At 40.2% G+C, this 72,089-nt stretch overlaps 1 long non-coding RNA gene across 1 annotated transcript; it reads left to right on the top strand.

Annotated features, from left to right (window-relative positions):
- The first annotated feature begins 56,392 nt into the window (after window positions 1-56,392).
- Window positions 56,393-59,773, top strand: LOC306655987. Its single transcript, XR_013762382.1, has 3 exons — window positions 56,393-56,640; window positions 57,515-57,577; window positions 59,572-59,773. It is a non-coding gene; the product is annotated as an uncharacterized lncRNA (long non-coding RNA).
- The last annotated feature ends 12,316 nt before the right edge of the window (window positions 59,774-72,089 follow it).

Genomic DNA, 72,089 nt, shown 5'->3' with positions numbered 1-72,089 from the left:
CAATGTAAAGGAAACTTGCTCACCCTGGAAGCAGGAGTGGAGAGAAGACTTCTGTATTAATCTAGGTGAATTTTGAAGAAGGCTTGAGAGGAGAATGGACTAAAGAGATGTGAAAGATTGAATTCTTTTGATTTGGTGACACTTTGATTGAGGGTGGAGAAGAATTAAAAAAAAGTATGGCCTTGAGTGAATCCTAGGTTTATAGACCAGCATTTGGGAATGGATTATCAAATCATTAGCTAGAGTAGAGCAGGAGGAGAAACGTAGACACACTCAGGGAGGTTTAAATGCTACTGTCTGAAATTCAGGACAAGAGTTTGGAAACTAGACATAAGATTCAGGGCATTATCTGGCATCTTAGACTGACCTTCAGCAGTACAACAGAAAGGGGTCTCTACAGCGTTAGATGCTCCCCACTCAACCTCACTGGATTTCAAGTGAACATTCCCCTTGGGCTGCACTTCTGACTTCTCTGGTGCACTGAGTAGTAGCTATATTTTGCCCTGAGGATATAATGAGGGTCAAAGTATTTATGGCAACTATTCTCATTTGCTAAAAAGAGTTATATGGCTTTATAAGAGATGTGCATCATTGACCAAACAGAGTCAAGGTTCCAGGTAAGAGAATTTTGGTCATTAGTCTTAGTTGATAACCATGAAGAACATCAAAAGCAGTTTAAATATAGCATAACAAAGGTGGGGTAGATGCAAGGCAGAAGCAGTGTTCTGTATTTATGATTATAACAGATTCACCCAAGTGACAACAGAATTCGGGTAGACTCATGTGGTAGCTGTGGAGTTATATCTTTCATCTCTCCCTTCCAGAAAACTGCTCTAAGGCACAGAGTTGCTTCAGATCCTCTAGTGGGCGCTAGTTGGGGATGCAGTATGGCATCCACTCTGAGGCTGCTCTAGTTGCTCATATCCAGTGACCAAGCATAGTGATGGTATTAGATTTAGGCTAACTCTGCAAGAAATGGGAATTCTCTCATGGACAACCTTTGCACAGGTTCTTCCTACGAGCATGACAAAGATTTCTCAGAATTTCATCATGACCTGAGGCTCTTCCTACCCCATGATCGTTTCACTTTTCTTGCATTGGTTTCAGTTCCGCACTATGGTCTGAAAACTCTATTAATGAGTCCTTCATTTTTATTCTTCAAAGATCATTTCTCCCAATAAATCTCTTACACATCTAGTTCTATCTTGGCATCTGTTTATTGTAGGATCTGAATTGACACAATTCAGTCTTCTTCTAAGCTGACACAATTTCTACATGCAACGGTCCATGGTACTAACCATGTCTCAGATGGTAGCCCCCACTTTTCCCTTTAGACCAAAGGTGTCCCAGACTGGTTTCTCTGGATAAGAGGCCTTTTGCTCAGTGTGCCTGGAGGAACACTTTAGCATAAATTCATGAAATTCATAGAAAGAGTTAGATTATCTATGAAAATAGGTATGTGTGTCTGTTAAGCAAACAGTTACACAAACTCTTCAATATGACAATTTTCTGAAATTCCTGAGAGAATATTTAATGAGGTCTCAAAGAGATATATTTGCTCTAGGGAGCAGGACCAGCAATACTGTACAAGTAGCAATGGGCATCAAGGAAATCTATTTACCCATCCACTTCCTACTCTTAGCCTTGTACAGATGTGGAATGAGAGAATGAGCAACCTCTGCCTGGGTGGAGTGAAACCAAGGTGGAAAGCAAGTTTTACTTAGGGAGAAAGATATGTGTATTAAAGATAAATAGAGGGACTTGTGAAGTGAGGGACAGGTTCTGGTGGAGGGAACGTCTTCTGAACATAGTGAGGATGACAGACGATTCATTCTTGGACATCCATGCAGGAGGACATTCTTCAAGGGTTGACAAGGAGTTCCTCAAAAGGATGATGAGTGAACAGTTTGGGAGGGAATCGATTATGATAGGACTTCTGCTTTCAGTGGAAGTCCAAGGCAGCAGGGATGAGTGGCACCGGAAGGTCTAAAGATTTGTAACTGAACTCTGATGAAAACTTGGGTTTGTGCTGACAGAACACTGGGCTCAAGGCCCGAGGAAAGATGTTATTCTGTACGTGGTCTGGTCAGCAATATGCAGCCTTCACTCATCATTACAAATAGAACCTGAATGAAATGGTATCTTTTGACTTGGCAATGCTCAGAGTTGTGTAAGAAGGATAATGTAATTAGAACCTAATCAAGATGTTGTCACCAATGCTTTTATGACCCATTAGATCTAATGAGCTCAAATATTTATCAATAACTGCTACAATCATCCATATTCATTTTCTCATCTTTCTGGTCACACACCTACCCTACATTCTTCCCGTCTCCCTTGTGGTCATGTGTGATTAGGTGACTGAATTCTACTCAATGGGATGGATTGGTGGATATGATGTATATCATTTATGGGTGTAGTTCACAAAACTTCTGAAACTCCTCTTTTCCTGGTTTCTGTCTGCCTGGGGTTGGTCTCTGAGGTTCTATTTGTGTCAAAGATGGGAAAAACTTAGAATAGAATTTTCTTTCTCTACTGTCACCAAATAGCCAAATAGCCCTGTTTTAGTTAGCTTTTTTTTTTTTTTTTTTTTTTTTTTTTTTTTTTTTTTTTTTGCTGCTGTGACTAAATATCTGACCAGCACAATTATAGAGGAGAAAAGGTTTATTTGAGGGCTCACGGTTTCAGAGGTCTTAGTCCATAGAAGGCTGACTCCATTCCTCAGGACTCGATGTGAGGCAGGACTTCAAGGCAAAAGAACGTGGCAGAGGGAAGCAGCTCACATCATCAGGAAGCAGATAGAGACTCCACTCTCCATATACAAAATATATACTCCATAGCCAGGCCCCAATTCCCACTTCCTCCAGCCACACCTACCACTTCAATTAATTCCATCAGGGATTGATTCACTGATTGGATTAAGACTCTCACAACCCAATCATTTCTCCTCTGAACCTCCTGCATTGTCTCACATGTGAGTTTTTGGGGGACACCTCACATCCAAACCATAACAAGCCCACTTAACAATGGGGCAGAATAATGAATGTTTTCTGTGTCACACTATGAATATTGGGGATTATTTACTATAGCAATGACCTTACCCACTGACACATTATCTGAGAAAGATGTATTTATTATTTTGAGCCTGTGGCAAACTCCAGAGAGTTTTAGAGCAAAGCCATGTTTTTCACAGTAAATAATTTTTAAAAATTTTATTTTAAGTAGTAGAGCCTGGGTTATTCCTGGACCTCACAAAGACTAAACACAAAGTTATTACATTGTTCAAGCCGTCTCCATCATGCATCCAGAATCAGTTGGCTGTGTGAGCCGTGATTCAGGTGTTCCCACAGGCACTCTCTCTAGTGGGAGTTGAATTCACCCGACAGGACTCAAGCACGTCCTGATGGCCCAAGATGGTTAAGGTCTCCATAATGCCTACTTCTGTCACACTGCCACTTTTCTCTCAATTTGCAGCAGCTTCCTATGTCCAAATGACAGTGGAAAGAAAACAGATAAGATGATGCTAAATGATAGCTGGATCCAGCACCACAACCCTGTGCAGTTGGCCCAGGAGAGATGGAGAAGGCAAAGCCTCCAAGTGGGGAGAATTTTGCATAATAGTGACTAAATGTTGAGTCCATAGATAGACCAGATTCCCTAAAACCACAAGCTTGATGTTATGGTCTTTCAGTATTAATTATGTGCTAAGTTAAACCTCAGCTGTTATTGTGTACATTTTCAAACTTTTCTGTGGCTCTCTGTTTTTTTTCTTTATTTACAGAAGTATTTATGCTATTTTATTTAAAAGTCTTCCTCCCTGGGTTGTAAATTCTGTGTAAGTGAAGATTCTTTTGCTCTGGTTGATCCCTCTGCCTGGAGTGCACTTTCCCAGATAGTCTGCTAAGACCGGGATATCTAATATATGCTAATTCTTTCAGCCTTTTAAAAATATCACCTAAGATTTCTCTAATCGCCCCCATTGAAAGCAACTTCTTCCACCCTCCACCTTGATCCTCTTGACTTCTCCTAAACCTACTCTATTTTTGCCCATTTTACTTGTAACATTTTGTCATTCTGTGCACTTTACTTTTTTATTATTATTATCAATGTCTGGATTTCGTGTTGCATGTGAGCATTTCATGTTGCATGTCTGACTTTGTACCCTGTTGTATCCCACCCAATATGCTTATCCCATTTCCTGGCATACAGTATGCCTTTTTTTTTTTTTTTTTTTTTTTTTTTTTTTTAATACCAGGAACTGAACCCAGGGCATTTAACCAATGAGACAGCATCTTGATAAGTTGCTTAGAACCTTGCTAAATTGCTGAGGCTGGCTTTGAACTTCTCCAGCCTCAGTCTCCTGAGCAGCAGGAATTTTGCAGATGTATTCTACCTTGTCCTACTATATAATTTTAGTAGGTAGAGTTGGAAAAGAAATATACAAGCTACTGAAATAAAGGCCACAGATAGGGAGGTCTACTCTAGATCAGATGGTCAGAGGGGACCTCACTAAAGATTAGCTGTAAATTATGCTATAAACACAAGCTAAAGTGTACAAAGGGAAATTGGGGCAAGTGGAAAGAGCAGCATGGATACCACTCTAAGGCAGAGAATATATCTGATTTGAGGAACTATGAAACATGTTACAAACAAGAAAATAATGTATTTTAGTTTAAAATTTGTAAAAGATTGATCTTACTGCTGTGCAGAGAATCCTAGCAGCAGGGGAAGAAGACCTGCTACAGATCTGTTGAAAGAGTCTTCTTAAGAAATGGCTATGTCTTGGAATTAGCTGGGACCACAGAATTGAAAGGAAGATGCACAGTAAGAGAGAGAGATCATTGATTCCTTCTACCTTCCCCTCTACCAATCCTCCAAATGGATAGTTTTGCCTTTTACCTCTAGGCAGAGGATGGGGAGGACAAGGGGAGGGGTTGACAATTACAGGTGGGAATCAGGAGTAGTTTTGTGCACAATTCAAATTTGAGATATATTTGGAACATTCAAGTAAACATATGCAGTAAACATTTGAAATTAGGAGCCTGAAGTCCTGAAGAGTTTGGGATAGGGAAATGAACTTGAGCATTACCACCACAAGTGCTTTGCTGAAAGTCCTAGGAATGCTGTGAGCACCCAAGAATCAAGCACAGAGAAGAGAGAAACTTAGAGCTTGGGTGGAAGAGAAATCACTGGCAAAGGAGAGCAAGACCAGTTGGCAACTAGGAAGTGAGAGCAGAGCCAAAGAGAGGAAAGTGTTCTAGGAAGAAGGGAGTGTTCTCCAGAGCTTCTCAGAATTTTAAGAGGAGGACAGACAAGTGTTCATTGATGTTGGCAACAAGGAACTCACTGGGGACAGTAACAATAGGAGTTTCAGAGGAAAAGAGAGAGGAGGGTGACATCAGACAGGAAGGAGGTGAAGAGTGAATGGGAGGGAGGAACATGGATCTGCGAGGGGCCAGAGGGATCGGAGATGGGATCTGTGGGTGTGCGTTTCCGGGGAACTTTTTAAATTTTGTTTTACTAAAAAGGAAAATAGAACATTTTAAAACACATTCTGGTAATTGAATAGAAAGATGGAGATGTCTAATGCAGGAGACAGCAGAGATAGCCAAAGGATCAAAGTCCTTGAAAAGAGTGAAGGGAAATACGGCACTCTGGGGGACAATTTGTCTATTTGGGAAAGGAGGGAAAATAGAAGACGGGAGCAGATGTGGGTTGTTCTGTCTCCTCTTGGCCAGGCCCTTTCTTGTGTCTGGTGCTGAACATACTCTTGGAGTGGTGAACGAGGCAGGCACATGGCTCTTGCCCTCCAGCAGGCTAATTCAGGCATCTTCTGGTGGTGGTGGTGGCAGCATCTGGGAAACCACTTTTATAGCACTTGATAGCATCTCATTGGCCAAACAAGAATATAAGGCCAAAAAAGATGCCGGGAAGTGTGAGACAGAGGGGACTGGTGAAGGATTGGGGCCAAATGCAATCAGGCTGCAACAGAATTGGGTAGGGGAGACAAGGAGACCTGGCCAATGGAATGTGCCCGAGTCATTAATTGAACATTATGAGATGAAGAGGTAAGAACTTAGACCAGTAAGTAAAAAATGTGAAATTAGCTTTTTAAGTAAGGAAGGACACAACCTTTCATTAAAAACTTGGTTTGAGTTTGGAGCATCCATTTGCTTTTGACCATCATGAACTTGATTCTCACCTGATTATGTGTAAACTGTTCGTCATCACAGATCTTCAAGAAGAGGAACATTTGAAAGGGATAAATTATGGGGTTAATTCAAGGTTCTGGGTGCATTCTGGCAATATGTGAAAAGTAAGAGGAGCGAAGAAGCTACAGAAGCCACTGGGTGAACACAAGGATGGACCACAGAGGGACAGAAATGTGGAAGGGAGCCCAGGGCAAACCAGGGCGTAAGTAGGGCACAGAGCAGAGAGAAGCACAATGTAGGAATTAGGCACAATGCCTGTATCTGTGAATGGAGAGAAGTTCTGCTAGAGAGGAAAATACTAAAGTTGTGGACTTCATCAAAAATGCAGTTTCCAGAGGTTGAAAGAAAAAACTGGTGTAATGGTTAGTTTGAATTGTCAGCTTGATTGAATTAAGAGATGCCGATGATTAAGAGGCTTCCGGATGTGTCAAAGAGGGCATGTCTAGGAAAGATTGGAATGGGGGATAATAAACTGAAGCAGAGACACTCCCTAAGGGTGGGCAGCACTGCCCAGTAGGATGGAATAAAAGCTGGAAGAACAAAGAAGAAGATACAGATGCAAGCTTGACTCTTCTTGACCAAGTTCTTGATTGCTGCTTCAATCTTCTGAGGATATCAGACTCTTGCTCCTTCACTCTTCCAAAGCGGACTGTGCCAGTGATTCTCCAGGTAGTTTCCAGAAGCCTTTGTCTTGTACTAAGGTAGCACTGTTGATCCTTCTTGTCCTGGGGATTCTGCTTCTTGGACTGAACAGCTACTGGTTCTTCCAGCTCTGTAGCCTGCAGATGGCCATTGTGGACTATCCAGCTTCTGGTCATGTAAGCCAATCTAATAAATCCCCTTTTCATAATCATGCTTTTTGTTGATTCTGTTCCTCTAGAGAACCCTGACTAATACAACTGGTATCTATGTGTAGGCTGTGAGAAATAACAAATGTTGATTTTTCTCTTATTTAAAAAGTCAGACGTTCACTCATTCAACTGTACTTACTGAGCAACCACTTGGTGCTCAGCACTCATCTTGGAGATTTTTCAGTAATGAACAAAGCATTTTGTTGATGGAGACAGGAAATATTTGATACACAAGTCAAACAGAGCATGTTACCAAATGACAAGTGCTAGACATTATCTGAGGTAGAGGACAGTGGCGATAGGGTTGTTAGTTACTGTTGAAGTGGTCAGGGCCATCCCCACTGACAAGGTGACATTGAAGCAGAAGATTCTAGATGTGAATGGCTATCAGATTCTGTGGAGTTGGGGCAGGAAAATTGAAAGAGTTCATTCTTGGTATTTGTTGCTTTGGCAAAATCATGTGCTCAGATGAGGAGTATGGAAGAGGGGTTGAGTTGTGGGTTTGAATTGCTGTCAATAAAATCAATTAAAACATCTGTTTCCACCTCAAGCTCAAGATCCAGCCATGTGCTTTTAATTTGCATATTATTTTTGGTCATATTTTACTGAGCCACTGTTGCAGTCATTGGGTGGAAAATATTACTCAAATCCTATCAAAGTTTTCCCATTCAGTTTATGAATTTTGTGAACTGATACCTAACTTAAAATTTTTATTATTCATGGAAAAAATCGCATAACTTGAAAACCAGATGCTTAAATCACTAAAGGACCCAGAAGACTATGAAGTTTCATAATTGAAGAATTCAAGCAGAAAGGGTATTTCAGTTACAGAGTGAAGTTCTGAGTTACGTTCTTATGTAAACTCAAAGGGGTCAGCAGAGCATTAGAAAATTTTTGTTCCATTTTCCTTTAATTTTCATAAAATGAATCTATTCATAAACCATTAAGGTGGTTCAGAAAAATCAAATTAAAAATACATATTGCAATTTAAGGATTATATGAGAAGTTAGATCATCAAAAAAGGGAACCCACCTTTAAATAGTGACATTTGTTTAATGTCATTAAAGATTCACTACTTGATACTCTTGATGAAATGAAAAGTGGACAACTTTTCCTGAACTGTGGGGCTTATGGAGTGCTGTAAAACTAATCAGATACCATTTTCTCTTAGAAGCAGAGTCAGATTTTTGTAATTTCGTAAACATACTAGAAAATTGTACAGAAATGACTAGAGGGAAAAAGAAACATCTGGAATTTTTATAGCATATCTCTAGGGAGCAGGGCCTGTGGGGCCTATTGATGGAGTCAATGACTGCCTGTCTGGGAGATCCTGTCCACAAGTATTTCCTCACAGGCCTGTCTTAGACCTTTTTCTATTATGAAACTCCACCATTAGCAATTTATTTCTTTAAGATTTTGCTTGCCTTGGGTCCAGAACTCTTTGTATCTCACTTGCCCTCTCCTTCTCCCCTTCCTCATCACAGGCCAGTGTATTTGGCTCCAACACCTCCAAATCAGCCCTCTGTCCTCCTACCCCTTCCCCACTGCCTCCTTGAACTTCCTATGCATTGATGACTCCGCTGCATCTCTTCATTGCTTCAGACTCAACCACGTCTGCAATGTGTAATCATAACAGCTGCCATTTATGAATGACTTACACACAACCTGTATCGGTCAGTAGACTAACAACTTCAAAATATGATTCATTTAATCCTCTTAACCCTGTGAAGTTTGCAGAGGAGGAAACCCAAGCACATTAATTGTGGGTAACTGGTCAAGACCTTCTCTGGTACAGGTGGAGCAACTAAAAGTCCAGATCTGTTTGATTCCAATGCTCTTGTTTTAATCACCACCTTATACCAATTTCCCAACTGGATGTATCAAAATGTCCAGTGGAATCTTATTTTGTTCTTCCCACATTCACCCTGTCTCCCATCTTCTAGGTCCTACTTAATGGCCACACCATCTCCCAGGCACTTCAGTCAGAAGCTGGGAGCAGGGCCAGTGCCACAGACATATAGTTTAATGCTGATCTGTCCCAGCTTGAAATTCTTAATAATTCTCAAATAGTTTTACTTTTCACTGGGTCTCTCAAATTAGGTAGCTGCTCCTGCCTGGGAGTCATATATGACTCTCCTTGCCTTCCTGATTTCTTCTCATTTACCTTCCACCTGTTCCTTGGAGATAAATATTGGTGAGTCTCCTCCTTCCGTAATTCCTGCTTGAGCATCTAACCTCTTCTCTAGACCAACGTCCACTCTCATTAGATCTGCTTTTGCTCTCCTGGATTAGCATGGAGTCTTCTCACTTTCTACTCTGATTTTCTGTAATTTGTCCAGCATGTTATTTCAAAAGAGTCTCTTAAAAACATACTTGCTAATGCTGCTTGTCTACTTATGCTTCCAGTGATTTCTTACTTCCTGCTGGAATAAAGCACCTACTCTTCTCCTGCCATGAGTGTTCTCACTCTGTCCTTGGCTTCCTTTCTCAGCAGCACCTCTCACGACCCATGCGCTCACCCCTGCTGCCCAACCATGCTGAGATGGGTGCTGCCATTTACCACTTCATGCTTTTGCACTTGGCACTTCTCAGTTCTGGAGTGCTCTTTCCTCTGGTCTTCGTAGGAAAAGGTTTTCCAGAACTTTCTCTGCTTTCACCAATGGCGACTGATCATCCCATTCCCTACAGCACCAGGACATTTTACACACCTTTGTTAGAGATTTAAAATACAGGCGCTTTTATTAGGCTAAGATATAGAAATTACTAAGTTGCAGAAATGGTTGAACATCCACAGTTTTTCTGTGGTTTGACTTTATTGAGAATTTGGGGGACATTTTCATTTGTGAGTTAAGGTGTGAGGATGTTCTGTATTAAATATTGTATCTCTACCATTGAGGTTAATTCCTGGCACAAAATAGGTAAATGAATTTCTTGGGAGGAACAAAATATCAGAGAAAATTGTGAGACCTTTATTTGCTTAGAATGGAAACCATCACTTTTAATTATTAATTTTTTTTTCTCTATACAATCTTGATGGTTTTGAGGAAAGTCTAATCTCTCAAAGGAAGTCAATGTATTTCAGTATAAGGGTTCAAGCAACCTGGAATGTTTCTTACACAGTCACTGTCAAAATTCTGTTGATAAAGACAGTAGTAAGAGCTCAGACATTGTTAAAGGGAAATTGTGAGAAAGAAACTTTTCGAGATTAAAAATGACTAGTCTTTACCTGGCCCTAAGCTAATATATCTATGGGCTTAGAAGAAAAGTATTTCTGTCTGACCCAGGACTGGTGGGCAATCAGGATCCTGGAGATGGCCAATGAGGACAAGGAGAACCTCCGAAAGTCTTTGAGAGCAAAGCCTTCGACCTTTCATAAAAGCATATAGAATCTGTGAATTTTCTGTGGATCACTGTACGTCTTTCAGAGCAATTTCTGCTGTTCCTGACTGACTCTGGTTCTAGATATAGCTTTACTACCTACTTCATCACCCTTGAGGAAATTGGGGCCCAGAAGTGTGGTCAATCTGGGTGTTCTTATGGGAAGCTCTTCTCAGCACCAAACTTCTGGGACTTCCTGATTTTGAACTGGCTTCTGACCTCTGGTTTGATCTTGCCTAGCAGAGTGTCTCAAGAGAGATGAAGACTACTTGTCTAGGAATAGGGAAAGTGCTAAGTGAGAGTGCTTAATGCTCCTGTCAAGTTGCTTTTCTTCTTAATCAGTTATTATCTTCTAAAGACACAGATACAGATACATTCAACACTGGGCTAAAGCTTATGGAGTATAGAAAATAAAAATTGCTATGGTTTGGCTGTGGTGTCCCCCAAAAACTCATGTGTGAGAAAATGCAAGAGGGTTCAGAGAAAAATGATTGTGTTACAAAACCCTTAACCAATCAACAAATTAATCACCTGATGGGATTAATTGAGTGGTAACTGAAGGCAGGTAGGGTGTGGCTGGAGGAGGTGAGGCATTGGGGACATGGCTTTATCTGGTGTGTAGAGTCTCTTTCTCTGGTTCCTGATCATCATGCGAGTCACTTCCCTCTGCTACACTCTTCCTCCATGATGTTCAACTTCACCTTGAGCCCAGAGGAATGGAATCTGCTGTCCTTGGATTGAGACTTCTGAGCCCCTAAATAAAATTTTCCTCCTCTACAGTTGTTCTGGTTGGGTTTTTTTTAGTTGCAGCAGTGAAAAAGCTGACTAAAACAAAAATCTACAGCATCAATAAATTTATAACATATGTGGGATGCCTCCCAAATAGATAATGATGAGGGATCAGCTTTTGTGTAACTAAGGATCTGTGTAGGAATTTAAGTGAAGTCATGATTTCTTAGGATGGAGTTATCAGAGAAGTATGTGGAGGAGCTGAGCCTCCAGCGCAGCCTGAAGCTGAGGAGTGGACCGGAGTAGCTACTCTACTATCATGGCCACTGTAACCACAGGCTGCAATAAGAGAGTGAGGCCTCAAGAGCAATACAAGGCCAACAGAAAGAGAGGAAGAAGATGAGTTTGGGGAACCATTTCATATAAGGGAAGAAGCTTTGCTGAGAGATTGAATACAGGAGTCAGGAAAGTGAAAATCAAGGCGTTCATCTAAGGATGGTCATTCTGCCAAGATTAGTTGGGAAAGCAAGTCAATTGAATTTTCTTTGGGGAAGGGAGGATGGGAGAAGGTGAGGAGAATACTGAGCATCTAGCTTGCAGAGCTAGCCATAGATGGAGAGTAGTGTTTCTAGTACATGAGCTGAAAAACATAAATTCCCCTAACAGGTGAAAAGTGCTACCTAAAAATAAAGAAAGAAAGATAAACGACTCAATTAAAATAAGGAGAATGCACTCCTCATGGTCAAATACGCTTGAAAGATATCAAGTAAAACCAAGAGCTGGGCGTGGAGGTGCACATCTACAAGTAATCCCAGTTATTTGGAAGGCTGAGGTAGGAGGATCACAAGTTCAAGGCCATCCTGGACAATTTAGGGAGAAGCCGAGTCAAAAAAATATATATAAAGAACTGGGAACATGGCTAAGTGAGGCCCTGGGTTCAATCTCTTGCATCACAAAACAAACATAGGTATATGGTAGGACTCCTCAGATTCCTTGTGATGAGGATGTTCAGTATGAGAACATTCACCGTTAAGCAATTCCTAACATTGCATCACCAGACTGCAGTCTAATGGAGCATTCCAAGGGACTAGCATTTTGTAGGACATGATTTAAAAATAACAGAAAATCTCAAGGCATATGCTGAGCTAGGCACAAGGACTGGAAAGAGTTGAAAGAGCAGGAGCTCATTCATTTTAAGAGTGGAAAATCACTGTGGTCATATAATATGGGAAAATGCTTTCTTCTATCCTTCATTAAAAAAAAAAATGAGAGGTATAAAGACCATATAGGGATAAAAAGTAAGGCCACAGCTACCTCAAGACATGGCCAATGAAGACCCTGATGATGTAGCTCAAAGCAAGAAGGCTAATGATAGCTAAATAAACAACTAATGTTTACATGAGGTGCATATCCAGTTTTACTAGCTATCGCTGTTACTTTTTAAAGCAAATGAGAAAGATTTATTTATGGCCAGGTGAAGTTGTCTGATGTGCAGTTTGGGTTAATTGCTGCCATGTTAGATTTCAGAGTCAGATTCTATTTTGGTTAAGACAAATTTGGCAAGGGCTTAGCTGATATGTCGGAATGAGCTCCATGTGTATGAGAAAAACGAATACCATTAAAATCAGAGAAAAGTCATGTTTTAAAATTTGTGATATATAAACATACTTTAAAGAATTCTTTTCTCTTTTAGGACCCACGTAGCTTTTAGGTTCAGGACTGAATTCAGGGAATCACCCATTTTGTAAATTCATAACCCCATGCATCATGAACCTGGCATAGATGAGGATTTTATAAGTACTGGAGGGTTATTTTAACTACCCTATAACCTGTTTTCTACTTGATTCTTTCTCACCAAAAGTGAACTTTTAATCATCATTTTATTTACCATTATATGTTGTATTTTCTTCCCCTTAATTCCACCTTCAGATTTGCTTGGAAGGATAGGCAACTTCTCATGAACGCTCAGAGTGTTTCTTTCAGAGCAGGAATTGTCTTTTGAAATATTTATTTGTTTGATTGGTCCAGCCAATTTATTCATAGGTGCATTTTTTCCATGTGAATCACAATAATATTTTACCTATTACTGTGCAAACACACATACACAGACACACACACACACTCACACACTCACACTCACTCTCCTAGCTCATGGACATAACATGTGATCCCACTCAATTGAAATAGAAATGACAAGTCACATACAACATTTTACCATTAGGTCTTATCCTTTTATTGTTAAAAATTGTGAGATAATTATCAATGGCTTTCAAAATCTACTTAAGAATCGAACAAGTATTGAAATATATGTTTCTATGTTAGTGAGATAAAGTATTCTAAAATCCGGAATTGTTTTTTCATTTATGTTCTCCAACATATTCCTTCTCTTTTTCTAATTCATGGTCAGCAGCACCTGGGATTCCATTACTAATTTCACTTAATTCAGCAAATTTATTTTGTACTGGGTATGTGTAACAAAGTACCCAAAAGATTCTCAGGAAGTAGAGATGACTGTAATCTTCCCCCATTGTTAACGTGCTCATAGACTAGTGCTTTGTCCATACATGTCTTAATGCCATGACTGTCGTGGCTGTTTTGACCAGGAAGCTAAGGATAATAGGCAGAGAGGAGGATCCCTTTAACCAGTCAGTGGGCTTTGGGGACAAGGGGGTGGATTGTGAAGAACTCATGTCGAAGGGAACTTCTTGAAGGGTGGGTAAGATTCTAAAAGGCAGAACAAAGGAAGGACATTGTATAGTTAGCAAGATAAACGAAGTCATATGAATATAGAAATAAGAAAAAAATACAGTTGCGTGTAGCTGCAGTGTAGATTGGGAAAGGCTGTGGGCAGACTTGACCATCAGGCTTCAAAGTTTGGATTTCATTCTATATGGTAACCACTGAAAAATGTTTAAAAAGAATATCAAGATTTTATCCTTGTCTTTCTTTGACTTCGTGAGTGATCTGAAACAGGGCAGTGACATTCAGAGTACCAGAACAGGGACTCATCAGAAGCAGCCCTGGGAAAACTCACCGCCTAATTGCAGGTAGTGGGCTGTTGTCTTCTTCCTCTTCTTGTTCTATGGTCCTAAAAGTGCAAATTCTACAAAAATGTCATTTTCAGCACATAAGATAATGGATCTTCTAGACCATTTTGTGATCCATCTGCACGTTTGGAATACGGGACTCAGGCAAGCTGAGAATATTTTTCAAGAGCTTCTTCAATAGGAAGCATCATAAGAGAGCAAAGAGCCCAGATAATTGGCCATTTTTGACAGAAGGTGCTTCCATGTAAGAGCTATTTCCCTTACGCAAACTATTTATCAGCATTGAGCATCATCTTCCTCTTTCATGAAATGTGAAAATTACTATCTTCCAAATTGGGGACTGAAATAATTTTGTAAGAATCAGAGTTAGAGTCTCTACAGTAGACAAATCCAGATTATGTTCAAACTTTATTATCTTCTTTGTGTAATTCTCCCCAGAAGTTTTAGAATAAGCCCCTCCCAGTCAGAATGTACACACGGTGCAATTAGCCAACTCCACCTGCGTGTTGAACGTGCATTCACATTGAGGTTTTATCTGTTTCATCCTCATGGAGTGGCTTAGCGGATAGGGGGATCTTAGTGAATTCTTCCTGCTGCCTTCCCCACTGAAGTCAATGGAGCTGTGATCTCATGCCAAATTCTTAAATGGACCATCGTTCCTATGCCTGAGCAGACAGGGAAAAGAGTGCATACAAAAAACGTACAGTACCATCTGTAGTCTTATTCCAATGACACAGTAAGTCTGTATTCTGTGATTGAGTCCTCCTCCTTTTAAAAAACATTTAAAATAGTTCAAACAGAAAAAAAAATCAGGGTATTAGTCAAACCATTTCTGTGTGCCAGTTACTATTCTCAACACTTTTTTTGGTTGATCCATTTCATGTTAACAAATTATATGTATATATATATATATATATGTATGAATATATGTGTGTATGTATGTAATGAAGTTTATATATATATTATATATATGAGTGTATGTGTGTGTGGTATATTATTTTATAGATGGCCAATTAAGGCTCAGAGAGTTAAAATAATCTGTCCAAAGCCATAGAGCTAGTAAGAGGTTGAGTTAAGAGTCAAATTGTTGAGGACAATGTATGGTAAGTTTTCATAGTGTCTGAAAACATGAGTAGAACTTAGTAAATGCAAGGTCTTGTTATTGTTGTCTTGTTATTATTTGTTACTGTTGGTAATGGCTTCCTCTTTCTGCATTTCAAGTCCCCCTGCCCTTGGCCCACATGCAATTCTTTAAAACATCATGTTGACCATGTTATTCCAAAGATCTTTTTCCCCTCCTGATTTCCAAGAATTAAATTCAAACTCGAGCATGGTGTTAGGTGTTCTCCATAACTTGAATTGTGGCTTACTTGTAAGTGTTTTCTGTCACTGTTTCCCTACACATACCCTCTCTAATGGTGAACTGGCTTACAAATGAGGTCATCTCTCTGGTAGTGCTTCTAGGGCCCCTGGGGCAATGAATGAGTACCCTGGGCACTGTCAGACAACAGGGAGGGGTGGGGATTATGTTGAGCAGGAGGGTGTCTAAATACACTACAAAATCAAGTGTGTTCTTGGAAACATTTTTACTGCTGCTGCTGGATCTTTCGATGTTTAATTAAAAGCTATGCCTTTGAATTTGGATTTGAAATTTATCAAATTTTAAACACTGTTAACTAATTTAAAAATTAGGATAATAAACACAATCTATCTATGGGCTGGATCTGGTTCCTGAATTGCTGTTTCGAGACCTCTTGTCTCAGTCCTCGATATGCTTTATGTTCCTCTCCGTGCACCTTTGCTTCTACCCTTCCTTTGGGATGCACGCTCTGTTTCCACCTCATTCTTTCACAAGTCTTCTGCACCCTTCAGTGCCCAGTGGAGGGGCCCAGAGTCTCCCTGACTCCAGTCTTCTGGCCTTCTCTGAGCACCACCAATACTGCTTATTGCCTGTGCCTCTTATTTGACTCTTACAAAATCCTTAGTCTTATCATTATTCTGTGGCAGGTCTTATCTTTGTTCATTAAGTATAATTTTTTGAAACCCATGATCTTGTTATAAATTGTATATTTTAACCATAAATGCAATGGCTGGCACAAGATGATATAACTCTTAAACAAAAATCATGCAGTTGAATGAATGGAATGATGTGTCTCAGAACATTTTGGTTAAAATTATTTTTGCATATCTGTGAAAAAAGCTAAAGTTTTATTCCTTTAATTTCGGAAATACCATAATATTGCTTTTAGAAACAAAGACTCTTTTCAGGAGGAAAACAATTTTATTCTCAAAAGTCTAGAAGAACAGAAGATCATTCAGTATCACTTACTATAAAAATTGCATGTAGTTGATTTTGTATATTAAATTTTGAAGCTTTTTTCCCTTCAGGATTTTTACATAACATACACTCTGTGGGGTGAGGAATATTTTCCGTATAATTGTTTTGCAGTTGTTGAAGAGGAAAATTGTTTTAAAACACTCTGGAAATGTAGTGGGCTGTGATTTCCTCAGACCGATTAGGCAAGTGTTATAAGAACTTAGGCTTACCTTATAAAGATGCTAAGTTCTCAAATTGCCTAGAGTAAATGAAATCCAAAAGAATTCTCGGAGCAATTATTTGAAGGTCTCATGTTTAATCCTAGGCTGTAACTGTGGACAGACAAAAAACAAACAAAGCAAGAAGCCACAGGAGTGTCAAAATATCAGCTTAGCAAAACTTGTATGCAAGCTCTCTCTCTCTCTCTCTCTCTCTCTATATATATATATATATATAATATATTTGCATATATATGCATAACATCTCTATGTTTTTATATTTGTATATATTGAAAATCATTTTATTCTATGGAATGCCATAACACGTTAATCTTAATCACATTATGAAAAGAGGAAAGGTTTTCAACATCTGTTGGAAGTACTAGTGCAGATATGCATGCTGGTCAGCCCTGTAATATTTTCTTTCTAATGCATGAAATATCATGCATGTGGCAATTTGTCTATGTAGTCCAACGAGCTCCCTGTTTGACTAAGATCTAGGGACCCTGATTCTCCAGGGACCGAGCACACTTGTTAAAACAAGAGGGCAGTTCCTCTTCGATAAAAGCATGCATTACCTTTAGGACTGGTGAGTTCTATTTAAATCCTTGGAAGTGAGCCCCTGGGAAGAACTGTGACTTTGAGAGGATAGCTGATGAAACATTTATGGTCCAATGACACTTATGTGCTCAAAGAAATTTGGACCTGATAATCTTGTGGCATTTTTTTTTTCTATCTTGGAAAATGACAGTCATTTTTATGCTACAATGCAGTAGAGTTTGAAACAAAAGAAAATTAATCTCTCCCTTGATTCAATAGCACTTATTGAGCCCCTCCTGTATTCTGTTCATTATTGACACTAGGAATAAAATGAAAATTAAATGAGACTCAGTCTTCTTCTACGTTCCAGAATGAAATAAATTCCTAAATAATTGTAATGCGAGATTATTATTGTTATAACAGACATAGATAAAGCTAGAGAAAGCAATACACGCTTCTCTTGGGAAGCCAGAGGAAGTGATAGGAGCTAGGACATCCAAGATGCACAGGGATGTGCTTTGAAAAGCAGGCATGGGAGGACACAGCAGGCAAAGGAAACCTGAGACCAAAAGCTCAGAGACTCCGCTTCAGCACAGGTTTGGTTTGGGGGCGGGGGCTAACAAGTTGGTGTTCATGTGAGGTGGGTGGTGGAAGGTGAGATGGATCAGCACATTATATGCCCTATAAGGATTGTGACATTTTATCCTGGAGGACAATATTATTTTTTTTAAAATTTATTTTTATTGTACACAAATGGGATACATACTGTTTCTCTGTTTGTACATGAAGTAAAGGCATACCATTTGTGTAGTCATACATTTACATAGGATAATAGCGTTTGATTCTTTCTGTTATTTTTTCCTTCCCCTCACCCCTCTTTTCCCTCTATACAGTCCCTCCTTCTTACCTCCATTCTTACCTCCCTCCCACCCCCCCACTATGTGTCATCATCCGCTTATCAGGGAGATTATTTGTCCTTTGGTGTTTTGAGATTGGCTTATCTCACTTAGCATGATATTCTCCACTTTCATCCATTTGCCTGTAAATGCCATAATTTTATTATTCTTCATGGCTGAGTAATATTCCATTGTATATATACAATGGAATATATACCACAGTTTCTTTATCCATTCATCAGTTGAAGGGCATCTAGGTTGGTTCCACAATCTGGCTATGGTGAATTGAGTGGCTACGAACATTGATGTGGCTGCATCTCTGTAGTATGCTGATGTTAAGTCCTTTGGGTATAGTCCAAGGAGTGGGATAGCTGGGTCAAATGGTGGTTCCATTCCAAGTTTTCTAAAGAATCTCCACACTGCTTTCCAGAGTGGCTGCACTAATTTGCAACCCCACCAGCAATGTATGAGTGTACCTTTTTCCCCACATCCTCGCCAACACTTGTTGTTGCTTGTGTTCTTGATAATCGCCATTCTAATTGGGGTGAGATGGAATCTTAGGGTGGTTTTGATTTGCATTTCTCTTATTACTAGAGATGTTGAACATTTTTTCATATATCTGTTGATTGTTTGTAGATCTTCTTCTGTGAAGTATCTGTTCATTTCCTTAGCCCATTTGTTGATTGGGTTATTTGTATTCTTGGTGTAGAGTTTTTTGAGTTCTTTATAGATTCTGGGGATTAGTGCTCTATCTGAAGTATGTATGGCAAAGATTTTCTCCCACTCTGTAGGCTCTTTCTTCGCATTGCTGATAGTTTCGTTTGCTGAGAGAAAGCTTTTTAGTTTGAATCTATCCCAGTTATTGATTCTTGCTTTTATTTCTTGTGCTATGGGAGTCCTGTTAAGGAAGTCTGATCCTAAGCCAACATGATGAAGATTTGGACCTACTTTTTCTTCTATAAGATGCAGGGTCTCTGGTCTGATTACAAGGCTGGAGGACAATATTCTTATCACCTTGAAATAGTTCCTATAAGACAAATGATTTAATATCGAAGAGGAGGGTTAAGTGTGCTATTTTGATGTAAGTCTTTCTAAGTATCACATACTGGTCTGAGATTTAATACCTAGAACTCCTTTTGGGGGTAAGAAGCGTCACTGTCTACCATCTGAAGACACTGGGCTTGGAGAGGTAAGACACCTGTTCCAAAGACAAATGCCGCTTTCACTCTCCTCTGCAGTATCCTCACTTTAACAATTCTGGTGTCTTTTTCCTGCTGATGTGTCTCCTGTTCCATTGCTTCCTTAACCAATGTGATGGACTATAGTGTTCAATTGTAAGTCACTGATGTGACTGTAGATCTAGACCTGTCAAAACTCAAAGACTAAATGAACAAAATGATTCAATATTGCATGTTAAGACAGAAAACTATTTTTTTTTTTTTTTTAGTGTCCTTCAAATGTGGCCCCTGAAATGGAACAAACCTTATCTTTTCCCTAGATATTAAAAACTGAAACTGGGAAAGAAAGAGCCATTTTTGCTATTTGCCCAAAGATGAAGAAGATGTGACCTTAGGGTTGTCAGTGGCCATGTTCCCCATCAAGCCAAGAAGGGCAAGAATGGGGTTCCTACCTGCACAGAGATGCAGAGCTGAGACTTAGAGAAAGAAGAGTCTGACCTTGTCAAAACTTAGGTGGGTGGGCCTTCTGTCTTTCCAACTTCCAACTATGTCAAGCCATCAAACTGTTTTTTGATTGAGCTACTTAGAGATTTGGGTAATTTGTAGCACCAATTCTGAATATTTGATTGCATATATTCCTTATTTTTACATCAGTTCTTACAGTGCAGATTTTCATTGCATAGACTGATGTACTAATAACTGTCACACAGAAATGAAATGGCACTAATGACTTCATTCCAAACTATCTTCTTTCTTTGAACTAACATGAATGGATTTTTATATTATTTGGCATTTGATCATCCTAATCAATGATTTTTCTTGATTGGTAACAAGTGAAAATATGAAGCATAACAGATTATGATTCAGAAGGAGAATAAGGGAAATAGTCACTACAAAATGGTTTTAAGAACCCTCTTTAATAAATGGGCCAAGGAACTGAACAGACACTTTACAGAAGGAGATTAATAAATATATGGAAAAGTGTTCAACATCTCTAGTAATTAGAGAAATGCAAATTAAAATAATTCTAAGATTTCATCTTACTCCAATTAGAATGGCTATTATCAAGAACACAAGCAATAATAGATGTTGGCACGGATGTGGGGAAAAAGGCACACTTTTACTTTGCTGGTGGAGTTGCAAATTGGTGCAGTCACTCTGGAAAGCAGTGTGAAGGATCCTCAGAAAACTTGGAATGGACCCACCTTGTGACCCGGTTATCCCACTCCTTAGCCCATACCCAAAGGACTTAAAATCAGCATACTACAGTAATGCAGCCACATCAATGTTTATAGCAGCTCAGTTCACATTAGCTAGATTGTGAAACCAACCTAGATGCCCTTCCACAGTTGAATAGATAAAGAAATTGTGCTATATACATACAATGGAATATTATTCAGCCATAAAGAAGAATATCATGGCATTTGCAGAGAAATGGATGAAATTGGAAAAAATCATGCTAAGTGAAATAAGCCAATCCCAAAAGGCAAAGGTCAAATGTTTTCCCTGATAAGTGGAAAGTGATATATAATGGGGGTAAGGGTAGGGGGCAGTGAGAGAAGAATGGAGGAATTTTAGATTATGTAGAGGGAAATGAGTGGGAAGGGGGTATGAAAAATGGTGGAATGAGACAGACATCATCATCACCCTATGTACATGTGTGATTGCACGAATGGTATGAATCTACATCGTGCACAACCATAGAAATGAAAAGTTTTACCCCATTTGTATACAATGAATCAAAATGCAGTCTGTAAAAAAATTTGAAAAAGAACCCTCTTTGAAAAATTTAAATTGGTAGATCATTTCACTGGGCCTTGGGGTGCTGAGACCCTTTAGCACACACCTTCTTAGAGGGTGATGTAGAAATAGTAGAGTGTAAGGCCTGAGCATTGACCGAACTCTAACACCTGCTGTGTGGTCATTCTGGTGAGGTCAGTACTGCTGGACACAGGCTGCTCACCATTCCAACTTCTACACTTCCCTGACACGTTTACTCCCCTGCCCATCTCTATCTTTTTGATCATCCTGAGAATATTCACCCCTGCCCCACACACAGGCTTCATTGACTTAAGCAGAAATTCTAGGTTTTCATTGAAAGCAGAATTGGACCCATGGGTTTAGCCAACACATGTTTTTCCTATTAAGGTGATGGCGGCTTGTTTTAAAATTTAAACAAGGGCTCTGTTTTGTATGACTATCATTTAACCATTTTCTGGCATTTTAATAACTGTTATTTATGGAATTCTTTTCATAGTACAGCTTCTTTTATGTCTTGCAAGAAAGCTTAAGATTCTCTGGGTCTGAAGGAAACCCATCTGACCCCAGTAGCTCTTTTACCCACGGGGAGTTCAGAGTGGTTTGGGCTTCATGCTTCACGTTTGAAGGTGCGGCTGTAACTGATTTTAGGTTCTGTGTTTGGTCTGCTTATGGGCAGGAAGGTATGTGTGGATTTTCCAAGGCCAGGGTAACCTGAGTTTCTCAACTTTGACCCTGGAACTAGGCAGCCCCCGCAGCAAGTGCTGGTTCAGGGAGTAATACAGCGACTAGTGGCTTCTTTGTGTTGATGTTCAGCTGTTATATCAACATGTAGTGCAGGGCTCATGCTTGCTCCCCATAAATTCTGTTTCAATCTTGACTGTTAATCATTAAGGGGAATTTGAACATATGCATAATTACAATTAAAAGCTTGATGCACAGCCAAGGTTTTGAGAAAAGATTCTTAAAGTAGAAGGGCAGCAATTGGGGGTAGGGGGAAAAGCATCTAATAGGAATCGGGTAACGTGAGAGGAAAAAATGCTGGAAACAGGCATGGAAGGACATTTTCTCTGCAAGAGAAGAACACATGGATAAAATACACAGATCCACAAGGGTGGAGAGAGAGTATAGGCTGACGAAGAGGATGGAGTTATCAGGCTGATGGGAAGGTGGTCTGGAAACTTCTTCATTTCCTTTTAAATGAAATCTTAGTAAGATTGAGACATGACTCATTTAGGCTGATGGGTGAAGAGACCAAGCCAGAGGTCAGAGAAGAGACCAGAGGCTTTGGTGGAAAATCAGCAGTTCACTTACATAAATTCCAACTGTCGCTGAGGTGGAAAGAACATTGCAAAGATAAAAATGATTTGTATTACTTCTTCCTTTATATAAGAGGCATTTAGTTTGTACAAATAAGAAAATATGAATTACAGAAAAAAATCTAAACTTTCTTTACTTTTCTTTCTTTCTTCTTCTTCCTTTTTTCTTGGTACCAGGGATTGAACTCAGGGGCACTTTACCACTAAACCACATCCCCCTTTTAAATTTTTTTTTTAAATTTTGAAACAGGTTCTCACTAAATTGCTTCGGGCCTCTCTAAGTTGCTGAGGCTGGCTTGTACTTGTGACCCTCCTGCCTCAGCCTCCGGAGTCGCCGGGACTACAGGCATGTTGGCACTGTGCCCAGCAAAAGTCTACATCTTTCTTCTGAGACTGAATTCATGGGACATTGTGACCAATTTGTCGTTACTATTATTGAGAAACTAAGGACCTACAGTAGACAGCAGAGAGGAGAGGTTGGTAAATACAAAGGTAAGGCATTTCATGAGTCAGACAGGTTTGGCTTCCGGTGCTTGCATGCTGGTAGGGTACTGTGCTTCACTGAACTTGGACTAGGAACTATGGCCCAGGGGCCCAACCCAGCCTAACGTTTTGTTAACAGCGTTTTCCTGGAGAAAGTCATGCTCGTCTGTTTAGGTATTTCCTATGGTGCTTTCCCACTACAAAGGCAGAGTTGAGACATTGCCTCAGAAAATAACGTGGCCTGCAAGCCTAAGACATTTACTGTTAGTCCGTTTACAGAAAGTGTTCAGCAGCATCTGCATTAGATGGCTGGCAGCTGCAATCCTTAAGGTCTTTCCAATGACCTGCAGGACACAATAGGCCACAATGAGTTGGTCTCCCCATGTTCTTTAGAAACTGTTGAGGTTAAGATGAACTTTAAGGTTTGTTTTAAACGCAAAGAAAGAAGAAAAGTCCACATGCTTGAAGGCTGCCTGTGGAAGGGACAGGGGCTGGGCATGTTGCCCTCGGGGTCTTTATGACTGAGTGTACAACAGCCTCAGATCTGCTTTCCAACCAGTTGGCAGGCCTTTCCTTTCATCCCTGACACATGAAAGTTTGGCCACCTGGTCCTGACAGCAGTCAGGGCCCCCCAAAGCGAGGGACTCAAACCGATTAGCTCAATTTGTCATACTTGAGGATATGGTTGCGGGAAGTCACACAAAAATGGGACATTATGGAACATAGGGACTTACTGAATATGGTATTATGTGATAAAATACCCATCATGTGATGCCCGCGGAGGGCACAGAATGTTGAGGCGGAGGAAACGTCACCATCTGGTGTCAGGAGCCAGGATTTCCCAGGCTGGTGGGATTTGAGGTAGGCTCTGAGGAATGGGGAAAATGCTGATAAATGGAGGAGAGTGAAACACGTCCCCTCGTGAAGTCAGCGAGATTTTCTCTTCTTAGAGCAGAGCTGAGCAACAGCTGGCCAACTTCCTATGGAAACCAGCCTTTGTGCCCAGGGATTGAAGTCGCGGTGCAGGCTTTCCGCCCCAGGATTAAACGACTTCAGAGCTGAAGATATGCAGAACTGTGAGCACAGTTCTCACAATTGTTCGTTCAGGAATTTTTATTTGTCTTATCGAATTTCTCTCCAGTGCTGTTACAATGTAAAGCCACAGGAAGTATTTTGAAATGTATACATTGACAGAGAAAGAGATGCTTATTCATAAATCCATTTAAATGGAATTCACATGGAATGGATTAAAGTAGAAACAGCAAAAAGCTTACTTTTAAGGTAGGGACATTGAGGTGTGCAAACAATTTCCTGGAGTGACAGCGAGTGCCAGGTTAGTTACTAAACTGTCTATTAGCTTTGAGTGCACAGGACTGATGTGCCGTCAATACGCACAAATAAGATTTTTTTTTAAAATGTATTTTTCAATTTATCCTTCTGGCTAGGGTATAGTTACTGCCTTGAGTTCCAAAAGGCGGGGGTGACCATAATTCTTGATTTGTCCAGGAAAGATTGGTTTTACACCTTTTGTCCCAGTATAATTAATATAGATCCCCTATCATTCTCAAACAGTTCCAGTTCAGCCGATGTCCACACAGGGAATTTCTCCTCCTCTTCTTATAAAGTCCCCAATCCTATCAGATTGAACTACTTCCATATGATCTCATTTCACCTTAATTATCTCCTAAAGGTCTTATCTCCAAATATAGTCACCCCAGAGGCTAGCATTTCAACATGTGAGCTCAGAAGAAACACAATTTAAGTCCATAGCAAGGAAGCGGAGACTTCAGCTCTACCACTGAAAGGAGTTACCATTGTAATTTCTTCCAATCAATTCAATGGAGTTTAGAGGTGGCCTCTTCCCCAATGTCTCCAGACTGACTGGAGGCTAGCATTTAGCCTCTGAAGCCCTGTAGATAATTCATTCCTGTGCCTGGAGTTCTGATCCTAGAGGTGTGAGGGAGTAAGTGGGAACTGAATTAAGCTTCTGAGTTTATAGTGGTGTGTTAGAAAGCAAGAGGAAACTCCCGCGTGCAGAGGCTAGCTCAGTCCTTTCTGACTCACTCCTGATTCATGCATTCTATCCTTCTGCTACTCTCCTTCAGTTTGCAATTATACATGAAGTTGTGTGGTGGGTCGAGTAGTGTCCTCCAAAAAATGACCATCAGGATCTTAGGATGTGATCTTATGTGGGAATAGAAGATGTCGATGTAATGAATTAAGGATTTTAAATTGACATCATCTTGAATTTAGAGTACACCCTGAGCCCAGTCACTGCTCTCTTCTTAAGAAGAGAAGACACACAGGGAACGTGTGAAATGTCCACATGGCCATGACCTCTGCAGCTGAAAGGGGCAAGGAAGGAGACTCCCTTAGAAAGTTCAGAGGGAACGCCGCATGTCAGCATCTTAAATTCAGACTTCTGCTCTTTGGATCTATGATAGAATAAATTTCTGTTGGTGTAAGCCATGGGTTTTTGGCACTCTATTGTGGCAACCCTAGGTAACAAATACAAGGTTTATTTATTTAATTTTTGGACTCTTTCTGTGAAGCCTCTTGGTTTAAGGGACATGTCTATTTTAGCTTAGCCTGATGTCTCTAGTACCCTTCCTAATGCCTGGCAGGAAGCACATTATTAACAAATAAATCTTCTTCAAATTAATGAATGCAAGAAATTAATGAGTACATGATTATATGAATGGAAAAACTAGTGAGAGCTTTGTCCTACGTCTGACCAGTTCATTTTCCTCTTTAACACACAAGGGGACAAATGTCTGAGAAGGAATACATGGTCCAAGTTCAGGTCTGCGATCTGCCAGTAAATTGTCTACTTGGAGATCACAGCCTCTCAGGGTTTGCTGTCTACCACAAAAACAGCAGAGTCTTCATTCATTTCCATTCAGGGCCAGGCACGGATTTTGACAAAAACCTAACTTCAGTCCAGGACATGGAAGGTAATGTGAACTATGATGAGAGCTTTTCAGGGTAGCCCAGTTGTAGTCAGACTAGGGAAGATTTGTGTAGTTAGACATCTGGAAGAACAGAGCTGAGGCAGCACTGGTATATCTGAATGTAAGAATCTGGTATATAAGAATCAGGCTCTCTTGACTATCCTTTTGGGGTTCAGTCATTGGATGACCAGCTCGTGTCACCTTTTAGACTTCAGAGATAAAGATTTGATTTTCCAGAAAAGAAGACTAAATTGGCTGACTTGAGTCACATGGCCATGCCTGTGAGCAGAGTCCCGTGATTGGCAGTTCCACCACAGCTGTGACATAAGGAAGTCCACAGATAAAGGTGGTGCTGTTATGGAAGACAGAAAGGGTGCTGGGCAGACAAGCCAGCCAGCGTCCTCTAAACGCCTGTCGACTTAGTCCCAAACCACAGTGACACTACTAAAGTTTCGCTCTATTATCTTAGCCTTTCTAGATTCACCTCCCCTTTTGGTACCCATGCAACTTTGTTACTTCCAGAACCTTCTCTATACTCACTTGAGGCAAGCAGAGCTCCAAGTCTGCACAGGAATCCCAGGAACCAAGTTTAAACCAGTGAATTATGTTTTTTGTATGTGTTAGAGGAAAAAAACAACACAAAATAAAAGAATGTTCCTTTTCTTTTGGAGGTTGCTAAGAGTATAGGGTCTAACTCTTGAGAGTCATTTCCACACAGGGAAGGTCGTGGCTGGGAGCAGAGACTGTACTGAAGCAAGAGGGCAACAGAGCTGAGCCATAACACTGTCACTAGGGTCCCTGTTCTGAATCGCATTCTGGACTTTTCAGTTGAATGAACCTTGAGCCTATCTCCCCCAGCCCTTTCCCTTCCTTTTCTTTCCTTCTTTCCTCCTCCTTTTCATTATTTATTTACTTGGTTTTTTTTTTTTTTGGTTTAAGTTTGAATTGCAGTTTCTATCACGAAGTTGGAGGTAGGAATAGGCCATTCCACCCACATCTTCAGGGGACAGAGCAGAGTCCCCAGGTTGGCTTTGCTGCAGGGCTTACAGGAGTCTTGCCCAGAGGGCACCTACAGTCTGTCTGGTGTTTTTACCGTCCCAGTCTCCCGCCCAGCTCTGAGGACTGTGTCTGATCCCTGGTGTCCTCTGAGATGGACCCCTGGACCATCTTCCTGCTCTTTCTGTTCCTGCTTTGACAGTTGCTTTCACTCTTTCAAAAGTTGCAAACGTTTCTCACTATTGCTCTGAAAAGTGGGAATCGTGCTGAGAGAGGTGAGAGCTGTCAGCACAGCCTCCTTGTGAGACTGGCTTGCTGTGTTGGTGAAACGCTTCAAATTGTTTCCCTCGGGTGCAAAGCTTTGTAAAGGTCTGTTTTATACTTATGCTGTGAAGAAGTCAGGGTGTAAAAGACACGTGTGCCTGCCCCGTGTGCAGACAACACCTGCCTGCAGCAGCCCAGGTCACATTTGTGGCTTTTGAGAGCATCCAGTATCATCTGTCACTTTTGATACGCCTCCTCGCCTCTGCTTTGAGAAATGTGATTTCAAGCTAAGGCCGTGAGCTGAGCCATGGCTGAACTATGAGTGAAGAAGTTAAGAGAGGGCTTCTCAGGGCTTCCTTGTTTATCCTGGAGCTGAGCCGTTGGCCTGCCTGTGATTTCTTGCTGCCCACCTCTGACACAGCGGCCGGGCGCCTGTTAGAGCTGTTGCTGACTAAGTGGAGTGGAGTTATTTGAGGACAATGTTGAACACTGCCTTTATGGACCTCAATATATTGCTTCAACACACAAGTGGTCTCCAAAGCCGTTCCCATGAATGTGGGGTGTTGTTCTTGATACGTCCTCACAAATGACTGTCACGGTTGCTGAGCTGTGTTCATAACTGTTATTGCGACCAAGACTCTTGTTTGAATGGATAGAACTGTTTAGCTTGTCAGCCCAAATGACAGCAGCAGATTATTTTTTTTGGGGGGGGGGATGTTAAAGGTAAGCTCTATATTTCTATTAGAAAATTGCTAACTCTCTCATGAAGAAATACTGCAAATATAAACAGAAGCCTCCTGACATTCACTTCTTTATAATTTATAGACTTCCTTTTCTAAAAGGTATTCTGATAGAGCTCCCAGGCAGGGACAACCAGGGTGCTATGAGAACACATTAGAAGGTTCAGAGGCTATCTCAAAGTATTCTGAAGGCCGTGATTGCAAAATGATTCTGAGAGAGGCAGTGAAATTTTCACAGGTGAAAAAAAATGCAGCAAAATTATTTCTGACATGGGAATAATAAAAATAAAGTCAATGATGAAGTATCATTCAGTTGATAAAGCAGGGCAGGGAAAGGATACTGGAAACTGGGAGGTCAGGTGTGTATTCCTGGAGGTCACAGAAACAGGACCAGGTTTCAGAAAGCCTTGCAGAAGCCAAGTCAAAGAGCTGGAGTTTCTTCTGTAAGTGATGTGAGCAAATTTTAAATTGTACCATAACATTTGGGAAGTAAATGAGGGAAACAAAGCAGTAAAAAAACCCCAAAGCTTAGAATAGCACAGAAATCAAAACCAAGCACATTCATGATTAGAGTAAACAGGCATGGATTAATCTCAAGTATTGATAGAGATCTCAGAACCATTTACCAGCATATGTGGATTCTCAATTAAAACCAGGTAAGAAGCTAACTTTGGAAAGGAAAGGAAAATCAAAAAGTAAGTAGATAGAAACAGAGCAGGGAGTCATTGTTCAAATTACATACAAGAGAATTAAAGGTAAAAGATGCCGAATGGGATATATTACCTACTCTCAGGCTGAGAAAAAATAAGTGTATGAAAATAATTGGAACCAAATCAAATAAAAATTTAAAAATGGAGTAAAATAAAAAAGCTTTGAATTCATTTTAATACTTTCAGCTTCTCTGATATTCAGCCGCTGTCCCACTGTGACATTCCTGGGACACCCATGAGAATCATTCATGAGTATATTGTTAGGAAGACTCCTTGAGAAATTTTTGCATATAATATGAGGAGTTCATATTACATTTTCAATGAAAATTTGCTATCATTTAGATGCTTTAAATAAAATTAAGTAGAACACTGTCCTATGTAGAACACACAAATGACCTTTCACACCAAGGGATCAGGGAAAGTAGGGCTGAAGGATCCCAAGGAAAGTGCCCACAGATTTGTGCTCTCAGATAAGAAAGACAACTCTCTCAGTCCCTGTGGGAGGGAAAGCCCTGCTTGTTCTGGGGTCTTTGGAAGTTATTTAAGTTCATTTCCTCATTTAGTAAACAGAGCTATGAACAGTTATTGAGTATTAGCTGGGGCTAAATGACATTTTATTTCAAGTGGTTGACAGTGTTTCTGTAGAAAGAATAAAAAATGAGTCCTTTACTCCTCCAAGAAGATATCGTAATGCACAAGGGAATATTATTCAACCACGAAGAGAATGAAACTCATTCATTTGCGACAACCTGGATGGACCTGGAGATTATCATGTCAAGTGCATAGAAAAGTACCATGTGATCTCACATATACACTGACTATAAAATGATGACCTCACAGAAGTGGAGGCTTGAGTGGCACTCTCCAGAGGCCAGGGAGAGCAGGGAGGAGGGTGAAAACAGGCAGAGGTTGACCAGTGGGGACTGAGTGACAGACAGGGGAACACGTTTTGATGTGCTACTTACTGTAGAGTAGGATGATGGCAGATTGTGGCAAGGTACTGTGTGTTTCAGGAAGCTACAAGAAAGGATTTGGAGTATTTGCACCATCAAGAAATGAAAAATGTTTGAAGATCTAGGTTTATGTGCCCTGATTTAAATATTACACAATGCATACATGTGCTGAAACAAGAATGGTACCCAGGAATATGTACTATTTTCATATTTTTATGTATCAGTTTAAAATAAATTTAAAACTAGAAAATGATCCAAAGGAACATGTAGGAAATAGCAAAATGCAGATAATAGCAAAAATCATGAGTTAAGCTAAGCAAACAGTTGGACTTTTTATTTTGGAGAAAGATTTATATTCAAATCTAATAGAACCCAGAGAAAACACCAAACATGACATGATATACTGTGTGCATTAAAATACACAGACACTTTGGTCTAGGATTTCCACTTTGAGAAAATTCTCCTGAGGAAAGAACCAGAGAATTCCATAAGAATTCATTATGTACTTTACATAAGTATTATTTATTTTAGGAAAATAATAGAAATGAAATCCGTTAGTATGCAACTAGTTGGTAAATTATATAACAGAAAAAATTATGGGGACACCATCAAAATCTATGAGATATATTTAAGGGTATAGGAAACAACTCATAATATAATAAAATGTAAAATTAAGCTAAAAATCTCTATGCTCAGATACTAATTTGACTTAAGACTGTGAATTCATAGACACATAGTGTGTGTGGGTGTGCGTATGTGATCACTAACAATATAACCCAAGATACCTACTCACAAAAGAGCAAGAGAATTATGATGAGTTTCATTTTCTTTTATTTTTTTAAAAAATAGATAATTAAGTTTTTGTAATGAACATATGTTATTTTGGTATCAGGGGAAAACGTCAGTAATCGAAGTTACCAACATTCTTTCAAAACATTCCTTCATTGGAACCACTAAAAATCTGTCTGTCTCCCTTTGTCTCTCTGTTGCCCCCTCTCCTGATTCTTTGTCCCCACCTAGTTCCCTCCCTCCCCACTTGTTCCCTCTTTCCCTTCTCCCCTTCTTATATGGCACTTTGCTGTATTGGGTGAAGTCCAAGGATTCTTGCACAAACAGGAGTTGGCAGGAAGAAACTTTTGTGGACCAAGATTATTGTTTTTTCAAACTCATTAAGAAGCGATTTGAAAGTTGAGCGAATCTGTCATCTCCACTCAAACTTCTCTCATTCCTTTCTACCCTTTTTATACCTTGTCCAGGTGGGAGTCCCACTATAATGAATGGCATCGTAGATACTCAGTCTCCTAGTTACCTTGATAACATTTCTTCTTCCATGACTTAGCAGTCAAATCATACTTGTATTAATTTAAATATAACTTGCATGCATAACTGGTTATTTTTAAAAATCCATCTTCATGTTTGACTTTCTTGCTCACTTAGGAAATTTGAATGGAAACTTAAGTTCACTCAGCTGTACTTACTTTTTTAGTTTCCTGTAACAGTCAGAAGAAAAGATCTCGGTTCTGAAAAGTTACATAAATATTGTAGAGTGGATTTTTTTGTTTGTTTGTTTTGCGGTGCTGGGGATTGAACCCAGGGCCTTGTGCTTGCAAGGCGACCACTCTACCAACTGAGCTATCTCTCCAGCCTGGATTTGTTTTTTGATGTTTACAAACTTCTTCCATTGGCTTGAAAGTCACGCATTTAAGTTGTTTTGAACTCATGCCAATTAGTGACATTTTATGCTGGACAGCAAGGGAGCCTAGCAAGGGAGGGACCTATAGAGGGCCTGAGCTCCTTGGGTCATCTCAAGGAAAACACTTGACCTTCCTGTGCAGCAGCATTCTCTTCTGTAAAAGGAGAAGTTTATTTGCGTAAATTCTCTCTTGGTTGTTCTGGAAGGATTAAATAGCCAATGTCTGGAAGCAACATGAGCGATTCTGAAAATAAGGCTCTGGGAATCTGTGATTTTCTTTCTCAGAAGGATTTATTGCTTCAGCATTGGATCTTGCGTGTGCTGTGTGCACAGAGCTAGGAGTGACGTCTTGTCTCGAGATAGGAATTTGTTGATTTAACAAACACGTATGCAGTGCTTGCTATGTGCTAAGCAGCAGTCTAAGCTCTTTACTGATTTTAACTCATTTAATCCTTACAATAACGCAACGGAAAAGGCTCTATTGTCATTTTTATTTTGTAAGATAAGGAAGCTGAGCTCCAGAGTGGCTAAGTCATTTTGCTCCAATTCTTACATTTAAATGATAGAGCAGGATGGAAAGCCAGACTACTCACCTCTAGACGTGTAGGTGCTGTGGTGCCTCAAGGAATTTCTAAGAGCTGAGGGTAACTCACATTTTGTTTTGTTGCAGTTGGTTGCTACCACAACCCTCCCCATCGCATTTATCTGAATGCATATTATGCACAGGTGGATAATTGCTAAGGAGAGAGAGGAAAGGTTGTCCGTAGGATTCAAGGGAGAGAAATCTCAGCACGGGTCTTTGTGCACTTGGGGAACCTCTAAGGAGATGGAAATTATTTTCAGGACTGTAAATCTATGACCTCAGCAGATTTTCTGCCACCCTGGTAGACAAGATTTACCTGATTAGTCCCACCTAAATGTAACACTATTGTATTGGTTTCAGTGGAATTAGCAAGGCTGCAGATGCTATTCGGCATTTGATCAGATTTAATATAATGCATCTGCAGTTCCAGATAAGATTAATTAATTTCCCAAATGTTGCTGTTTTACCTAACATGAAACTTAGGATGATCATGAATTTTTTTCCTTGCTTCAAAGAGGTAATGCAAGTCTTGCTTTTTCAATTCAATAAAAGGTCCTGAAATGTATGTCACTATCAAGCCATTTCATTTCTCTCTGAATAAACACATAAAATTAAATGCCATCCACCTCAAAATCAACTGCAGAGATCAGAATAAAGCAATCTCCTTGAAATAACTACTACCCATAAGAGCTGTAATAAAACATGGGAACATCATCTCCATCCACCTTAAATGACTTAATATGACATTCTTGGAGTCTTGGTGGCACTGTACAATTGGAATCATTCTTTAATGAACTCTTCCCTAACAGTTTAACATCCCTCACTTAATAATTAATTTTACAATCCATTTAAGGGCTAGGTAGGTATTATCTTTATAATCCAAAGAAAAATATAGCAAATCACCAGATTTGAAAAGTGTTTATTGAAATTAGGCCAAAAAAATTAATGTTAATAATGGCAGTGCTAAAAACAAAGCATAGAAGAGACAGGAGAACAAAGAGACATTTAAAAACTCCTATAGACAATGGACAATACTTGCTATTTTTATTTTTAAGTACTTAGGCAATTATGAAATGCCTCTAACTAATTCATGTATTTATTTTCCTTAAGTTTTGGCAGGATATCTGACTTGTACAGACTGCCTGGAAGGTGAAACCAAGGAGTTTCAGGTGGATCCATGGGGGCGGTATAGATTTTTTTTTAATTGTATAGATTTTAGATGTGGTCACAACCTGGTCCAGGCACTGTCTTTATGTTAAGATCTTCTCAGCTCCACAGTTATCCTTTTCTTTCTAGGTTTACTCTTTGGAAAATGATAGCATCCCCAAGGGTTGAACAGCATGCTTAGGCTGCAAGCTTCAGCTCAAGGCAGTGCAGTGCTTCTGCTTTCCCTCTGCGGGAGTCGGCTGCTTCCTTGAGCCTCCCCCGCTTCCTCCAGCTTAATGTTGTTGTTTGAATGATTAATTTCTTGTATTAGTGCTCCTCTGTAAGAAAAACCGAAAATATTTTAATTTCCTTGAATGGATCCTAAACTTAATTTCAGCAAACTCAGAGAATGAATGATGTTTCTTTGGCCTCAGTGATACAACTTAGAAACTATTCTTCTCTTGGCAAGTGCAGTCAGGAGGGGTTTTTAGACATTTGCTAAGGCAGCATAAAAGCTCTTACCAATGATGATTAACCAGCTTCCTTTATTCATGGTAAACTTATTGATACATATTATATTGTATTTCTTATGTACATGCAATATTTATTTATTCTTAGCTTTTAAAGTATTTTCTTTTATTACTTTCTACGTAGTTTTAACAAGATTTCAAAACAATAACTTGATCAGAATCAAAATTAAATGCTCACTTTACTTAAATCCTCTAGTTAACAAGATGTAAAGCAACTCTGATCACTATAAACAAAACAATAAAGCAATTAAAAAATTATTGGAACCGTCAAAGGAGCTTGAAATAGCTAGAAAACAGCCAAGCATCTGCAAACTTGTTTTTCTCTTTTCCATATTTTTATTGGTTTATTATAGTTGTATGGAATGGTGGGATTCATTGTTACACATGCACACAATATGATATGACAATATAATTTGACCACTATCATTCCCCAGTAACTTCTGTTTAAGCATTTGCAAACTTCTAAAGTATATTTTGGAACATCACTGAAGAATAAGAATTGTACCATAGACTTTGCAATTGAGTGACGATACTACATGTAGTTTTCACAGATGCAGAAAATCTTGCCTTTAACTTCTGTAAGACTCACAGAAGTCTCAGTGAGTAAAAGAAAATGCTAATGGTTTACTTGGAGAGTGAGAGGGGTACCTTAGGACAGCGAGCAGATGGCTGAGTGGTGTGTACCAAGCCCACCTGATTCTGGATGCTGACTCTGCCCATCATTACCTCTGAGATAAGGGTATAGATTTATTGTGTCTGAGGGCGATGACTACGATTATAATTGTAGACTCATTAGATTGCATCTAAAGCTGTTATAATAGTGTCTAGGAGATAGTGAACATTCAGCAAATGTTATTAATGATGATTATGACTGGTATGGTCACAGTGCACAGCCAACCTGGACTTGGTAGGTAATTTACCTGTGATCAGTTCACTCACCTCAAACAGGATGTCCCAGGCAGCTCCAAGCACAGGCTCAGAACTTGGACTTGGACACCCACCTACTCTCCTGCCTGCCTGCCTCTCTTCCTTCCTTCCCCCACCCACTTCTCCCTTCTTTTCTCCCTCCCTTTTTCTCTTTTGTTCTTTTTCTTCCTCCTCTCTGTGTTATTCATCCCTTTCTCCATTAGGGCTTCTGTGGGTCTAACAGATTTGCCACTATAGTTTGAACTTCACTCAAATGCAGTCAAGAAATCAGTGTCCATGACTCTGGGGCCATGTGCACAAGGCAGCTCCAAGAATGAGCAGGGGGTCAGTGATGGTTGGACTTGGACTGCAGCCCTGGCCAGGCATGTTGCCCCAGGATGTTCCCGTCCCAGAAGAAGAGGGTGCTTCCCCTTCTGGACTTCGTGATGGTAGGAGTATTCTATGTTTTAGGTGGGCATATTTGCGTAGACACTTCTCTCTTCTTCCCTGCATTTTGGATCAACTAAGGAGTTTAGTGAGAATGAAATATCCAAGAAAAATTCCAAATGCTCATACTGTTGGAAGTGATGGACAGGGCTGGTATTCTTGTATATTTATTCACTTACTTAGTGTTAGTTCCTATTTAATATAAAAAATCATTCATTTTATAGACAGAATATTTCTGATTGGGAGATATTTTGATAAAGCTGCTGTATGGAAAACCAGGATTATTTCCTCCATGAATTATTTTATCATTGCTTATATACTTTTAGCTCATAATCATCCTCATTATAATATAAACAAAAGTAATACATAATGGAAACAGAATTGCCTTTGTCTCCCTCACTACAATGTCTTCTATTTGGTTCCTACTTCATTTAAGGATGCTGCAAATGGATGTGAACTTTGTCTATGTCACATGGTATCCAGAATGGAATTACAGTTGAAGATTGGATAAGTACTAGAGCTAAATTAATCATCAGGACGACTTTATAGTACAATCAAGTGTCTTCATGTCTTCATACAGAATGTTTTCATCAGACTTCCTAATGAAAGAGTCATCGAAAAGGTGGCTGCAGAGCTTGCTGTCTCTGAGAACCCCTGTCTGGGACTCTGTCACGTATCTGGTATTGATGGTATTGCTCCCAGCACTCTTCCCTCCCTTCTGCTTTTTTGCATTTGTAGAGCATATTTAGCTTCATAAAGTCTTTTGCATGCCTGCATTGGTGCAGCACTTTAGCATTTATGAAGCTACACTTATTTGGGCTAACTCATTTGAGTTTCACAGCAATCTTGGTATACTACAGAGGGATCAAGTGAGGATCAAGAGTTATAAATCACCTCCAGGTCATGGGTAAAAGGTGACTTGTTTTTCTAATGAGGCCACATTAAGCTTTAGAATCCAGGGTTTCTGATGCATTTTCTTGCAGGAAACCATTAACCAGTACAAAAGCAAAAAACAGAAAACAAACAAACAAACACATGCACCTTTTAAACTTATGCAAAGAAAGAACGAGCAACAGAATTGAAAGAGAATAGAAGTCATGGCATGAAGTTTCCCCATACTAGCTGCAGCCTGAAGCCCTGGATCCTAGTGGGTGTGGCATCCTTTTCCATGGGAAACCATTCCAGCTGCATGCAACACATCAAGATGACACCAGCAGGGCGCTGACTTGCCTCAGAGCTGGGCCACACACCTGTTCTTCTAAATATAAACACATTTGCAACCTGAGCCACTGGCAGTCACTTAAGGGTAAGCCAGTGAACACTGGGGCCGGTGCCTGCTGCTGCCTGGCCCTGAGTGTACAAATGCACAAGAGCCAAGGAAGCCTCAGATACTTGGCACTGCGTCCTGGTGGTCACGGTGACCTTCTCTGTTACTGGAGAGGTTGCAATGACTATCCTTCTTATTCTTATTGTTATTTTTAAGTGTGGTTAGTTTGTTCTTGTGGCTCAGCTAATATCCAGCTGGTTGAATGTTCCAGGTCCTTTTGGTTCACATGTGTATGACTTGCCTCCATTGCTGTGTTGCACTCCAGAACACGAAGTTATGTTGTGTGATCTACATGAAGGCAAAGTTGTTCTGTATCCCTTTAAAATGTGTGGCTGGTCCTTGATGCTGTCATGCCTCTTCCCATCTTTGCTCAAAGGGAAAGAGATCATGTGGGGCCACATTCTCCTTAGTGGAAGGATACTACAGAGGTGATGCAGATGCAAGTAGCCCCGTGGCAGGCTTGTTATTGTGCATGTGGGCCAACGCAAAGATCAAGAGACCCGATGGATCTGGTTGGTCAAAGCTCTTGAAATGACCCAGCTTATGACCATCAGCAAGTTCTGAAGGCATTATTTCTAGATGCCAATAACCAATAAATCTCTTTCAAAATAATTTAAATCTTTATGTGGGCTGGGGATATAGCTCAGTGATAGCTTGCCTAGCATGTGTGAGGTCCTGGGTTCAATCCTCAGCAGTGACAAAAATATTCCCAACTTTTTAAAATGCAATTGAGAAATATTTGGATGTTAAAAAAGTTTGAACATACATAAAAGCTCCAAAGCTCCACAGATAATGAAAACTGTTGTCATTTTTTAATTTGCTTATATGCTCACTATCCTGAACCCCTAAGTTCAGTGAATTCCACTAAAATATTTTTCAAAGTGAGAAAATATCTTTGAATTCTTGGAGTAAATCCCATTCATGTATGAACAAATGTCACTTATTTCCATATAGATAGAAAGGAAGAGATTGATATGTAGATGTGAATTGATCTAGCCATGGTGGCCATAGAGGTATGTAGTCCAGTTCTCCCGTTGAGAGTTCATGCTGCAAAAAGGAGCTGGCAGGCAGCCTTGAATCCACCTTATCATTCACTCTGTGGTGCTACTCCCTCTGATCTTTTCTCAGCCAAATACTGCATGTGGAAGAGAATTAGGACTGAGCCATGTCAGCTCCTTCCCATCCCACACCAAGAGAATAAGTGAAAACCCTATTATAGATCCTGAGAGTGGGTCAGCTTAAGGCTGATCTTGAAGACTTAAAGGTCCCCCACCATAGACTCGCTTTATTCACCAATCTGTCCCCTGTGAAACTGGATGGATGCTGAAGAATTGCGACAAACAATGTCAACCAGGTAGCCCTGCTGACTGGATGTGTTTCAGTGCTAGAGTAGATTTATGAGGCCTCAGATACATGGCATGTGACCTTCATTTGGCAAATGCTTCATTTTCTATTCCAATTGGAATGCGTTAATTACGAGGAACAGGTGACAGTCATCATAGTTTTGCCCCGTGGCTATGCTAACTCTCCCATCACCTGCCATCCACAATCTAATGGGGTTGACCATCTGCATATCAGGAGGAGCATTGCTTTGATACCATACATTGATGGTATCATGATGTGACAGGATGGGCAGGAGGCTGTTAGTATGCTGCCCACCTTGGTAAGGTACAATCATCTTAGAAGAAGGGAGGCAAACTTCATGATGAACCAGAGACCTCTACTGCCATGAACATTTTAGTGGTTCAATCGTCAGGGGATTTTCCAGGATGTAACTTCTAAACTAAAACCCAAACAGCTGTATATTACATCCTTTACTACTAAGAGTGTAGGTAGTATAGCTCCTTGTAAATGCTTCAGCATCTGGAGGTATAACATTTTACACGTGGGTCCTAAGAATACTGCCATGGCCAATATACTGAGTGACATGGAAGGCTATAAACTTTGAGTAGCCCTTGGAGCAGGAAAGGACTCTGCAGTAAGTCAGGCTGTGGTGTAAGCAATTCTACCACATGGGCCATAGTCTGGCAGACTGTTTGAAGTGCCAATGAAAGGAAAAGATGCAGGGGGCTGACGGCCAGCCTACTTATGAGAGTCATGGCACAAGCCCCTGAACTTTGGGAGCAAGTATTTATTATTTGCAGTGAGAATTGCATACCTTGAGAATATGTTTTTGCATATTTTTGGACACTGGAAGAGGCAGAACACTTCACTATGGGTTCCAAGTGACCATGTACTTATAACTACCTATTATTAGCAAGATCCTGCTGGGTCACCAAGTCGTACGATCCGAGGGGTGTTGTACTGAGAGAACAGCTCAGTGGTAGAGGGTTTACCTAGTATGCATGAGGCCCTGGGTTTGATCCCTGCCAAAACAAGAGGCAAAGTTGTAATCCATTATAAGATGATAGGTTATGACAGTATCTGAGCAGGACAGGACCAGAGGGGGTGCATAAGCAGCATGAGCAGGTAGACAAGGTCCTGCCTCCCTTAATACAGTTTCCCTAGCACCTGCCCTCCAGCCTGCATCCACGTCCACACCATAGGGGGAAGTCGCTGTGTGCTCATCTGAAGAAGTGAGAAGAAGACCAAATCTGATTTACAGATGGTGAGCTTGGCAGATTGGTGCAAGTTAAATATGAAAATCTGCTAGAGCCAGGGGTCACCTGGAGAGTTCACAGAGAGGAAAACTCTTTCCAGACGGGAAGCTGTGATCTACTGTGAGTAGAAGGAGAAGGAGCCAAAGTTGAGAAGTTGCTAAATGTGATCAGGGGCCTGTCAGGAAGAGGACTGGAAAACTGGAGCCAAGAAGGTCCAGAGAAGTGGTATAGGGATGGAGATTTGGGAGTGGGTATCAAGTGTGAAAGGTTTTTAAAATTTTTTTTAACATTATCGTAAAGCTCAATGCAACTGAAAGACAAAACAAAAACAAGTGAAATAAGTTGGCCAGTTCACATTAACTAACCGTCACTGGCTACCCAGAACTGGCAGAGTGGGTGCATGAACTAAGTGGTTGGGATGGAGGCTATACAAGGACTCCCTCCCAGAGACAATCTGTCTTCAGCTGCCTCTGATGGTCAACATGCTAGCAACCTGCTGGAGACCAAGCTGAGTACCCTATACGACACTTTTTCTCCAGGTTGGCTGTTTGGTAACAAGCTGACTACATTGGTCCTCTTCTCCCACCCGACCCCTGTGGTTTTGGGAACCAACTGTTTTCTTTTTGGTGTGGGGGTTGAGAAATGAACCCAGGGCCTCATGCATACTAAGCAAGTGCTTCACCACTGAGCTGTACCCCAGCTCACTGGGCCTCTTCTATTCTGCAGGGCCAGTGACTAATCCTCACAGGGACCACTACCTATTACGATTTGCCTTTCTCACCCACGGACTCTCAGCCAACACCCCTCTTCTCAAAAGAGACATGGGATTGCACATAGCATGGAATCCAACCAAGACACCCACATCCCTGCCAATAGGATGTGGGAGAGGGCTTATGACTAGGGGTTCAATAATAACCCCACATCCCAACCTGAAAGAGGCAGTCCGATTGCAATTAGAATGACCTGCTGAAGGCAGACTCAAAATGCCATCATGGTTGTTGGGCCTGGTGGCACACACCTATAATCCCAGGGCCTCTGGAGGCTGAGGCAGGAGGATTGAGAGTTCAAAGCCAGTCTCAGCAAAAGTGAGGTGCTAAGCAACTCAGTGAGACCCTGTCTTTAAATTTAAAAATACAAAAAATAAGGCTGGGGATGTGGCTCACCGGTTGAGTGCCCCTGAGTTCAATCCCTGGTTACCCACCCGATACCCCAAAAAATGCCATCGTGGTTTTAGTTCTTTGCATGATGAGATGCTATGTTGCTACCTTCCAGGATTCTGCCCATGTACTAAATCAGAGACTTTTTTGTGGTCCCGTGGCCCCAAGATGTACACATGGGTCCACAGACCAAGGAGTAGAAGCAGACGTAGCCCCATTTGCCATTGATCCCGGTGTGATCATTTTTACCTCCCATCTCCATAACACTGAGATCTGCAAGGTTGGAAGTTCTGGTTTTCATAGGGCATTTACCCTTGTTAGCGTACACAATCACGTTTCTTGAACTATAAGCTATGGCTTCTCTCAGGACACCTGGGACTTTGTGATACCTGGGACCAGCAGGTAAGCTGATGAGTTGTCTTCATGACTGACCAGGAGGAGATCAGGCTGCTTTTCCACAGGAGAGACATACAGATGGACTTAGGTAATTCCTTTGTGCACCTGCTGGTGCCCCTTTCTTCCACTGAAACCATGAACGGATTTTTTCAGCAACCTCAGACTGAGAATGATGTGATGATCAAGGGCTCAAACCCCCAGAGAGTGAAGGTTTGGGTCCATCACCAGGTGAGCCATCGAGAACTACCGAGGTGTTCACAGCAGATGAGGAAAATTTTAACTAGATAACTAGATAGTGGAAGTGGAAGAGAAGGAGAACAAGGTACGACCCCAAGTCTAGAAGCAGAGATGGGGGTTTCAGTTTATCCCACTAACGTCTTCCTTCAGGCTAATCCTCAGTAAGAGAGGCCAGAGGAACTGTGGGTGAGGTGTTCCCTGAATCTGAAAGGTGGGTGTGCATGACGTGTGGGTGCTGGATCTCCCTCGAAGATGATCAGATGGATCCAATGTAGTTGGCAGAAATTCTCCATCACCATGGTATTCAGTGGTGGGCATGCTCTGTCCTGACCGCTCCTAGTCAGTTTCTGAGCATGGCGGGGGTATGTGAGCTGGGTTATTTCTGTGGGGTTCTTCTGATTTCTTTGCTCTGGAGAATCTTCGTTGGTGTGACCAAGACTTGCTCTGACCTCTGCGCTCTGAGTCTCCCCTCCAACCCAATTCTTTTCTGTTCTCTTACTGCTTTCAAGAGGTTAGGTCAGCAATGCACATGAAACCTTTCTGCCTTCTCTGGCTCCCTGTTTGCTTGCCCCACTATCCTTCATTTTCCCTAATACTTCATTGTAGGTCTAATGGCGCCTTGGCAAGTCCCTTGCTGAAACCCAAAATAACACAAAGTTTAAGTCTTAAACCCTGGCTTCTAGGCTTCCCTTTCTTCTCCTGCTGCCTCTCTTGCAGGTCTGCTATTTCTCTGCACCTGGTGGCATGGACAGGGGCAGGCAGGGCTGACCTCTCATGAGTGTGTGACCTGTGCACTGGCACCGAGCCACATGGAGAGGGGTCCAGTGCATGGTTAGTTCTCTGTTGTCATTGTATGGCTTTGCTAGAGCTGGGACACTTAAGCAATGTAAATCAGTTGTCTGATAGTTCTGGAAGCTGGAACCGAGCTCTTGTCCAGATGGAGCAGAGTTGGTTCCTTCAGAGGCCGTGTCTTTGGGGGGATCTCTTCCATGCCTTCCTCCACCCTCTGACAGTTTGCTGGCAATCTTTGGCATTCCTTGGATTGTCCTTGTATCGCTTTGATCCTTGCCTTCATGTTCCTGTGGTGTTCTGTGTCTCTGTGTTCATATTTCCCCTTTTTATAAGGACATAAGTCACAATGAATTAGGGCCCACCCTAGTGACCTCATTGCAACTTAACTAATTACATCTGCAGCGAACCTATTTCCAAATAAGACCACATGTTAAGGTACTGAGGGGTAAGGATTCAACATAGGATTTGTAGGAGGAGGTGCGGGGGCAGGGGAAGCCCACAATTCATTCCATAATCGTCAGTGTCTTGAAATTCCTCCGAGTTTTTATTTTTCACTGGACCCCACAAATTATAGAGCTGGTCTTGGCCATGGACATCTTCTTCCAGGATTTGGTTTATCTAAACATCTTGGATCTCAGGAGAGAATACTTTAAAAAAAATTACAGCAAGGGTTTTCCTGAGAAGCTTGATCAGCCTAGACTGGACTATCCAGCCATTCTTAAACCATCCCCACAGCCAGCAAGACCCTGTCTCTGAATGGTCAGTACTGAGGCTTAAGACTGGCAAATCCTGTCACCCGTCAACCCAGGAGGGAAGCACAGTCTTTGGTTCACTCTAGCATTCTTGGCAGGGTTTAGACTTAAGCTGTTTAAAGAACAGAGATGACAGATTTCCTCTTAATTCTGTGATCTTGATTGTTTTATGTTAAGAATTATTTGGAACTTGAAAGTCTAAAAACAAAACAAACACTAGTAAAGCCCTTTGTTTTTTATTAAAAAATATTTAGATAACTTGATAGTTTTTTACATCATTATTAATTTCTGAGCCAAATTTTGGCATTTACATGGCCGGATTGTCAGTTAACATTGTTTTTTCTATGGTTAGTTGCACATGTCTGCTTTGGCAAATTGATATTTATATATCAAAGTCCTAATCCGCAATACCTCAGAGTGGGACTGTGTTTAGAGACAGGGTCTTTTAAGGGGAAATTATGTTAAATGAGGTCATCAGGTGGGTCCTAACACGATATAACTGGTGTGCTTAGAAGAGCGAATCTCATGTTAAGTGTTCTTATCACAAAACAAAAGCAAGAACGAAAGAACACAAGGAAATGCGATTGTGGTAATGGATAAATGGATGTATACACTTGTCCCAACTCATCAAATTGGATACATTGAGTGCGGTTTTTGCACATTAATTATACTTCAATATAGCCACTTAAGAAATTATAAGAGGATTAAAGTATATAAGCCACACAGATGGAAAACCATATGAGGACCCACAGAAAACCATCCATAAACCAAAAGCAGACTTCAAGAGACGCCCACCCTGCAGACCCCTGACCGCAGACTTTCCGCTTCCAGAACTGAGAGAACACGCGTCTGCTGTTGAAGCCATTCCAGTCTGGGGTCCTTTGGTGTGGCCCTAGTTCTAGTGAATGAACACAATGACCAGGGTTTGGCATTTGTATTTTATTTCATTTGGATAATTAGATTTTACTTTCCTCAGAAAATGTATTTAGTTGAAATACCTTCTGAGATTTTCATCGTTTGAGGTCTTTCTATTTCTCTTTCCCCCAAACTTCCTACACTTTTCTCATTTCATAGTCTTTTTTTTTTCATCAAAACTCTGTGACTATGGCTTCATTGCCTCCTGTCACTTTGTGTTATGAAAAGAATTTTAATATAGAGCTAATTCTTTATCTTTGTAGACAACCACTTTGATTTTCTGCCTACATATTATATATTTGTTTCCTTTATCTTTGAAGTACAGATATATTAGTTCTCCAGAGAATCAGAACCAATGGAAGATAGATATCGATGTAGATATAAATACAGATACACAGAGAAAGATTTATCATGGAAATTGCCTCGTGCAATTACAGAGGCCCAGAAGGACCGCCCTCTGCCTTTGTCAGACTGGAGAACTAGGAAGGCTGGTAGAGTTCCTCAGGCCAAGTTCAAAGGCCTGCGAACTCTGGGGACCTATTGGTCCTAAGTTCAGAATCCAAAGGCCTGAGGACCAATAGCTGGTGTGTGAGGACAGGAGATGGATGTCCCAGCTCAGGAAGGGAGCAGGGAGCTCATACCTCCCCCACATTTCTGTTCTTCAAGCCGAGTTGGATGCTGCCCCCGCTGTGGCGAGGGTCATCTGCTTTACCTAACCTATCAACCTGAATACTAGTCTCTTCCAGAAACGCCCTCGCAGACACATTCAGAAATAATGTTTTACCAGATATCAAGGCAATGCTTAGCTCAGTTAAGCTGACACAAAATTAACCTCCACACATATAAGAAAAATTAATAGCTTTATCCCCTGCAACCTGGCACTTAGAGTCCTTTTGACCTACACCCTCCAACCTGCATTCAGTTCGGGAATTTTCTTACACTGTTCTGACTGTTGCTGCTTTCTCCTCTGTTCTCCTGAAGTTGCTGACACATAGGTGTCTTAGTTCTGATATATATTTTCCATGTCTCTAAATTTTGCCTCTTTGATTTTCCATAATTATTCTTCCTTAAATTTTTATTTTATTTGATCTTTTTAGTTATACATGGGATTAGAATGTACTTTGGTACATGATACATACATGGTGTATAATTTGTTTTCATTAGGACCCTATTCTTGTGGTTGTACATGATGTGGAGTTACCCTGGTCATGTATTCAAATACAAGGTTAGGAAAGTTATGTCCGAATACTTCTACCATCCTTCCTATTCCTTTCTTCCCTCCCCTCCCTTTGTTCCCCTTTGTCTAATCCAGAGGACTTCTATTCCTCTCCTCCCCAGCCTCCCTTGTTGTGGGTTAGCATCAACATATCAGAGAGACTATTTGGTCTTTTGTTTATTGGGACTGGCTTATTTCACTTAGCATGATATTCTCTAATTTTATACATTTACTAGGAAATGCCATGATTTCATTCTTCTTTATGGCTAAGTAATATTCCATCATGTATATATACCACATTTTCTTTATCCATTCATCCCCTATAGGATACCTAGGTTGGTTCTGTAGCTTGGCTATTGTGAATTGAACTGCTATAAACATTGATGTGGCTATGTCACTTAAATCACTGTAACATATTGATTTTAAGTCCTTTGGGTATAGACCAAGGAGTGGGATAACTGGGTCAAATGGCAGTTCCATTCCAAGTTTTCTGAGGAATCCCCATACTGCTTTCTAGAGTGGTTCCACCAATTTGCAGTCCCACCAGCAATGTATGAGTGTGCCTTTCTCCCCACATCCTCACCAACATTTATCATTACCTGTATTCTTTATAATTGCCATTCTGACGGATGGAAACTTAGTGTAGTTTTAATTTGCATTTCTCTAATTGCTAGAAGTGTTGGACATTTTTCACGTATCTGTTGCTATATTTGTTCTTGATTCTCACATGCTGCTAATCTCACTGACACACATTTCGGCTTCGGAAGGTTAGGGCTGCGTGTGATTCCCATGGAGACTTCACTGTCCTCCTTGCCGATTTAAGCCTGGACCTAGGATTCCTTCCAGATCTCAAGTGGCTGTTTCTTAGAGGTCAACGAATGCAGACCTTCAGCTATGACAGTCTTCTTAACTTTCCTCCAAATCCATATCCTTTCACTGTAGAAAATTTGATTCATGGTGAAGTTGAGAAATATTTGGCTGATATCTTGGATTGCTGTTTCTTTTGAGTTGAAGTCATTATTTTTCTGCTGTGTATCCTCATGGGTCCAGGGCTGCCCAGCACAGAGAATTCTGGCGAGTTCTAACAGGTCCGTCTTGGTCCCTCCCTGGGCCTTTCAGAGCAGAGGAGTGGGAGAGAAGCACTTTCATTCTATAATAACTCTTCACCAGCTAGTGGAGTGCACTCTGAGAGGGAGGCAGTGGACGCGGTGGCACAACTTGCCACTCTGTCAAAGGACTTCTTTTGTTTTCTGGCTGTTTCTTCCAGAGGCAGTTAAAAGGCAATTCTTCTGTCCTCTGCCATTGCTCTTGTCCTTAGGAAACATGGTGGTACCGCTTCCGCTTTCAGGCTAACAAATCCGTTCAGGGTGAATCTGCAGCTGGTCGCATGGCATTTTTGAGGAGCTGCTTCTCCTGGACCCGCCAGCTCTGGGTTGCCACCATCTCCTCCTCGGTAGCAGGCCACAGACCGCCTCACCCTCAGCCTTTCTTCCTGCGGGTTGTGTGCTCAGTTGGGTTTACTTCCTTTGGCTTGGGGGCGCTGTTCTGTAACGTGGGGTATGCTGGTGTTGGCTAATCATCCCATTGTTTTCAACTTGTCTGTGCAGAATGTTAAAGAAATTCTGAGGCTTTTAGCTCCTGGTTAGAACTTTTCCCTGGTTTCTATCACCAGTACAGAATTTTCCCAATTTCACATTTCTTTGGATTACTTAAACACTCATACTTAAACTCTCAATGACGCTGCAACAGATTCTTACTAAGCTTTATTTTGGTGAAAATATTTATGACAAAATCACTTTCTTTTTAACCGATAATAAGCCTGTGAAATGCATTTCTATACTATTACAACATGAGTCATTATTGATAGTAAGTGTGGTGATTCAAAGGAAGGCAATCTTTTGTTTGTTTGTTTCAGACATTTCTGTTTTCAGACCTCACTGAGTTCTTTACCAGCTGTGAGCTCTGAGGGAAACCATGGAGATTCTTGGAACCTCAGATTCTTCTTCTATAAAACAGAAATAAGAGTACTTGCAGGATTTTTCTGGGAGTTTAATAATGGTAAACACAAGTTCAATGATTACTGTGTGCTGGGTACTCTTCTAATATCCACATCTTCATGTAAATAAGTAAAATCATTTATGTTATATATATGTATATTGTTATATGTGATGCATTATATATTATGTTAAGCAACATCCTATGTTATATATAGATTCTCTTTGACTTACAATTGGGCTCCTTCCCAACAAATTCATTGTAAATTGAAAATATTGTTAAATTCCAAATGCTTTTCCTACACCTAACCTACCAAACATCACAGCTTAGCCACACAGAATACCATGCAGTATTGGTTACTTACCCTGGTACTTGTGTGGCTGACTGGGGACCATGTCTTCCTACCACTGTCCAGCATCATGAGAGAGGATCTTACTGCACACTTCTAGGTAAAGATCAAAATTTGAAGCCCAGTTTTTGCTAAATGCATATTGCTATCCTGCCATCACTAAGTTGAATCATTAAGTTTGAAGCCAGCTGTATTACAATTATGAAGCTTCACAACAACTCCCCAGAGCAGGTACTATAAATGTCCTCATTTATAGGGGGACAACTGAGGTATAGGAAGGCTAAGTACCTTGAAAATACAGGGCTAAGTAGCACAATTGTTAAATGATTGAGCCAAGGCAGACCAGCTTATAAGCGCCTGCCCCATGAATGGCATTGACCACCAAGCACGGTGTGTGTGCGCCTTGGAAGTAATAGATGCTCTAAATAAGAAAGGAGATGCTGATGGATTCGTGGTAGCATCATCTACCTGTACACACCAACACGTGTAAAAAATCTTGTCTTTGCCACGTGCACACCTCTCAAATATGGCTATCTTGGGAATGAGTATGTGTGCACTTAAATCATAATATAAAATGTAAGGAATACTAAAAAGAAGCATTGGAGCGAGAAATGAATGATCATCAGAACTTTGGTTTTTGGCTATTCATTCATCATCATGGAAACAACAGAAAAGAAATGTGACATATCCCAGCTACTGTTTTGTAACTGTTGAAAAGAATAGGAGCAGTGATTTCCCTAAACTGTTCCGTCGCTCACCTTGTTCAATGAAACCTCTGTGTTGCACATCACTGTAGGTCGAAATCTCTTGCATGGTGTTTTCACAGTGTTTTCCTCTTCCTCAATTCTTCCTTCTATTTTCTTATGTATGATGCTGGTCACATGTGTACCCTATTTACAGATGACAATTAACATTGGTATGTTCAACGACTTTCTTCTTAGTATTACACACAAACTTCTTAAAGAGTACTTTGTTTATAAATTTCTTATTTTAAAATAATAAATTTCTTATTTTAAAATACTTATTTTAAAAGTATTTTTATTTTGTCCATCGTATTACGGCAGTATTTCTGATAAATGTAATATGAGCATGTGAACAGTGGAATAATTTCATCCCGAAAAAGAGGATTGCAGACTTTGAGCTCATAATTTCATGTCTAGAAATGTTTCTGAAGAGTTCATTGTGACATGCTCAAAAAGGTACAAATAAATTAGAGTGGTTTAGCAAACAATTGGGAGCAAGAGAAATGTCAGAGTAGTGTGATTAATTATGGTATAATGGGATGATAATTAATAACTATAATTATTGAAATTAAGGATGTTTATGATGTACTGAAATGTGAAAATGAGTATGAAGTTGTATGTGTAGAAAGATTTAGTGGAAAAGATAAATATATTTTTATATATCAGTGGGTCACATGCATATGTCAAAATGTTAACAGTGATTTTGTTCTGGGATCAATCTCAGGACCTTGGATATGCTAGACAGATGAATTCTCCTCCATTGAGCTACCTCCTTGTCCCCTTAGTAGTGAGTTTTATTGATTATTAGAGCATATGTTACTAATATTTGACAAACTTTTTCTTTTAGAACAACTTTAAATTTACAGAAAAATTAACAAGACAATACAAAAAATTCCCATATAAACCCCATCACTTTCTCTTATTATTAACAATTTACATCAGTATAGTACATTTGTTATAATTTGTGAACAAATATTAACACATATTACTAACTAAAATCCATGTCCCATTCAGATTTCCTTAGTTTTCATCCACATTCCTCTACCTGATAGAGGGTCCCATCCAGGATACCACATGGCATGTAGTCATCATTGTTTTTGAGGACCTGGTAGTTTTGAGGGTAGGCATTTAGTAGAACTTCCCTCAATATTTCACCACGATTTGCTGAAAAGATTATCCTTCTCCCACTGATTTATCTTTATTTCTCTCTCAAAAATCAGTTGACTGCATTTGTGTGGGCGAATTCTGCATTTCCTCTCCTGTTGCATTGATCTACATGCTGGTCCTTTGCTATTATCACACGGTCTTGATTATTGGAGCTTTATCATAATTCTTGAAATTGGCACTATGGGTCCTTCAACTTTGTTCTTCTGTAGTCATGATTTAGCTGCTTTAAGTTCTTGCTTTCTCAAAAATACTTTGGAATCAGTTTTCAAAATAAATATAAAACTGCCCATTGGAAGTTTGATTGGGATTACATTGAATCTGTAGCTCAAACTGAGGAGAAATTACATCTTTTTAATACCAAGTCTTGTGATCCATAAGTACCTCTCCAATTATTTTTCTTTCATTTATGTCTTTAATCATTTTTATAGTTTTCCTCATATAAATTGTGTACATATATATATTGCTAGATATATACCTAAGTATTCCATTTATTTGGGGGTTAATGTAAATAATATTTTAAATAAATTCAAGTTTCTATTATTTCTTGCTGATCTTGACTTTGAGCTTCCCTGAGTACTCCTCCTCAGGCGGAGTTTGAGTCTAGTAGTGTTATTATGCCAGGGCCTTGTTAGTGTGGTGGTTAGGTGTGGGGATCATAGTGGGAAGGTTTTACAATCTCAGAACTGAACCTCATTCTTGTGTGTCTGGGCCGTTATTTCCCAGGTGGTTTACTGATGCTTCCCTCTCGCCCGTCAGGTGACATAGAAAAGCTAGGGGTGGGCTCTGATGGAGAGATGTCCTTTGAATGAAGGTTCTGCTAAATTCTTTTTCCCTGGGCAAGAAGGCATTTTTTTGTTGAGAACTCTCTGGGTGATTGATTTTCCCCTCCTCTTGCTAGAGATCATTCTAGAAACTTTGCTGTAACTGGAGTGGCTCCTGGAGGTAAAAGCCACCGCAGTGTGGCCAGGTCTGGAGTCCCCAGGTCTGGAGTCCCTGGGAATTTCTCATTCTCCTGTTGGTTCACATTTAGCCTCCAGCAATCGGTCAAACTGTCATCTGAGTGATCCTGCAGCTTTGTGGCTCAGGGTCTTCTGCTCCAGCAAGCAGCTTTGACTTTCTGGATTACTTGTCCCTCCAGAGGTTGAGGTAATCATTTGCTCTGAATCCTTAGTTTTAGGATGGGTCTGAAAAAAGTGTGAATTTTATGTTTGTTCAGTTTATTTCTTCTAAGGATGTTAGTAACAACTTCTATGGTTGCATTAGGTCATGTCAGGGCTAAATATAGAAGTCCACATGTTTGTTTTTTCCTGCATTTCCTTACTTCAGTTTTTTTTTTTTTATCTTAAAATATTTAATTGACAAATAAAGACTGCATATACTCAAGATGTGCAATATGTTAATTTGATGTATACATCAGGCGATGATGAACACAAATTAGTTAACACATCCACCACCACACATGCTATACCTTTGATCCCCAGAACTTGCTCTTGTTCTAAATGAAAGTTTGTTTCGACCAGCATCTTCCTGTTTCTTCATCCCCCTAGGCTCTGTCAACCACTGTGCTACTCTCTGCTTCTATAAATTCAATGTTTTTAGATTCTACACAGTTGACATCATAGAGTATTTGTTTTTCTGAGTCTGATTTACTTCATTTAGTGTAATGTCCCCCAGGTTCATATATGTATAATCACTGGGCTAGACATGTAGCTCAGTGGTAGAATGCTTGCCTAGCATGTGTGAGGTCCTGGGTGCCGTCCCAGCACTGCCAAAAAATGCATATGATATGTTACAATTTATCTATTTGTCCATTGATGGACCCTTAGTTTGATCCCATATTTTGGTTATTGAGAATGTTGCTATAATGAACATGGTGTATACATCTTTTAAAAAAATAATGATTTATTTCCTTTAATAACCTAGAAGTGAGATTGCTAGATCATATGGTAGTTTCAGCTTTTATTCATTGAGGAAGCTCCATATTGTCTCCCAGAGTAGTTATGCTAATTTACAGTTCCTTCTCATAGGAGTTATGGGTTCCTGTTTCTCTGCATCCTTACTAAATACTTGTTATCTCTTGTCTATTTGATAAGAGCCATCTAAAAGTTGTGAGGTGATAGTGTGGTTTTGATTTGCATGTCTTTGGTAATTAGAGATGTTGAACCTCTTTTCATATACCTGTTTGCCGTTCATGTCTTCTTTGAAAATATTTCTATTTATTTCCTTTGCTGACTTTTAAGTGAGTTATTCTTAATATTTTGCTATTGAGTTGTGTGAGTTCCTTAGGTGTTTGGAAATGACATTTTTATCAGGGGTATGATTTCAAAATATTTTCACCCATTCTGTGGATTCTCTTTTAATTTTGTTGATTACTTTTTTGTGCAAATTACTTTCATCTATTTAAATTTTATTTTTATGTGTGCATTAAAATTACACCTAGTGGTGGGATTCATTATGTGATATTCAAACTTACACATAACATAATTTGATCAATCTCATTCTCTAGTATCTTCCCATTTCCTCCCTTTCTCCCTCCTTCTGATTCACTAGCTCTACTCTTCTGATCTCCCTTATATTATTATTATCATTTTAATTGGTGCATTATAACTATGCATATGCATATATAAGAATATACATATAACTGGAATTCACTGTGGTATATTCATACATGGACAAAGCATAATTTGGTAGGTTTTGTTCCCCAGTACTTCCCCATGTCCTCCCCTCCTCCCTCCCTCTTGATCTCCTTCTTCATACTTTCTGTCTCTCTTCTATTTTCATGAGATTCCATTGTTTTAAATTCTTTTTTAAGGTACTCTCATACAATGTTGGTGGAACTGCAAATTGCTGACACCTCTCTGGAAGGCAGTATGGAGATTCCTTAGGAAAAATGTAGAATGGAACCACCATTTGACCTAGTTATCCCACTCCTTAGCCTATATCCAAGGGACTTAAAATCAACATACTACAGTGACGTGGCCACATCAATGTTTATAGCAGCTCAATTCACAATAGCTAGATTGTGGAACCAACCTAGATGCCCTTCAACAGATGGATGGATAAAGAAACTGGTATATAGTCACAATTTAATATTATTTAGCCATAAAGAAGAATAAAATTATGGCATGTGCAGGTAAATGGAAGTTGGAAGTTGGAGAATATCATGCTGAGATAAGCCAATCCCCAAAATCCAAAGGCCAAATGTTTTCTCTGATAAGTGGATGCTGATACATAATGGCGAGTGAGTGGGGTGTAAGAGAAGAATGGAAGAACTTTGGATTGTGTAGAGGGAAATGAGGGAATGGGAGGGGCAGAGGGTATGAAAGATGGTGGAATGAGACAGACATCACTACCCTATGTACATGTATGATTACACAAATGGTGTGAGTCTACATCACGTACAACCAGAGAAGTGAAAAGTTATACTCCATTTGCATACAATGAATCAAAATGTGTTCTGCTGTCACGTACAACTAAATAGAACAAACAATAAAAAATATAAAAAGTAGAAATGAAACCATAAAAAAAAGATTAAAAACCGAAGTGATAAATTATAGGAAAATGTAATATGTGGACTTGTGATGTTTAATCCTTGCAGTATGCTCTCTCTCTCCTCAGCTAGACACTTGTAGAGGTGTGCAACCCTGCCACCATTACAGTGATAGACCCCTGTTCTCTCTGACAACTCTCAGAATACAGCAAATAGATTTATGGGCATATTTTATCAGCACTAGGTTTTCTATAGTTTTAGACTCACCCAAATTATGCCCTTCAGATTGAAGAAAGATTTTTAAATTGCACATAAGACAATATACATAGATGAAGAAATCATAAAGAAAAAGTAACGTGAACCATGGGTTATTATGTATGTTGCTTGCTTCAGGCTACATGATCCATGAATAAGGGTAGCACGTGAGCTGTCCTGAGTGACTCGATCCTTGTGCTCCTGGTGACCCTAAGGCTGTTTCTGGAAGGTGTGGGCCATGCACTCCTCTAGGATTGGGTTTCATAGCAGTAAATAGGAAAAAGGGAACCGTGATCAATTCCACAATTCACATCATTCATAGGATTGAGAACTGACCTGTAACTGATGAGAAACACCTCTATCCTTGGAACTGGGAATGGGAAACAAATCTCCAGGAGTTCCTCAGAGAGGACCTCTGTTATACCAAGAGCAGTGTTCTCAGCGATCTCAGGATGGTGGAAGCCAGAAGTGTCCAGGGTGAGGGCCATGGCATGAAGCCAAATGGAATCCAGTTAACTGGGACCTCGTACCAGGCCTCAGGGGGGTAAGTCTCATGATTGGTCACTTCCTTCCTTGTACCGTCTGCCTCTAGGTCACATCCAGAGGAATAAGGGGCTTAAATTTTATTGACTCAATTTGTTTATTTTATTGAGCATGACCAAATTAGTAATTATAATGTGTGTGTGTGTGTGTGTGTGTGTGTGTGAGTACATTGTGTGTGATAATTTTTTGTGGGGGAGGAGGAAGTCAGGACTCAATACAGTTTGAATTTATCAACAATTCTGAATGACCTTACATGTCTTTAATTACAGTTCAGAATGCATGCCTGATAAATACAAAATAGATTAGACCTAACCACATTAGGGAATATATAATTATCAAGAGTGTAGCGGCTGTTAGAACAATAGAAAGCTAGCTGTGATAGCAAACTAACATTGACTTGGCTTGACCCTTGCCGTGTGTGAGAAGCCCAGAAAAAAATAATTGGACAAATTCTTCAATCATTTAGTTACTACTGATCAGTTGTATTTGGTATCATGACAGATGGTGGCAGGGTTCTGCTGAAATCCCGGCAGTTCGAATAAGGGAATGTGTGAAAATTCAGGAGCTCCTCCTACAGTAAATTCATTAATATTCAACACTGGGTTTTGCTTGTGTTTGGATGTACTGGTGGTTGGGGCTCAGGGCTGAACAGGGACTTCAGCGCTGGATGAGGCTGTGAGAGGGGAATCTGAATGACATCCACCTTATAGGCCATTGGTCTAGGATCATACACACACATGATCACACGTTTAAATCTGTTTCCTCTTCCAGTAGGGTTTGCTTTTAAATAGGAGTTTGTTTATCACGTGGCATCTAATTCTTTTTGCTACTTTATAATTCATGTCATAGAATAGATTTCTAAAATCATTCTTAGAAGAATTATTGTTCTTTATATCTTTGGGGCAAAGTTACCAGCTTATGCTACTACAAGACTCTGTTCCCTGCATTGGCCCCTTCTCTGGAAGGGCATGATACCATGGTTTTGGAAAGAGGAGATATGGTATTTTGGTGACCTTGAGCCAATTACAAAAAAAAAAAAAAAGGCCAAATGTTTTCCCTGATAAGTGGATGATGACACATAATGGGTCTGGGTGGGTAGTGGGGTGAGAGAATAATGCAGGAACTTTAGATTACGTTCAGGGAAATGAGGGGTGGTATGAAAACTGGTGGAAGGAAACAGACATCATTACCCTATGTACATGTATGATTACACAAATGGTATATGAATCTACATTATGCACAACCATAGAAACGAAAAGATGTACCCCATTTGTGTACAATGAATCAAAATGCAGTCTGTAAAAATTTTAAAAAAATTAAAAAAAAGAAAGTAAGTAACTTTTTAATTAGTACAAGAAAAGCTACTGTGGAATGTGATTGATCAAATTATGTGTGTTTACAAATATGGTAACATGAATACCAGTGTTATGTGTAATGATAGTGCACCAATCAAAATTATACAGAGAATAAGTGAGATGGGTCACACTGACTCTGGCTGTTTGAGAGAGCATATAGATCTTGTCTGTTTTTAAAACAGTGGAAATGAAACAAAATCATGAATAGTGCAGCAACAATTGGTTACTTACTTTTCCGTTTTTTACAGATGATAACATGTCAGGGAATTTTGGGACTGTTTATCCCTTGCAAAGTAACGTTCTTTACTGCAGTAACCGCCAGCACAGTAGGATTCTGAGTTGTAGATCACAGCTTGCTTTTAGGAAACATCTGACCCACTGATTTTCAGAGATGTTTGTCTCTTTTCAGATTCATCTGAAGTCCTAACCCCTGCCTGTGTTTTGTCTTAGTCCCTTTCTCCTGGGCCATCTGTTTTACTCTCCCATCGTACACCGTCTATCACTTTCCCCACTGCACTACGTTTTCCGGAGCCTAGGTCTCACCCTCCTGATGGGGCAGAGTTCTTTTAAAGGCAAGATGAACATCAGATTCAACTCTGGGCTCATCTAGCTCAGTGTCCCCTAAAGAGTTGATTTTCAAAGATTATTTGTCGAATGAATTATGTAGAAGATGCTGGTTGCCCAATGCAAAGCTGAATGATTTAGAACAGAAAGTTTCCTATATGGACCTTTCTTCTCCCATATTTCTCTTGCTGTTTTTCGTTCTTCCTTCCATAAAGCTCCCATCTCCCTCTAAATACAACCTTCTGCTCTCAGATGCTTCTCAAACTCTCCAAATCCTTCACTCCTTTATATAGAGGAGATTGGACTCCCTAACTTATTAGAGCACTCAGCAAAATGCCCCCTGGTTAGTATCTCCAGCCTCCTTCAGATATATTGGGGGATTATAAGTATTTAATATTTCAAAAGGAGCTTTATTAGAATGACTGAATGGAAATGATTAATGCATTAGCAAAAATTAACATTATCTGATGACACGTCTGTGCTAGACGTGGAAGATAGGGAGGTTGTTAAGTACAAAATCATAGCCACTTCTTTGGAGAAGCTCAGAAGAAGTAAGCCTTAGGACCATGCAAATTATGACCATCTCAGCAGTCTTTCCATTTTGTGGGCCTGACTGGAAGTGACCAGGGAGTTCTTGATTCTGAGTGGACACATGTTTTAGGCTATTGCAAAACCCCTGAACATGTTTGCTGATGGCCAATGGAAATAAGTTACTTGAATGGTGCAAGAATAGAACCCCCGGAGCTATTTTAGCTTGGGATATGTGGGGATAGATTGGGAAGGTTTTTATCATAGTTTTAGGTACCCCTGGGTTCTCCTTGCTTTGTGTGTTCATCATATAATTCCTCTCTTTTAATCTTTTTGCCAAAATCAATTTTATAATTTTAGAAGACAATTGCCTTAGCATTAACTTATATAATCCTTTGCTATTTTGATTACTATTAAGACCTAGTGATTTTAACACTATCCAGAACTAATGATTTTATATACATACATATATATATATATATATATATATATATATGATTGTTATTTTAATGCATGAGGTCAATCTCATCATTCCTCAGAGGTTTCGACTTGCTGCACATGGGCACATGTTATGCTCTGGTTCCCAGAGGATTGCTGTCTTCCTGTAAGAGGCTATAAATGAGCCTGCCTGTGGCCAGCCAGTATCTCCTGTCAGCTCTTCATGCCTTAATTCTACTCCTCTACCTACCCCATTTGAGATCATCAAGATCTGAATTTCCTTAGCATTAACCTGGAGGAGTGAAAAAGACTCAAGTTGGTTTTGGTCAGAGAATTGATAGTGTGGGTGTCTTAGTGACTGATATTGAGGTTACCTGTACTTTATCAGAATCAATGGGGACCAATGAAAAGAATCAGGAGTTACTACAGAAGGAGAATCCTTTTTGCTAGACCAGTTACCAGGGGATCTCCTTGGCCTCATTTGGGAAGTAGTCCAACATGTTTGTAGTCATAGGGTAGGAGAAAGCAGGCTGCCTTTTAAAGTGTCCTCTGTATAAGATCCACACTGTGTTAAATAATCACAACTGGGGCGATGTGGTGGGCGAGACCCGGGGTCCAGGGTTACGCCACATGAATCTAAGATGGCGACTGGCAGAGAGCCAAAGGGTGTGCTGAATGCACCTTGAGAAAAACAGGAAGTGTTTACCATTGGCTGTATGATAATTAGTTCAGCCGCCTAGCGTGTGGACAGATATATCTTACATGTATGCTTGAGCTCGTGATGGCTTGACCTTTAACAGGATTGGATGGACATATCTGGTTACAATTGCTTATGCATTAGACTGCTTATATATTGAGGGTGTTATCCGAATAAAGTGGAAGCTGTTTCATGAACTTCAGAAGAGCACTTGTTTGTCCCGCTGGTCGGTGGCAAGTGGTAAGTGGTGGCCCGTACAGGGAATTGGTGAGCACTCAGGTAAGTAATAAAGAAGAAAATTTTCACTAGCATAGTCAACTAGCAGGTTTCCCTATTTGAGGAAACGGTTGCCTTAAGGTTTTAACAGAAGGTTACCCTAGAGAGGGAACGTAATGGAAGATTCCCCTAGTGAGGGAATATAATGAAAGGCTGTCCCAAGAGACAGCAAAGGACATCCTGTAGTAAACGAATATGCGTAAGGTGTTATTTGTGTTACCTTTTCTTGTTTGGTTTCTGTTTGTTGTTGTTGTGGCAATATGGACATTAGTTCATTTCTGTCTGACTTCCAAAAAACCAAAATTTCAAGAACGGTTAAGAGAAGGAGAAAAAATATTAGAAACTGTAAAAGAAGAACAATCAAGTCGAGCTTCTGAAAGAGAAAGTAGATGTTCAGACTCAGAACAGGGATGTGACTCTGAAGAACAGGAGCTATCTGAGACAGAGCTAGAAAAGAAGTTCTCTCAGTGGTGTTTAACTCCTACCGCACCACGCCCTCCAGCGTATAATCCAGGTCACCACTCTTTTCCAAGTTGTAGGGGCGCATGTACCGGCTGCACAGGGGCGGCCCCCAGACAGTGGGCTGATGTAGAATCTCGATCAGTGTTCCCAATATTCCCAGTATTTGAAGATCAAAACTATCAGAGATATCATCAAATATTAGATATAAAATTAGTAAAATAATTAAAAGAGGCAGTTATGTCCTATGGAGTACAAGCTGCATTTACCATTTCTTTATTAGAGAATGCTGCAAGTCAAAATCTTACTCCAACTGATTGGGGTAATTTAGCAAAAGCATGTTTATCTGGGGGACAATATCTCATGGGGAAGGTGGCTAACCAGGAGTTATGTTCTGATACTGCCCGACGTAATGCAGTTGCAGGCAATCCTCAATGGAATCTAAACATGCTGACAGGCCAAGGACCATATGAAGGGCAAGGTAATCAGATTAATTTCCACCCTGGTGTTTATCAACAAATTAACCCTCAACTTTTACTCTATCATCATATGGATAATATTTTGCTAGCTCATAAGGAAAAACCTGTTTTAGAGCAATGTTATAATTCCTTACTAAAGTCACTGGAAAGATGGGGCTTACAGATTGCCATGGATAAAGTACAAATGATAGAAACCAAAAACTTCCTGGGATCTATCATAAATGCAACTATGGTTAAACCCATAAAAATTACCATTCAGTGGACAAATTTAGAACTTTAAATGATTTTCAAAAACTTTTGGGTGATATTAATTGGATTAGACCTTACCTTCATTTACCCACCTCAAGTTTGGGCCCTCTGTTTGATATTCTTAAAGGTGATTCTGACCCCCTTTCTAAGCAGGTGCTTACCCCTAAGGCTTGAACCGCTCTCAAGCTTGCTGAAACAGCTATGGAAAAGGTTCAACTTGATCGTATTGATCTAGTTAAGCCTTTATCATTCATTGTCTTGGCCACAAATAAGTTAACCACAGGAGTGTTTTGGCAAAAGGGTCCTATTCTATGGGTTCACATGAATTATGCCCCTAACAAGGTCTTATCCTTGTTTACTGAATCTGTGGCAGAATTAATCTTTAGGGCATTAAAAGTATCCCTTTCCACCTTTGGATCACATCCCTCAACAATCACTACTCCATATACTACTGATCAGATACAATATCTTATTAATAATTCAAATTCATGGGCTGTAGTCTTTACTAGTACTTCTGCTGTATTTGACAATCATTTGCCATCTGATCCTCTTCTCCAAATTTGGAGTTAACATCCTATAATTTTCCCTAAAGTCACCTGAAAAGGACCTATTATAGGAGCTACCCTTATATTTACTGATGGATCAAAAAATGGTACGGGTGCTATTACTATAGATAATGTTACAGAACCATTGCTGTTTAATACTCTATCTGCACAACAAACAGAACTATTAGTAGCTATAGAAGTATTCAAAACTCACATGAGCCTTTTAACCTATTCTCTGATAGCAAATACATTGTTAATGCTGTTCAAAATTTAGAATTAACTGGTCTGATTTCCCTCACCTCCACTATTACTAAATATTTACAATGCTTACAAAAACTTATCTGGGACAGAAAAGATCCTTTTTTTTATTGGGCATGTTCGGGCTCATACTGGCCTTCCAGGTCCTCTAAGTTTACACAATGATTTAACAGACATGGCCACCAGAGACCCACACATCTTTAATACGCTTGAAAATGCAAAAACTTTTCATTCCAAATTTCACGTAAATGCTTCCACTCTACGTACACACTATAAAATTACTAAGGTAACAGCTCGGGACATAGTCAAGTCTTGTGCTAAATGTGCTACACTTATTCCTAACCCCTCGTTAGGAGTAAATCCAAAAGGGCTTCAGCCCAATCATATTTGGCAAATGGATGTAACTCATTATTCAGAATTTGGATAATTCATTCATGTGTCTATTGATACCTTTTCAGGATTTATTATGGCCTCTGCTCATACTGGAGAAAAAAACAAAGATGTAATAACACACTGTTTACACTCTTTCTCCATCCTGGGGGTTCCCAAACAAATTAAAACCAATAATGGTCCTGGATATACATCCCAGGCCTTTAAACAATTTTGTTCCTCCATTGGTATTCAACATGTCACAGGAATTCCCTATAATCCTACTGGACAAAGCATTGTTGAGCACACCCATTTAACGCTTAAAAACATGCTTTATAAACAAAAACGGGGAATAGGGGCATCATACAGATCCCCAAAAGACAAATTATCTGTTGCCTTGTTCATCTTAAATTTTTAAATCTCGATTCTGAGGCCGATTGGCTGCAGACCGTCATTCAGAGCCTAATAAAAAGCATCTACCTCAAGTGCTCTGGAAGGACATTCTATCGGGACAATGGAAAGGCCTGGATCCGGTGTTAATCTGGACCCGAGGGTCTGTTCGTGTTTTCCCACAGGACGCACAATTGCCAATTTGGGTGCCGGAGAGATTGGTCGAGGTCTCAACAGAGACCCCAAAACAGGAAGAAGATGAGGAGGCTTCTCCCGCTGTTGGTGTTGGCGATTTCTCACCAAGTTAATGGAGAAGACTCGCGTGAACTATGGGGGATAGTAAAGACGTGGCCCTATCCTATACCCCTTACCAACTCCTCTATTCTATATCCTATTTTTACAATTGGCCACATTTCTTCAGTCCACTGTTCAATGGGGAAAAGAATGGTTTGGGTTTTGTCCAGGGGAGGTGTTTTGTGTGTTGTATCTATCCTGTGCATATAGTGTTTATACAAAATGCGTATACATCGGCGCAGAGAAACAGCCATTATTCGCCAAGCTCTTGTCGCAATTGATGCTGGCCCATCCCCCCAAGTCTGGTTAAATATGCTGGGCCGGTAGTCAAAGACGGGTAAGATTCATGGGGAGCTCATACCAACCTAAGACAGGAAATGAGGGCTAGAGCCTCATTGTCCAATGACGGGTAAGGATGTTGCTCTGCCGTGGACAACCTAAGACAGGCACGGTCTCTTTTATAAACAGAAAGGGGGAAATGTGGTAGGCGAGACCCGGGTCCCAGGTTTACGTTAGGCCACATGCATCCAAAGATGGCAACTGGCAGAGAGCCAAAGGGCGTGCTGAATGCGCCTTGAGAAAAACAGGCAGCGTTTACCATTGGCTGTATGATAATCAGTTCAGCCGCCTAGCGCGTGGACAGATATACTTTACATATATACTTGAGCTCGTGATGGCTTGACCTTTAACAGGATTGGATGGACATATCTGGTTACAATTGCTTATGCATGAGACTGCTTATATATTGAGGGTGTTATCCGAATAAAGCAGAAGCTGCTTCATGAACTTCGGAAGAGCACTTGTCGTTTGTCCCGCTGGTCGGTGGCAAGCGGCAGTGCACTTCACCTAATGCATGAAATAACTGGCGGAACCACCCAAAACCAAATGAATATCCCCAAAAACCACAAACCAGAAGTTACTTTTCTGAATCCCAGGTGCTGTCTCTGGAGCTCCGCACAAGTGTTTTCCTTCTGTACTATCGCAATCTCTCTTTACAAACTTGCCATTTTAGTTCAGAGGCAAACAAGTTTCCATCAAAGGTCCTACCATTAAACCCGTTTCATCTTTACAAGAACATAGCTGTTAAAGACATGTTTTTAACAAGAGTTACAAAGTCATTTTTCCACACTGTCTTGTGGAAAATCATAATGAATGTCATCTTCAAACATGAAGGACAGGCCCTTCTCTATTTTAAGGAAGAGGTGTTTGAGAGTAAAAGACACCCCATTTCATCTGCATTGCTGAAGAGGCGAATAAGGCCCCCTCCTAAACCACCTTGGCTGCTTTGAGGATGATTTGTTATATTAGGTTAATTGAAGCAAATTGAAATAGTGTCCACAGAGGTCAACACCTGAGCACAGGATAAAGTCTACACCACCAGCCCCTTTTCCATGGTCAGACACCAGCAGGTGCAGGAGGTCAGGGGTCAGAATGACCCAGGCAGCTCACTCTTCACCAGACATTCATGGACTTTGCCGCCACACTGGGCCTGAGTTGGGTTGACTCACTGACTCACACCCATCACTAGCACAGTGCTATTATCATCCTCACCATCATGGTGTCTTTTCTTCCTTTCCCCAGCTATGTCTACTTCCTATTCACTGACGCCCAGTGTTTATTTCCATCTTCTGAAAATTAAATTTATTTTAAACTGGTACATAAAGACATGAAAATTGTACATGTTACGGGGTACCATGTGATGTTTCAATACATACAGATGTTGTCCAATCTTTAATTTGGATTAAAGATATCCATTTCCTCAAATATGAATCACTTCTTTATGACCAAAAACCATCAAGATCCTTTCTTCTAGCCCTATGAAATGTACAGTACATTATTATTGTTCACTGACGTACTGTAAAATAACCTAAAAGGATTATTAGCCTCTAATTATAACTTGGTACCCATTGATCAAACTTTCCCCATGATCTTTCTTTCATTAGGTACCTAAGATAGGGATGTGTTATACTAAAATAATTTTTAGTATATAATGTTAAGATTCACACAAATGGATGGATATAGGCTATATACACTGCCACTTGAATCTTTTTGAATTCGCCACTGTGTTTTTGGCATGTGTCTGTACTGATAGATGTCAATAGCTTGACCCTCTGATCTGCCTGCCATACCGTGCCCCACTTAGTAGAGTCTTGCCACAGCTCTGTCCTTCCTCCACTGACTAGTGTGTAGATTGTTGCTCAGCCTTTGGTACTGTAAGTTTTATAGCATAGTCAACAGTCCAAGGAGCTGTTTCCTGTGAATTTGTGCTAGATTTTCTGTGAGGTTAAAGGTAAGAATCAGAACTTCTGAGTAGAAGTTGAGGCAACTTCTTCCATGTTAAACAAAAGAGTTTCCAAGTAAATTTACATGCAAAGAGCATCCACTTAGGAGAAAAAGAATCTCCCAGGGACATGATGATATTATCCAAGCTCAGAGTATGATGTTCTTGGCAAGATCTCTCTTTGGGATCAATCCGGGATCACCAGGGAAGACTTTCCAGGTGGCCACATCAAAAGCAAGACAGAAACACCATAAGGTCAGCCACCAACTGGTGCTCTATCACTTGGTGGTGTCCTTAGGAAGCTGGTGGAACCTGACTTAGCACACCATGCACTGACTTCACACCAACCTTTAGGCCTCAGCTCGGAGTCCAGCCTCTCCAACCTGCTGAAGGCCATACATGATACTCTGGCGTTGACAACTGCTGAGGCAAGCAATCGCCTCTGCCAGCCCGTTTGCATTAAGCAGCTGCACAGAAAACAGCTGTGAAAGATTCATCCATCACAGGCTGTCTATTATTGGAATTAAAACACCTCCTAACTGTGGCGGAGATTTGCATTGATTGCTCCAGGCCCTCACAATCTGCCTTTCTTGCTTGCGCTCACTGCCTCTCTGCCTTTGGTCTGGAAGCTCATACATTTGGGCTGATTTTCTTTCTTCCGTGGAGCCCAGTTCTGCATTGCAGAGACATGGGGTGTTACATGGAATGCTAGGTGATGGGTGTGCAGTTACTGAACTTGATGTGTGGGCCAGTACTTCTCTGACAATTAGAAATTGGAACACGTGACCTCACAAAGACCCTTTATGCTAATTCAGAATGTCAGAGGCAAGCTGAGAGATGCTTTTGACATGAAAATGTGATATGAGGGGACAAGTAAAGAAATGTTGGAAATCAAAACTTACAAAAATAGCAACGGTGACCATGTTTCCAACGTCTTCATATTGCATCTTGTGTTATTGTCCTGTGATGATAGGCTCCTTGTACAGCCAGTGAAGGAAGTTCATGGGAAGCAGTCTTAAAATTAGAAGGCATTTGTTCTTGTCTATGTGGTATGTTTTGAAAGCCTTTGGGGGATTTCTCAAAGTGTCCAGAATTTCACAAATCATAATAATTATTGATAACTGATACCATTTATTGAATATGTACTATACAATGCTAAAAGCTCTACGCATAGAATCACTGAATCTTTACAACAATTTAAAAATTTAAAGATTTAAAAATATTCCTGTGCTCTCAAAAAGAAAGATGCAATTAGGTTAAACAACTTAACTTATTTGTGTTAACAGGACCAGTTTAAAAATATCCCAGGAAGTGTGAATTTGTTGCTCATAGTTTGTCAGACTCATCCAGGGGGATGCAGAAAGGCTAGGAGAAGAGTCAAGATTCACCTGGCATTATCAAAGATGAGTTTCTCTTTGGCTTTTATTCACATTTTCCACTACTTCTGTGCATCTTCTTTTTGTTGATTTTTTATTTTTATACACTTTATGCAACTACCTCAGATTATTTTTCATCTGTCACATTTGGACATTCCTTGGTCAGGTAGTCCACCAACATTTCGTACTAATGGTAGTAAATGCATGTTTATAGTTCAGTTTCATTTTTGTGCATGCAATGATGTGTACTTGTCTAACAAAATGTTCTTTTACAATTTAATTTCTTTTATAAAATAGTACATGGAATACAATACCAGGTTCATTATTATAATAATAATGTTTGGTAATTGAGACAACAATGGATGTCATTAACCTCAGCTGGGTGTTTGATGGACATGCACAGTTTATTGAAATTACACATACATGAGTTTCTGCATTTTAAAATATATTACTCGACTGCTTACTTTGTTCAGAAACACTGCAAAAAACCTGCCTTTTTGCATTCTGGGGATTTCCCATCCTAGGAACTCAACAGTTTTCTACAAATAAGGTCTCTCTGCACTATAAATCCCAGTTCTTTTAGGGAAAGTTGCTTTTGGCCCACTTGTTGGTTTACTGGAATCTCAAGACTAAGGGACAGGACAAGGCACCCAGCCAGAAAGAAGCCTAAAATTAATATCCAATGTGAGAAATATCAAATCATGGAGCAGAACAGTAGAGAAAATAATTGCCAGCATTATTAAGGGACTTAAACATTATTGATTCATGAAAAACAGCAAATCCCCAAACCTTCTATGCTATGTTAGATACAAATAAATAATGTGAAACACAAGTTCCTTGAATTATTTTGACTTTTCTTATATCTCACATCTAATCTGATAGAAATGTTTTCAAATATAACTGCTTCTTACAGAAAGCAACTGCTTCTGATTGCCTCCACTGCTAAGCTTGCCATCCACCAGGGCCTCTCACCCGGGTTACAGAGACACCCGGCAAGCTCACCCTTGCCTCTTACAGCAACTTATACCAGAGAAACTCTTTCAATAGCAAATCGGGGTGGGATCTGCTCAAAATCTTCTTCTGGCCACTCACCTAACGCAGGGTTAAAAAAAAAAAAAAAGAACCTGGGCAGGGCCCGTTGGCCTTTATGCCCATGGGTCCTAGGCCAGCTACCCTGTCCTACTGGAGTCTTTTCAGACCTCTTGTCTTGCTACCCACCCCCAGCTCCCGACATTGACCACTGCCTGTACACTGGTCTCCTTGCTCCTCCTGGATCACAGCAGACCCACTCCCTTAGATAGACTCGTAAGCATTTCTTTTTTTTCCTAAGCTTTATGTTTAATGCCACCGTGTTTTCATTTGTTTATTGGTTTTGTTTTGTGGGTTTTTTTTGTAGTTATTGTTTTTATTCTGCTAAAATAGTCACTTGGAAAGTTAATTAAAAAACGACTATGGGTAAATGGCAGAAAGATCTCCTTGGCTTTTCTTGGCTGTGAAAGTGTCTTGTATTCCCCTTATTTTTGATCTTGTCAGTTTGGGAATGTATAGGTTGGGAGTTTCCTAGAATGTCCCTCTATCAGAATTGGTCTGATGTTTTTCTCATGGCCAGGTGAGGTAGTGTGTTCTGTGGATAAACTCAGGCAGGTAAAGGACCATTCCCATTACTTCATACTAAGGACAGATACCATCAATATAACTTATCCCTGCTGCTATTGACCTTAACCACCTTGACAAGTAGTATTTCTTAGGATTTTTCACTATCATGTTATTTTTCCCTGCTTTGCAAAACATACTTCACAAGAATGTCACTGTGCTCAGTCCATACCTAAAGATTGGGTGTTTTGCTTCCCTTCTTAATGACAGAGTGCTGATATAGGTTATTTGAAGCTCTTCTGTGTGGGAGACACCTCTTTTCCCATGTTATTTGATCATTTGTTAGCATCAGTATGGACTTGTCTCATGTATTTTATTCTTTGGATTATATCCAATACTATGTCATTTATTTGTTGCTCAAATTCTCATGGTTTTATCCTTCAGGAGCTCTTTTAGTTGACTTTGGATATCCCTTTGAGATATGCTCAACATTGTGTGTGTGTATGTGTGTGTGTGTGTGTGTGTATGTGTGTGTGTGTGTGTGTAACACCTCTGTATTAGTTTTATGTCATTACTATAATGAAATACCAAAGACTGGGTAACTTACCAAAGAAAAAAGATTATTTTAGCTCATGGTTCTGGTCCAGATTTAAGGTGCTATAATTGGTGATGGCCTTCTTACTGTCAGAGTCCTAAGTGGTGCAAAGCAGCAGAGTATCAGATGGCAAGAGATAGAAAGTGTGTGTGTGTGAGTCTCTGTGTGTGTGTGTGTTGGGGTGTGTGTGTGTGTTATGGTCTCTCTCCTCTTATAAAGCTGCCAGTATTCATTATGGAGGCTCTACCCACAAAAGCTCATCTAATTCTAATCCCTCCCAAAGGCCCTACCTGTAAAGACCATACTTGGATTAAATTTCCACCCTCTTAATGTCTCACAATGGGTATTAACTCTCCCCAGTTCAACCCTAGAGGGGTGCAATCAACCATATCCAAATCATAGCAGCTTCCTACTTCCTGGACAGTAAGATGCTCCAGGCTTTTCCTGTGTATTCTCTATCCCTGCCCTAGATTTGGACACTACTGGGGTATTATTGCTTTTTGGCACTCTCACCTTCAAAGCAAGGAAATACATCAACTGCTATTTTTAAATTTGTCCTTGTATACTAAGAAAACATTTTAGCTAATTATTTATATTGTGTCAATAATTGCGGTGATAATTATTTTTATTCAGAATATATGTTTATAAGTATGTCAAAATATACTCTACTGCCATGGATAGCTAAAAAGAACAAAGAAAATAACAAAGAATAAGACAGACAGATGGGTTTGAATTCTGACTTTGCTACTTCCCAATTTAGTAACTTTGGGGAAGAAATATTGAAAAAAAGGAATATATGTTTCTGTTTTAAGGACTTTTCTATAAAGTAAGACTTATTAAAGGTAAACACCCTAACAGGACAATCTACATATAACTAACCAAGTACTTATCTCTTCTTTATATTAAGAATGCCTACAAATCCAATAGAAAACATATAAAGGGACTAATTAGAAGAATGTGTCCAAATAGCCTAGAGTGTGACTATGTATTTAATGTTTAAGTTAGTAATGTGGAAAAACAAATTAAATCCAGAATGTGATACCATATACATATATCCAAAGGGAACTGGGAATGCAAAATTTCAACAAGAATATGGATTAAGCAATATCTCATACACCATTGGTATTATTGTTAATTGGTTCATTTCCCTGGGAAGAGTTTGGCAGTATCTGTTGAAGCCCCCACCCGACACCCCCATACACACCCACTCCATTACCTAACAGGTGCACTTTTGGCATACATAACAACAGAACCTTCCTGAACATTCACCAAAATATATGCTTATGAAATGCCACACAGCATAGATAGTAGTCAATAAAACTGGTAAGAGCCCAACTATCCATCGAGAGACATTAATAAATTGTGTTGTATTTATAAAATTAAATGCTGTGTGCCAGAAAAAGTCAACAAAGCCCTGACCATAACACGTGGACGAATATCACAAACATCATGTTTACTGAGCAAGCCAGACATAAAGACAAAACATAATTCCTTTTACACGAAGGTCAAAATAGACAAATCTATTCTAAAAAGAAGAGCGAGAATTTCTGAGGAGGCATTGCTTTTGGGTGATGCTGACTCAGAGAGAATAAAAAGACCCGTGTGGTAACAACGGGCATCTTGATCTGAGTGATAGGAGCAGATGTGCTACTTAGTGAGATTCCATTGAGCTGTACCTCACGTACTAATGATGTGCATACTTTCCAGAAGCTCTTTATTTCACAAAACAAACACATCTTATTTTGAAAATGTTAAAGAAAAAATAAAAATATTTAGTGATTAGTAACTACCTAAAAATAATCTGAGCAATTTGCTAAAATGAAGAGCAACAGCTCGATAAGAACTATATAGTTACTCCATATTACCAACATTTGGGAATCATACTATTTTTAGTGACTTCTATCTTTATTTATTTATTTATTTATTTATTTTGCACTGGGAATTGAACTCAGGCGGGGCCATTACCACTGAGCTACATGCTTAGTCTTTTTTATCTCTAATTGGACAACGGGGTCTCAGACTGCCCTTGAACCTGAATTCTCCTCCCTCAGCCTCCTGAGGTGCTGAGTCTATAGGTGTGTTGATTACAGGTGAGCTCCACCTTGCTCAACTTCTTATCTTTTAAAAATAATTATTTAGAATATTAGTAACTGAAATAGAACGTTAAAATGCAAACTTTTTGCATAGAAGCCTCTTCATCTATATATGTATTACTTAAAGAGGATAAAAAGACTTCTAATTTTCTCATTTTCTATCAACATAGATATTGGAAAACAATTACATGCTCTTTATATGAATATATAAATATTTTGTTCACAGTGATTTTTTTTTTTCCTCCAGGAGAAACTAATTCAATTGTTTCTATTATTGGGAAAATAGGCAGTTTTTTAAAAAGGGTCAAAATTAATATAATATTAAATGAGCAAATTTCTGTGTCCAGTTCACCTTCTGGAACGGATAGAATTATGCATCAATGCTGACAAAGAAGAGATCAAGATGATGTTATATAAATTTACATTAGTAGTTAACATTCATAGTCACTATAGAATCACAAATCAAACAGGCATGTTTACTATTGGTTGGTGACTTGACACTAGACTCTTCAGTTTTTGTCCAAAGGCATAGTCCACCTGTTGAGAATTCGTGTATTCTTCACTTAGAGGTTTGAAATGTTACTTCTTCTATATCCTTCATGGTGAGTGGGTGAAGGAAGACTAGCACTCTCTGCCCCTGTCTCTGTCTTTCTGTCCCAAAGCCTGCTCTCTAATGAAAGGTCAATCATGCCACACAGAGCCTGGGGGATGGGTCAAAGGATGAACGATAGTGAACAGTCATGGTGGGGGTTGAGCACTGCACCTGTGTTGTAAGCTCTGCTGCTCCCTCTGCTCTGGGGTCTCCTCATCTGGCCATGTGCTATGGGTGGCCTGAGGCTGCTGCCATGGGGCTCAGAAGAGCACCACCAGCTAGAGATGGCAGTGGACCTGGCTCGAAGGGGCCTTCACTGGAAACTGAACTGAGCACACAGTGGGCAGTCTCCTAAATGCCTTTCCAAATAGTTCTATTTACATGGCAGGGAGAGCACGCTCAACAGGGTGGGGCTGCGGAGCCCTGAATTAGCCACGTTGACGCCGTGTTCCCTGCTGAAGGATAAAGCGCCACAGAGTGAAGAGCTTTATCTTCTATTTAAAAACTCTATGGACGAATCCATCAGGCGATTTGACAAGTAAATTAAGCAGGGTTTCAACTTCCAAGGAGCCTGACTCATGTTCCTACCAGGCAGTGACAAATCATGGTCATTTCCTTCCACAGGGCTTCCCCTTCTAGAGCTTAACTGGCTCTCAAACCAGACTCTGAATTTATGCCTCTCAGTCTTCCTCATCTTCCAAGCCAAGTCACTGAAAGCCACCCACAGCTGCGCCTGCTTCTGGACGTGGCTGTTTCAGGACAGGCAGGCTTTCTCCTTTCACCATCCACCTGAAGGGTAGTTCCTTCATTTCCAGTGCTTGAAGAAAGCTAGGGCTCAAAGGCACAGTGGGGTTGTGACAGACCATGACACTGAAGTAAGTAACTGCCACTGGAGACGGAGACCCATGGCTTTCCACTTACTTTCAGTATAACTGAAGAGGAAGACATAGCCCCAGCCAAGGGAGACGGGAATAAAACCCCACAGAGGTCACCTTCCTGAAGAGAGAGACTCTGTATGCTGCAAGATGGACTACATAAATCGTACATCAGATAATCACAGTGAATCTGGGTCCCCAAGGTGTGGTAGTGAATAAAACACTCATGGTCTGGTCCACAGGAATGAAATTCACATATGCCATGTGTGCATTTTGAAAGTTCCAATATGGAATTTGATTTCTCATTAAGGGAAATGTGCTGGTCACTGCGGAGCAATTAATATTAAGGACATATATTTTTCCTAGGGCTCCCCACCTTCATCATGACTAAGGTCTCTCTAGTGCTTTTTATGAGCTTGCCCTGAAGTAAGTACCATAGTCTTAATTTAAGCCCAATAGTCTTATCATTTATGATTAGGTTGATTTCACAGGTGAAGGAGTTGATATTCAGTATGCTTCATTCATTCCTTCTTTTTCTCAAGGACTACTGAATGTCAACTATGTGCCAGACATTCTTCTGAGGTCTTGCCCTGAAAGTCTGGAGGTCTTCATATTCTCCCAACCTTGAGGGTCTGCTTCTGCTCACATAATCTCCTCCCGGTAGATCTGCTGCCTTCTATGCTGGAGGAGTTGGTGGCTCTGAGGGAGCCTTATTAGTTTGAATAGGGTTATGTCACTCACAACTAAGAGAGTCCTAACAAAGGTGCAAAGATGAATCTATGAATACATGCATTCATCCATTGAACAACCATTTGCAACTTTTTCTGTAAATCTGTATTTCATGATTGTTTATTAAAAATGGTCTCAAAATGGTAGGCTGAGAATAGAAAAAAATTAAGAAGTTTTGCTTTTATCCTAAGGAGAATAGAAAGCTAAGATTAGATTAGCAAAGAAGTTGCAAGGGAAGTATAGATAATGGTATGGCTTGAGTAGCTTTAAGAATCTTAAATGTCCCCAAGAGCCCCGTATGTGAAAGACTTGGTCCTCAACTTTGTGCTGTTGGGAGGTGGTAGAAAATTTAAGGGGTGGGAGGGGCTGCTCTCCAAGGAAATTGTGATATGCTGGTCTCTTCTTCTTTCTGTTTCTCAGCTGTCAGGAAGTGAGCAGCTTCCTCTGCAGCATATACTCCCCTGTGGTGTTCTTACAGCAACGTTGGCTCAAAGTAGCAAGTCCAATCAATCATGGACTGGAACCTCTGCAACTGTGAGACTAAACCTTTTTCCCTTATAAACTGATTATTTCAAGTATTCATTACAGTAAGAGAAAGCTGACTGACACCAAGGATTCTAGGGTACCCTTCTTTCAGTTTCCCTTAATGTTAATATCACACATTACTGTGCACTTATGTCAAAACTAAAAAAATTGGCCTTGATACATTGTTACTAACAAAACTCCAGACTTTATTAGGATTTTACTAGTATTTCCATTAATGTCTTCTTTTTTTAAATTCTGGAATCCAATATAGGATACCACATTGAAACTAGCTTAAGTCAGTTTGTGATCAAGTAGTCTATTGACTTCAACATTCAAATTGGAGTATTTTTTGATAAAAGAGGGCACTATTCACAATTACTCATGGGCAGGAGGTACAGATTGGGATTTTCCCAGATTGTTACATCTAGAATGTCTAGAGGATGATTGCTCTTTCTACCTCTAATTTTGACTCAGAGCTTTAGAAATAGCCTCCTTCTTTCATTGTGCTATACTATCTCTCTTCCCAAATGCTCTTCCCACTCATCTGCACTGATCAATGGCTAAAACACTTCCTCATGCAAATCTTTCCTGACCTCCCAAACTAGGTCAACACCTGGGCCCCTGTTTTCCACAGCATCGGATACTTTTCCTCTCTAGCTTGTCAACTGCATTTGTTTTTGTGAGATTGTTTGATTGGCAACTGTCTTCCTATGTAGACTCCCTGAGGGAAGGGACAGTCTCATTTTGTTCTCCATTGTCTCCTCCTGTGCCAAGAATACATTGAAAACTATTCAAGTCAGTTTTTGTGACTATAAGATCTGATCAGAACAGTTGTAGAGGAGGAAGGGTTTATTGAGGGCACTTGGTTTCAGAGGTCTTAGTCCATAGATAGCTGGCTCCATTCCTCAAGATTTGAGGTGAGACAGAACAACATGGCAGAAGAGTGTGGGAGAAGGAAGCAGCTCACACAATGACCAGAAAGCAGAGAGGGAGAAAGAGAAATCTCCATTTGCAATATACAAATATATACCTCAAAGCCACACCTCCAATGCTCCATCTCCCCCACCCACACCCCAGCTGCATTTAGATACCATAATTAATCCCGTCAGGTGATTAATTCACTGTTTGGGTTAAGGCTCTCATAACCCAATCATTTCTTCTCTGAACTTTCTTGCATTGTCTCACAAGTAAGCTTTCAGGGGACACCTCACATCCAAAATATAACATTCCACCCCTGGCCCCCCAAAGCTCACACTCACCTGATAATGCAAAATACATTTAGTTCATTCCCAATCGTCCCCATTGTCTCAACAGTTCCAAGATTGCTCAAAGTTCAAGTTCAGAGTCTTCTCTGAGGCTCAAGGCAATCTTGTACCATAAGCTCCTATAAATTAAAAGCAATTTTTAAGTATCTAATATATAATGGTACAGAGAAGACATTTCTATTCAGAAAAACAGGGGCATAAAAAGAAGGGATAGGACCAAAGCAAGAGTGAAATCTAGCTGGGTAAACATGACCTGTAGCTCCACATCTGATATTTGGGGCACAGGGAATTGTGATGTTCTCTTTAAAGGGATTGTGTAGCTCTGCTCCTATGGCCTTGTTAGTTGCAGCCCAAGTAGGCTTTCTGTTGGCTTGTCTCTGCTCAATTCCTGAAGCTTTCCTAGAACAATGTCCCATGTTACTGGCTTCTTAATCTCGGGGATCTCCCCTGCAGCTTCAGCTTCCTTCTCACACCCCCATGCTTTA

The sequence above is a fragment of the Sciurus vulgaris genome (genome assembly GCF_902686455.1).
Source record: "Sciurus vulgaris genome assembly, chromosome: 3".
Taxonomy (NCBI): domain Eukaryota; kingdom Metazoa; phylum Chordata; class Mammalia; order Rodentia; family Sciuridae; genus Sciurus; species Sciurus vulgaris.
This window is presented reverse-complemented; position numbering and strand designations above follow the sequence as displayed.